This window comes from Ipomoea triloba, chromosome 12 (assembly GCF_003576645.1).
Source record: "Ipomoea triloba cultivar NCNSP0323 chromosome 12, ASM357664v1".
Lineage (NCBI taxonomy): Eukaryota > Viridiplantae > Streptophyta > Magnoliopsida > Solanales > Convolvulaceae > Ipomoea > Ipomoea triloba.
The window spans coordinates 10405450-10477538 of record NC_044927.1 but is presented as its reverse complement, the minus strand read 5'-3'; the positions used below and the strand labels follow the sequence as shown (position 1 = coordinate 10477538).

Here is a 72089-nt window from a genome sequence, read left to right as displayed (position 1 = left end):
ATAAAAGTGTTAAAACAAATGGTTTAGAACTCCCTAATTGTACTAAGTTTCGTGTCAATATTACATATACTTCAGAGGATAGTTCAATTACAGTAGGTCTATCTTGTACACTTTAGGGTAAGGCTTGTATTTAGTACAGTAAGTAGTTCAGAGGTCTGGAAGACATTGAAGACGACAGAGACAACATTATGAACAAGTATCTAAACCAGAACTTGCAAGATGTTCAGAGTCGGTTGCTGGAGTTACAACCGTTTCAAGATTCTGAAAGGTTTAAATAAGAGCCAACTCTTATTCAGAAGCTGTTGAGAAAAATTTACAGTAAACAATCTACAAAGTGATCCTCATGAGAGCTTAAGAGAGATCTTGACAAAGCTTATCTTTGATTCAAGATACAACTTCTAGATAAGAACTGTTGGGCAAGTTTTCACTCTGGAATGCATGTTGCGCTGCTATTGAGGGGGAGCCTCAATACAAGAAGATCGGGAGATCGTGCTCTTGTCAACTCTTCAAGGTTAAACTCTAGAATGGTGCTATGATGGAATTCTAGAGTCACTGTGTGAGATACAATTGTATTTGCTGGCACATTTCATATTGTTGATCAATGGTGAGTTGAACAACCAGAGTGATGCCCCCCCAGATGTTGGAACTGAGTTTCCGAACTGGGTTATCAATTGCTTGAGTCCTTATGGCTTTATGTTTATATCATATATTCTGCATTACGATTAGAACTATCTATTGCACTATATCTAAAACTTGTTAGGTAGCTTTCAATGAAATTAGTAATTACTTTCATTAATTGGAAATTACCTATAGGCTTTAGATCTTAGACTCAAAGAGTCTGAATTTCATGTGTAAACACCATAAATTTTTTTTTTTGGTTTCGCCATTGAAAATTGTGCAAAAACTCACACTTGTAAGAGCAATCACATTTGTGATTTTTGTGAGTTTTTTGCAGCAGAAAAAATTGGAGAACTGGTTTGTTAACAAATGGAAAGTTGGGTTTTTGTGTGATTTTTCATCTTGCAAAAATAAGTTTTTTACAGGAAAAAGAAAAAAAAAAGGTTACGCTGACTTAAAGTGCAGGATACATGTTTTTCACTGTACATGCCCACATGGCCGCTTCAGACTTTCAGAGTGACCCCAGTTGGCGATCACTCTGAATTCTTTTTGTTTTGTTTTGTTTTTTTTTATATTTTTTTTAATAAAATTTTATGGCCATTGCTATGCAGTAGCAACAATCAATTCTTTTATTTTATTTCTTCTTTTTGTTAATCTTATTTTCCAATTTAATTTTGTTGTTATTTTTTTAAAAAAAATTATGCAATGTAAATGTAATATTTAATTTTAATTTTAATTTTATATTTATTACTAATTTAGCAATTAGTAATTTAATTTTAATTTTATAATTATCATTTCAATTAAATGTAGGTATGTTTATCAAGCCGAAAAATGCAATTTGCGGGAGCGGAGCTACGAAGACCGATGATTTCCTCAGCCATTGCCAAGGCGGCACCGACGGCGGAGATGAGAGGGTTGGGGAGCCTCTATGAGGTTCTGAGAGTGAAGCAGAACGTGTCGCCGTGGGAGATCAAGGCGGCCTATCGAACGTTAGCGAAGATTTATCACTTCGACATCGCTGCTTTCTTAGAAGAGTCATCGTCGGATGACCACCTTTTCATGGAGATATAAAATGCATACACCACGCTCTCCGATCCTAAGTCACATGCATTATACGACCTAAAGTTGAGAGTTAGCCGCCGAAGCCGGAACGATTAGTGTTGCATTTGGATTGATGTTAAATCTTAAAATTAAATATTTAAACATGTAACATGAAAGAAGGTCCACATCAGCTATACACTGATGCCATGTCATCTTGGTAACTAGGAAACCGGTGAAAAATGCTAGACGAAAAATAAAATTCATGGTAAGTGAATTTAAATAAATGTTATGAAAGGTCAATGTGCGACATGAATAATCTAAGGTAGTTCATGGTGTGAGATTTTTATATTTAATAGAGAAATTGATAATTGAATAATTTTGAATTATAGTGTTTAGTAATTTTGATAGTCGACAGTTGATTGTATTAGCTGTTTTCACCTGCTGATAGTATTAGTTGGTTATAAAAATGTGTTTAGTAAATTAGATATTGACTCCTAGATGATTACATATTTACATGTAAAATGATCTATTAGAGCATATGTATATTGTATTATTTACTTAACTTTTTTTTTTTTTACAATTTATAATTATTATTATCAATTATTTTTAATTATTACTTTTTATTTTATTACTAAGTTTTATAATTATAAAAAAATACTCCATAGTTAATAACAATTAAATATTACAAATATAAAATCCATTAAAAGTAGAATAAACATATGTTGTTAATAATAATTCAACATAATGGTTAAACTAAAACACACAAGATTAACAAGTTATGCAAAGTATGTTTTTCATTTTCAACTTACCAAACATTCATTTTAGTTATTTTACCACGTCAAACAATTAAAGTTGATTAAACACCCCATAAATGTAAAAATCTATAAAAGCAATTGGTGCAAATTCATAGCAAACAAAAGTTAATTTATTGGCTCTGATCTACCCTCTATATATGGAAACTATAATGATGTATTATCATTTTTAGTTAGCTATTAATGTTAGAGTTCATCATATAATAACATAGTATTAATATGGTAACTCAATGGGGTATCTCAAGTGGCAAGTGAGCTCTCTTTGTAGGGAAAAATTTCGAAAGAACTCGAACGAAGAAAGACCCGGTGGATTTACCAAAAAACAAAGAGTATTAATATGGTAATTTTGTTTAACAAAAACATTTGAAGACATTTGAAGTAAAATGTATTTATTAGCACACAAGAATTGAATAAAAATTAAAAATATAATTTGAATAGACATACATATGTTTTTAGATAGTTAGCTCTTAAACATTTTAAGACTTGAACTTTTTACTAAAACTGAGGATCCTCCCTCTTTATTGGCTCATTTTATACCAAATTTGGAAATGATCCAAAATATCAACAAAAATCTTTACAGGGCGTTTGGTTGGGAGGAGGGAATTAGGGGGAAAAGAATTGTAATTTGGTGGAATTGCAATTCAATGAATAAAGTAAGAATTGAAATTACAGTGTTTGGTATGCAGGAATAGGAGTACAGGGAATTGAAAGGTAAGAAGCGACAAAATAACTAAAATGCCCTTATGTTGTAGTAGTAGTAGTAGTAGTAATAATAATAATAATAATAATAATAACAATAATAATAATAATAATAATAATAATAATTCTTTCAATAATAATAATAGTATAATAATAATAATAATAATAATTCCTTCAAAAATAATAATAATATTAATAATAATATAATAATAATAATAATTCCTTCAAAAATAATAATAATAATAATAATAATAATAATAATTCTTTAAAAAAGAATAATAATAATAATAATTTTAAATTTTAAAAAAAAAATAAGGGGTCGGGAGGAGGGGCAAAATTGTCTTTACACCAACAAAATTGCCTCTCCTCTCCACCGAATTGCAATTCATGGGGTACCCCATGAATTGCAATTCATCATTTGGAGGGAATTGCAATTCTGCAACCAAACAGTGTAGTTTGAGAATTCACTGAATTGCAATTCAATGAATTGCAATTCCTCCCAAACTACACTCAACCAAACAGGCCATTAAAGTGGGTATATAATTATAAGAATTTTTCTTCAACAATTATAAGAATTTAAAATATAAGTTATATTACAATTAGTCGCTTTTGAATTTTATTTTTTGTTATTGGACTTATATACACAATGACATTTTATGAGGTTTGAAATAACACATAAAAAATTAGTTTGGTTGACATGAGTGGTTGTGCAGTCTTGTCCTTTATGAGAGGTCTGACCAGCACTTTGCCTCTTAATTGGACCAATCCGGTACGAATGGAGATTAGTCTGAGAATGGTACGGACTTAAAGGTGACTCCTACAATTATGGTCTACTCAGGATATTTCGTGGTCTAACTCAAAAAAAAAAAAAAAAAAAAAACATCAAACATTAGGGGCCAAGATATTACTATAGTAAAATTCAGGGGTTAGTGAAATGACTAAATTTTTATTTTTTTTTAAAAAAAGGAAATATTTTTAGTCTCAATTTCTCTTTATTGTTAAACGGGAAAATGTTGGAAATTAATTGCTGAAAAATATAAAAGTTGGCGGTTTTCATTTATATCTAGCAGTTGGGTGGCAACGCACTACCCAGTATAGTATCCTAATCCAGTCATCCAGATGGAAGAAGACAGTTTGATTGAGATAATAAACTCCCCAAAATAGAATATTTTGGCAGCCAAGAGATATTTGTTTGAGTATTTCCTATTAAATTTGTCATCGTTGTTATAAATTTATTAGATTAGCATGATTTGCACGGCTTGAATTCAACTCCTATTTCAACGCTTTCTCTTTCTTCCCCCTTAAGATTCTAAATAAATAACATAATAATAGTTGTTATTATTATTATTATCAATTATCAATACCCGAAGATTGAAGCGATTCTTTTTTCAAGAAACTCAGCTAAAAGGACCCAGGAAATAGGAAATAGGAAATACATCCATCTACACAAGACATCATCAGCTTTATTTATGCTTGTGTTGATCACAAGTATATATATTGTCATCAAAATGTTATAAAGGTTTGAAATTGAGTGTGGATTTCTGAGATTTTAACAGACATATATATATATATATATATATTGTTTGATTGGGAAAAGTGGGAATATCAAGATGAGGGGAAATGTGGGGATTGTAGTGTGTGTATGGTTTGTTGTTTGGGGTTCGTGTTTGGGTAGATTTGTAGTGGAGAAGAATAATTTGAGGGTAACTTCCCCAGCCATCATCAAAGGCGTGTATAAGTGTGCGATTGGGAATTTCGGTGTCCCACAGTACGGAGGAAACATGATCGGCGTTGTGATGCATCCAAATGCTAACCAGAAAGCGTGCGGAAGCTTCGACGATGTTTCCTTGAAATCCAAGCCTGGTCACATGCCTGTCTTTGTTCTTGTCGATCGAGGAGGTAAATTTCCCAAATTTAATCTTCTTTTCATTTCCAGTGTTTCATGTGTTCTCTGGAAAACAAATAATTTGTTGCAAATACGCAGTTCGTAATCACACATGCAGATGATGATCAGCCTGAATATCGATTAGTTTATGTTTATTTTTGGTCTAGATATAATATAATTGTCCATGCAGATATTTGGATAGGCATATCTAAATATATTTATGTTTCGACATTGTTGCTGTCCTTTTAGTTTTGAATTTAAAGTGTGTATACTTCTCATTGTGAATCCTGTTCATGTGAGTTATGGCCGTGGGAAACAATAATTTCATTATGGTGTTGTGAATTGTGACAGTGTCATATATAGTCTCAAAAGAGTGGCTTCCGATATTTTGGGGGTAACCCCAGCCAAAGATGGCAAGAGATTCATGCTTGTAACCATAAGGTCACGAGTTTGAATCCACTATGGGTAACCTAGGCTGGTTTACTTTCTTGTGGTCCTTTGCAGGCTACTCACACTTGAAAGGGTTGTGAGGTTTCCCTCATCATCCAAAAAAAAATGAATCAAAATAAAAATGAAAAGTGCACTTGTAATTGCGACTCCAATTCTCACGAGTAAGCCTCCCAGCATTGGTTGCCTCTGCTTATGTTGAATGCTGATAAATTTTGAACTGACCACCTAGTTGATATTTATAACATATTTTGTTTGGGTCATTGTTAGTCCTAGCTTGTATGGAAGGTGTATGCGTCTTTTTTTTTTTTTTTTTTTTTCAATTCTAAAAGAAATTCTTTTTACTGTGGTTTTTGCCCCTTTCTGGCAGAATGCTATTTTACCGTAAAGGCTTGGAATGCTCAGAGAGCCGGAGCTGCTGCCATTTTAGTTGCTGATGACAGGATGGAACCTTTGATCACCATGGATACCCCAGAGGAAGGAAATGCACAGGTAGATTATCTACAGAATATAACTATTCCTTCAGCACTTATTAGCAAGGTGCTTGGGGATAAAATCAAGAAACAATTAACAAAAGGAGAAATGGTTGTCATAAATCTTGATTGGAGGGAGGCTCTTCCACATCCTGACGAACGGGTGGAATATGAGTTCTGGACAAACAGTAACGATGAGTGCGGCCCCAAGTGTGATAGTCAGATAGATTTTGTCAAAAGCTTCAAAGGAGTAGCACAGATACTTGAGAAGAAAGGCTATACCCAATTCACTCCGCATTACATTACTTGGTATTGCCCAGAGGCTTTTACTTTGAGCACACAATGCAAATCTCAGTGCATCAACCATGGGAGATACTGTGCTCCAGACCCTGAACAAGACTTCAGCCGAGGATATGATGGGAAGGATGTTGTTTTGCAGAATTTACACCAAATTTGTTTCTTTAGGGTGGCAAATGAAAGTGGAAAACCTTGGCTTTGGTGGGACTATGTTACAGATTTTTCAATCCGCTGCCCAATGAAAGATAAGAAGTACACAAAAGAGTGTGCAGATCAAGTGATCCAATCACTTGGTAGGTTGGAGTTCATTTTCCAATCCTTTCACTTTATGCTGCCTGCTTCCTTTATATGTTATTTTGTTGAACTCTTCTACTGTGTTTTTTTCTTTCATTATATCACTCTTGAGTATATAACTCTGATTCTGTTAGTTCAGTTATTTAGTTTTCGATCTTTTTTGGGTTGTTACTTTTGTCTTATATGATTAGAGATGTGAAAGTATAACTATTGCATTTGGTGCTGTAGGCGTTGACGTTAAACAGGTTAACAAGTGTGTTGGGGATGAAGAGGCAGATGCTGAGAACCCTGTTCTAAAGGCTGAACAGGAAGCACAGGTATGTGTTTAAGGGAAATAGTTCGGCTACTTTCGTCCACTATATCATCTCGACCACTTTTGATGTAGTTCACAGACTGATTTTGCATTTCTCTAATTTCAGATAGGTAGAGGTAATCGTGGAGATGTGACTATCTTGCCAACTCTTGTTATAAACAATAGACAGTATAGAGGTACGAATGCTAAACCAAATATGAAGTTTCCTCACTTCCTTCAGACTTGTGAATTGAAAATTGCAATATTATTGATCACTGTGTAAACTGTAGGCAAGCTGGACAGAGGAGCAGTTCTCAAGGCTATTTGCTCAGGATTTGAGGAGACAACAGAACCCGCAATTTGCTTAACTGCAGGTTAATTTTCTTACTCTTAGGCTTTTTGTCTTGTAAATTTTCAGTTTAAGCAATCCTATCTTACTACTGTTCTTCTAAGTAGCAAGGAGGGGAACACCAACCAACCTCCCTCCCTACCTCCCAAAGCAATTACTAGGAAGATTGATTCCATTGTTTGGTTGGTGGAAAAGAAATTACTGGGAATATTGATTCCATTGTTTGGTTGAATTTGGAATTGTAAGGAATAATGAGTATGAAAGCCTATATGGCCCTACACAATAATAATAATAATGATAATAAAAGTAAGAATGAATCATAAGGGCAAAATAGTCATGTCAGCTCACTTTTTGTTTCCAAGTTCCATGGAAAACAAAATGCCACCCCCCGGAAAACTTTTTCCTCATAACTAAGGAAAATGTGGAAAAAGTTTTCCATGAACCAAATGGAGGAAAATCCCATTTTCCTCAAATTTAAGGAAAACGTTTTCCTTGGAAAATGTTTTTCCATCCTACCAAAACACTTAAGTGAAAAAGCACATCTTCAACCAGTATAGATCAGAGTTCCTAGAATTGTAGTGTATTCTAACACATTTTTTTTCATTCAATGTATAATGCTCGTGAATATATTAATATCTTTAATTAATAAATGTGCATATCAGCAAATACCTAAACTAATCCCTGCCTTTATGCTTCAATTGAAAGGTTCTATATTTTAGCATTTTGAGATATTTTTATCAGCTAATAGTGTTATCTGTTGGTGTCCATCAAGGTGTATTCTCAAGATGTTATTTTATTTTATTTTATTTTATTAAAATCTTGCAGATATAGAAACAAATGAGTGTTTACAGAACAATGGTGGGTGCTGGCAGGATAAGTCTTCTAACATTACTGCATGCAGGGTACTCCTCTAGCTAAAGACAGATGATTAATTGGGTGCTCTTCTTTGCATTTACAAACTTGATAGGTACTTGCAAACTGTTCTCGTATTCATAAAACTCTTTTGCAGGACACTTTCCGTGGGAGGGTATGTCAGTGTCCCAGTGTGCAAGGCGTGAAATTTGTTGGTGATGGTTATACTCACTGCGAAGGTAAAAGTTAATGCATAATTTTATGTATCTCTAATTGCATAATATGTGTTAAAACAAACCCGCTGATGTTGCATGAATATTATTACTTCTCTGACTTTGTGGAATTGATAGCATCTGGAGTATTGCGATGTGGACTTAATAATGGAGGCTGCTGGAAGCAAACAAAGGATAGCCGGACATATTCTGCTTGCGTTGTGAGTGGCTCTGTTTATTCTTCTGCTATTGTCTTTTGAATTTTTCTTATTTCTTCTAAAGGAAAGTGGCAGTTCAGTTGATCCCTTGGGAGTTCTTGGTAAATATTTCGCCATTTATATTTTCAGGATGCACACGGTAGGGGTTGTGAATGCCCAACTGGATTCAAGGGTGATGGTGTTGATCATTGTGAAGGTACAGGTTTTTCTTTATTTGTGATCTATGCTTTGAAAGAACTTAGGTTTGGCCAAAGCATCGAGGATGTTTTAGAGTTTCTTGTGCTTATTAATTATACAACCTTATGAATTACCAAGAGATTCGAATTAGGGTTAGCATAAAATTCCCAACATGGTCTATAAGGAGCTAATTCCATTTTTGGTTCTAGATTTATAGGCGTCAGTATACTTTTAGTCCCTTTTTTCAAAACATTTTCGTTTGGTCCTAGTATTATTGTGGCATGACTATTTTTGGTCCTCCATCAACAAAACCGTTTAAATTAAATGGCCTTAAATACAAGGGTATTTTGGTTTATGCAGTTCTAAGTGTTAAGTCTTTTTCCTTTTTTTGGTCCTAGATTTATGTGTCATTCCATTTTTAGTTTTTTTTTTTATTTTAAACATCCCTGTTGGTCTTAACATTATTGTGACATGACCATTTTTGGTCCTCTGCCAACAAATATGTTTAAATGACATTAAAAATGACGTTATTAACCACTCAAAATCCTCCTTATTTTCGGATTGAAACGAACTTTTTTGCGAATGCTGCTGAGCTGCTCGGTGCCCAGAGAAAATTATGGCCACCACTTAGCTACTGCCTAGAGTTTGAAAATGACAATTGGTTGCTTCATTTGATATAACCTAACATCCTTCAACTCTGGCCATTCTTCAGATATTGATGAATGCAAGGAGAAGGTAGCTTGCCAATGTCCAGACTGCAAATGCAAGAACACGTGGGGCAGTTATGAATGCAGTTGCCATGGAGATTTGTTATACATGTTTGAACATGATACGTGTATAGGTAAGTAAGAAAAAGTTTGTTATTTGATGGAAATATAGTTTACTTGTAAAGAGATTAGTTAAATGAGTGTAATCGATTGTATCCTGTTAAATGGTTATTTATTTAGTTAGAAGTGCGAATTGGTTGGTTTGGCAAGGTAGTCATCACCCCTTGACTTATAAACTTGGTTGAACTCGGCTACAACACCCTGAAGTTTCTTTGTATTGATTGGCTCGTAGCTATTGTAACTTCCATATCGGGGTTACCCGTTTGATGTCAATCTATTGCTATTTGTGAAATGCAGCTGCAGGTCAAGACGCTAAAACTGGGTTTGGGTGGGGTACTTTTTGGGTCGTCGCCCTTGCATTGGCTGCTGTAGGAATTGGAGGATATGCAGTGTACAAGTATCGAATCAGGGTAATTCTCGTTCATTTTTGTTTTGACTAATTCAGTGTTGCAATTCCTTTTTAACCATATCTTAACCATTAGAAATGACACGCATAGAAAAACCGAAAAGACATGCCAATCTCATTTTGGGTATGATATGATGCAGAGATACATGGATTCGGAGATCCGGGCTATCATGGCTCAGTACATGCCTTTGGATAACCAAGGTGAAGTCCCTAACCACGGGGCTTCTCAGGGAAATGTGTGATGTGATTAAGAAGCTCGCCAGTTGCCGCAATAGAAGGTTGTTGGCTGGAATGGATTAGGAGGTTGTTATATTTATGTATATGTAGGAAGGACCCTTAGAATGTGCATAAACTCCCGGTGGGTGCCACGGGAAATTTTTCATCATATGCAGCTTTTAATTATAATTTTTACTTATCACCTACATCACATGCTTTTGTGAACCAACTTGGTCAAAGATGCACCCACACCACACCGTCTACATCCAAAATTAAAGGCAGTCAGCCTTTCTCACATATCCAAACCTGAGTGTTTTCGTTTTAACCAAGTAAAACCTACAAATGAACATAAGCTTTTTACAAACCAACCTGCTTAACCTTGTATATTCACAAAACTGAATAATGCACATATCCTCACAGCACTCTAAATCAAGAGCGTTACAACACAAATTGACTAGCACCTACGTAGCCTTTGCCTCTCTGCACCCCTCTCGAGACCCGTGTTGCTCATCGCTACAACACCCCAAATGACATGCTTAAACTAACTGCAAGAGACTACAAAGCATTGGGGCCAAAACATCACCCCTTGGTTCATCCTCCTTCACGACATTGAGTTGTTGGTTCTTAGGACAGTTACGTTTTAAATGGTCACCACCGCATGCCCCTAACCTTGGTGCCGCCCCGAGACTCACTCGCCTAAGCCACAGTCTTGGTTTCTATCGTCACAAAAACTTATCCTTCTAGCCAGACTTACCATTGCCCAACTCCCCTTTGTTCTTACACCCATTCTTACCTTGAAAACCCGAACCATGAAAGTTTTCCAAGCCGTCCACTATAGCTATGGCACTAGACAATCCTTCGAACTCTGCTTGAGCCCAGACATGAAATTGAACAACTTATCATCTTCGCTCATGTTCTATATGTCCAACATAAGGGAAGAGTATGCTTTATAGTCCCTCAACATCCTATTGTGGGTTAGTCTCCTCAAGGACTCCCATGCAAGCCAACTAGCGGTACTCGACATGATTTGGGCCTTCAATACTTTCTTGAGTCAATCCTACGACTCAATTTTCTCTTGAACCACATTGGCATCATAAGCCACACACAAACCCACCACAACTTCACATCACTGGACAAGTACACACTAGTCATGGTCACTTTCTGACTGCCCGACACATCGACAATCTGGAAGCATTCTTCCATTTCCCACAGGAAATTTTCAAGCTCCTTGGTGTTTTAGGTACCACAAAAAACTTTCCATTTCGGCACCTTAAACCCAGCATTCGGTCCATACACGACCTTGTGCTCACTGGCCATGACCTTTTCAACAAGGCCACATCAACTTTGAGTCAAGCATTTTCCTCCCTCAATAGTTTGATATCCTCCGGAGACACATCTTGCAGCGTCTGTATGTACATCTTTAAGGCTTTGAGATGTACTGCCAAGTCCCTAACTTCCCCGTTAAGGTCACCCGCAAGGCCGCAACCAAGCCAGTCCACTTCACATGCAGTGAGGTTTCTGCCTCATCACAAGGATCAACACCACATCCGCTACCAACTGTGTTCGTGAAGTCTCCCTCATCCTCGCCCCTCTAGTGTATGCTCATCGTCTCAAACCATAGGTCTCCCAGCTTGAGCTGAACCCAACTTTAATACCAACTGTTATGGGTCAAATTTGTGAACCAAATTGGTCAAAGACGCACCAACGCGGCCTACCTCCAAAACCGAAAGCAATAATCCTTTCCCACACACTTGGGCCCGAGTGTTTTCGTTTTAACTAAGTAAAACCAGCAAAGAAACACACGCTCTTTACATACTAACCCGTCCAACCTTGTATACAAAAAAAATTTAATAGTACACAGACAAGCTAACTACATAGCTTTATGAAAGCCAACAACAACCTGCCACCTCGTTGAAATCGTCCACAAAACAATGACATTCATTAGCAAGTCTAGAACAGCCCTCACATGCCCCAAACTTTATTGGCACATGCTTGGAACTTCCTTGGTCGTTTCCTAAAAATCAAGGAACCGCTTAACCGTAGGAAATGGTCTCACAACTGCTCAATCGAACAAAAATCGTTATTAGACCAAGGTTGTGCCCTTGGCTAAACCAAGCAGCTTTGCACCAACTCTGCATCGGCATGCCCATACTTAGTTGTGCCCCACTGGTCCGCTAAACTAGCGCCCTTGCCTAAGTGGCAAAACCATGAGATCCAAGCCCACGAATCACGAGCTTGCCAACTCCACGCCTTAACCTAGCCACTGACCATCAAACGTGCTTGTTCAAGTCGACCACCCATGACTTAGCTAACCGACCAACCAAGCCCACTAGCTCCTATGTCAAGCCACCCTCACGACTTAGGCACTTAGCCCCGGCAAGCCCTTGCCATGCCAAATATTTAGCCAAACCAAGGCAAAAAACCAAACCAAGAATTTAGGGGTGTTACATTTTTTCACTTCTATTGCTAACTAATATTTTTTCACTTCTATCGCTAACTAACATCTTTTCACTTCTATCGCTAACAACAAAAGGGAGGAGAACACAAAATAATGTGAAAGCTTTGAGAAATAAAATAAAAATTAAAGAATTAGATTAAACATTAACCAACGCAAGTACAAAATTAGGGGAGTGAGGAGAACATGAAATAATGTGTTTTGCACACAAAATTTGGGAGACTGACAAATCAATACAAGTACAGAATTAGGAGAATACAGAATAACGGGCGTTTTACACAATTTGGTGGAACCCAATTGGATTGGCAAAATCTACGCCTACGGGCATGAAAAATGGGGCGTTCCGAGAATCGAACTCGGGACCTCTCGCACCCAAAGCGAGAATCATACCACTAGACCAAACGCCCGGCTTTGATTGTTTACTAAAGTTAATTTATTTCTTCTTCAATATTAATGATCGTTTGAAAAATTGGCAGATTAAAGAAGTGTACATCTTTCACCTTTTACATTTTATGGCCAACCACTCTCTTTAATGTGCACCATTTCGTGTAATGAATATATCAAAGTACGTTATTTGGCCACAGAAGATGTTGACGATATTAATACTTTCTTTCTAATCTCATACAGTGGGAGTTTTAAAAAATTTTAATTCCAAGAACCCTTAATGGTGTTGTAAAATTTGATGTTCATTAGCTCCTAATCGGTGTGTCGCAAGATTGAATTAATAATATAATGATAAAGTATAAAGTAAAAGACAATGGAGAACAATAGACAAGAGATAGGAAGGAAGGAGAAGGAAAAGATCAGCCATCTTATTATGCACACAACGTTTATATAATACATGGGTACAACAATTACAAGACATCTCCATAATGACTCACAAATAATAGTTAATATATTAATAATGTCCACTTTATTACAATGTTTTGTAACACTTCCTTTTGGACATTAGTCAACCATAATCATGCCTTGTTAAAAACTCGCTAGAAAAATCCTGTGGGGAAAACTTATGCGAGAAAAGAGTACACGATATATGGGTAACTCAATTGTTGTTTTGGTTGCTTCATTAAAAACCTTAACTTAAGAAAACCTTGTGGAAAAAAAAAAAACTTAGTTAAGGGAAAAAGAGTACAACCATAAGCCTTCAGGGTATAATCCTTGAAATTTTAAGATTTGTCTATTTAAGTATTTATTTGCAACTTTCCCCATCAAAATTATTATATCATACTCATGCCTCGTTAAAAACTACACTAGAAAAATTCAATGAGAAAAATCTAGTGAGGAAAAGAGTACATGATATGTATGCATTCATATGTTGCAAAAGAGTACAAATGTTTGTCTTTTAAGACTCAATCTTCAGGATTGATTCGAGTAATTATACTTCCCGTCTCCCCCTAACGATAACAATCTTCAATTTCTTCATGGCTTAAAGTAAAATTATTGTTTCAAACAGAGTGTAGAGAGGATATGGTACAATTTTCAAGATTGTCATTAGAGTTTATCATTTTATACAATAATTTCGTGACTCTTCTAGAGCTTACGTGGGTTGAACATTTTTATAACTTGTCCACTATTCTTTAAACATACCCACTTATAATTTATATAAGACAAACTTTATTATCCTCACATAGGACTGTGGAGGTAAAACAAAACATAATTAGTTTGGGATTTGACATCATGGGGATTGAAAAGAGTCAATACCCAAATGGTCTATGAAAGACATACATCGGTATATCACATAAATTTATAAATTGAAGATACTGGAGGATATTATTCTTATATTTAATTGTAGGGGAACACTAGGTGTTATCAGTAATTTCATTGTAAAGACAATGTTAGTCCTGATGCGATCATGGAGTTTCTGGTTCTATAATAGTGCTCCAATAACAATGAAGTAATGGACTTCTAGTCCCAAATTGTCCTCATTATCTTCTTTGAGTCTAAATGGTCCTTTATCTACTTCGAGAGATTATTAGACAATCGTTAGTGTGATAAGTCAGTGGTACTTATCCATATAAAATGTGTCAAAGACATTTTTTCAAAAATATATTAAATGGTGTATAAAGTTCATTTCAAGGAAATATTTGATCTGTGGGTCGAGATAATACTTGGTTTTCCAAGTCCTTTATTTCCAAAATCCGTCTTTATACATGAGCTAATATCATTAAGTTCTTTAAGTTATTTCAATGATGTTTATAACAACAACACAAACTGAGATAATAACTCCATTAGTAGCCTTTCAATAAGTACTTTATAGTACATATTCATTTCTACATTTTCCTACTTCAAGAGAAAATTACACAGTCAATTGCCTTACTATTTCAAGTTAAGTAAAACCTTTGTATTTCAACAACAAACATGTTGTGGTATTTATTTTCTTTTATTATGAAAATTATAAATCCATCAATGATTTTTCCAAACATTTGTGTATAATGACCTATAATTATGTGGTCATGATGCTCATCAGTTGCATATATAAATTTTTTATTATTCTGCCAATTATGTAGCGGAACTTAATGATATTCATTATGAGAGAGTATATCTGATTCTCAATTTCTGCGTGAACCCTTGGACTACAAGCTCGCTTTATATTACACCACCTCATCATTCTTGTTTCTCTTTCATACAAACACCATTTGTGACCTACAAGGTTAATACTTCAATGGTATTCAAAAGGAATATATTTATCAGCGAGCTGAGCTATATATATGCCTTAATTGTTCTTTTATACGTTAATCAATCAAGGCACTTCTAGCACCTAACTCTGGATCCAGATTGTCATATAATATGAGCAATTTTGAAGGCAATTGTGTTGTCACAACTGTAATATTTTCATAAATTTCTCCCACATATATATAAAAGTTCATGATAATTTCTAAGTCAACTAGATTCTAGCCATTCACCAAAAATATTTATATCTAGTTGTTTCGCATCCTAGTATTACGATTATTTGGTGCACCTATAAATTTACTGCGTTTTCTCGTCTTCTATTTGTGAAGTGTAACATGGATAACCAACTAGTTCAGCAAGACTGCCACACATCATGCCTCGAGTTCTTACACCAACTATTGGAGTCCCAATGATGTTTGAAGTTGGATGACTCTTCTCGATATGTGTTGAAACTAGTTTGGGAGAATTTCCTACACTTGATTCCTTTGCATCTTCTGGTTCAGACTCAACTTCATCCTTTTGTTTAGCCTTAGGTTCTTCCCTTTTCACTGTCTCTGAAGTACTTGAACATAGGCCAGGGCTTTGTTCAAGGACTAGTTCTTGAGGCTGATCATCAATGACTACGTTAATAGATTCTTAAACAGTCTTGAGTCTTTTATTATAGACTCTGTATCTCCTGCTTGTTGGAGAATAGTCCAAAAATATGCCTTCATCACTCTTTGGCTCAAATTATTCAAGTGTTTCTCTGTCGTTCAAAACATAACATTTGTTTTCAAAGATGTGAAAATATTTTAGGTTCGGCTTTCTACCTTTCCAGATTTCATAAGGCATTTGAGAAGTGCCAAGACGTAAGTATAATCGATTGATTATATGGCAGACAGTATGAATGACTTCAACCCAAAAAAATTGCGACACAGTTTTGCTATTGATCATAACTCTTGTCATTTCTTGGATGGTTCTATTCTTGCGTTCCACCACTCCATTTTGTTTGAATTGTAATTGGATGACATGTCAACGATGACTTGAAGAATAGGTCAAATTGCATAATTTTAGACAATTCAAAGACCTAATTGCACTTTTTTTAATTGGATGGCCCAATTACACTTTTGCTTGTAATTCGGCAGCTAATTTGCACATTTTTAATTTTTTTCATGGAAAATACAGTAGGCAATATCATAGCACTATACAACATTATTGTAATAGAATACTTGAATCTAGATTTCTTACTTACCATAGAAAATATAATACTATTAACTTTAAGTATATTACCTTTTCTGTAAAAATCAAAGTGTTATTTAATACACTTTCTTACTTTCATCGTGATTGTGGTGTTCATCAATGGTTGCTACATCGTGGATATCATAGTGCTCAAAAAAAGAAGAATTATCTCCTTCCATATGGTAATATTTTCTCCTACATATTGTAATACCAAACAAACTCAAAAATTCTACATTTTAACTAAAATTGGTAATATTTTTCTACTAAATTGAAGTAATTTTCAGTAGGAGTACAGCGTAAATGAGCCGAGCGGTTCGCAAGCTGCTCGCGAGCCGCTCGGTCAAACTTTGGCTCGAGCTCGGTCAAATTCGAGCTCGAGCCGAGTTCGAGCGGCTCGTTTAATAATCGAGCCGATCTCGAGCTCTAATGTCTTAGGCTCGTGGCTCGTCGAGCCGCTTGTTGGTCCCAAGGGGATGGGGTACAAGTCTAGAGGGGGGGGGGGTGAATAGACTTGTATAAGATTTTGCAAATCTTTTTTCAACCTCTCGTGTGTATTGGACTTAGGATGTTTAGGTCTGATACCTCACAAGATGAAGATAAAGTTTTATGCGCAGCGGAAAGGTTATCCCGTTTTTAATTAGCACGAGTTTGAGTTAGTTCGAGAGGTGTGATAGTGTGCAGTGCAGTTCGAGAGATAGTTAGCGAGAGATAAAAGCAGAAAGTAAATGCGAGAGAGATTTTTAAGTGGTTCGGCCAACCCGCCTACGTCCACTCTTCTTCCAGAAACTTCCTGGAAGGATTGCACTAAAACTTCCCTTTTTAGTACAATATCGAGCACTTGAGCTTTGATCACGAAGCCCGCCTCAAGCCTCAGGTTTTTCGCCCCGCTTCTTGTTACTCCACCTATCGAGCACTTGAGCTTTGATCACCAAGCCTGCCTCAAGCCTCAGGATCTTCACAAGATAGCTCCCAGGTTACTCCGCCTCTCCTCAGGTTTTTCTCCCCGCTTCTAGTTACTCCACCTCTCGAGCACTTGAGCTTTGATCACCAAGCCCGCCTCAAGCCTCAGGATCTTCACTAGACCGCTGCCAGGTTACTCCACCTCTTCTTGCTTAATCCAAAGCAAGGACCTTTAGTTGTCACAGTTGAGTGTAACAAGCTCCAATCTGACCAAAAGCTATCGTTGAATCAACTTCGATGTAGAGCAGCTTCGGTCACCTTCTAGATNTAATCCAAAGCAAGGACCTTTAGTTGTCACAGTTGTGTGTAACAAACTCTAATCTGACCAAAAGCTATCGTTGAGTAGTTTTCCTTGTAAAGCAGCTTTGGTCACCTTCAGGATATGTATATCTTTGAAGCTATAGAACTCTCTCAAACACTAAGATGTGTTTCCTCGCACTTGTGAATATCAGAGTGATATTCCGGATTTAGCACTTGCACTTTGAACGTTTGAAATTAGACACCTCTTAAGACTTTAGAATTCTCGAACTATCTTTCTGCTTGTGTCTTCACGTCCTTATGAATGAGAGTTGAGGAATAATTCCGTTGGAGGGAAAATTATTCCGTTTGAAATCTGTCTCCCATGCTGATCATGGGACTTGCACATTTTAGCATGTTTCATGGAGTGGTGGTCTTGTAACTTGAACCTTTTGTCTTGTAGTGAATATCCCATAATCCACTTTCTTGAGTCCATGCTCCACTTGCTACTTTTGGTAAAAGTTACTCTTTTTATATTCCCATTGATCCTCATTTTAGGGAATAAGACCGACCTTGGATTGGTGCACCTTCTATCCGTTTGTTGTGGAATTCTGACGTGGCATCCACTTCCGGTAGTTCCCATAATATTCTTTCGGCACCTCCTTAATATTTTATCTCCATGATATTCTTCTTCTCCAAACTTAGATTACTTTATCCATGCTTCCTGACCGCCATTCAGTCCTTTGGAGAAGAGTCAGTTCATCGAGACAAATGTTGATGTCTCGACCACTTGATGTCTCGATCCTACGTCTCGAACTGGATTGATGTCTCGAGAGATTCTATCTCTCGAACTCTGCTTATGTCTCGAGACTTAGTTGATGTCTCGTAGACCCTTATTCCTCCAGTGTTGTCTCGTGCCTTCTTCTGATCTATCTATAAGATTACAACACAAAACTTCTAAGATGTTCATACAAGTTTACCTTAAGCTTAAATATTTTCCGAGTTGAGCTCAAGTTACCCGGTTGTATTTTCGCTTTTAGTTGACTTGTCGAACTTACAAAAATTTCCTATCTTTCGAGACTTAGGGGATTGTGAATTACATTTGGTATCATCAAAACCTATTATGTTCCTAACAATTTCCCCTTTTTGATGATGCCAACACTATACTTACTTATATGGCTGATTTGCAAGAAAAAGAGCTTGATTTTATTTCAGCGCATATGGTAAGTTTGACAAAGAAGCTTAATCTGCTAAGACATAAAGAAAACTCACACACACCCCAGCAAAAGATATATATATTAAGATCAAGGGAGAGTTTTACATAGTACGTAAGCTTAGCAGAAAGATTACAGGAAGATAAAGAACAACATAAAGATTTAGAATGCATGTAGACATCGAGAGCTTACTGCTTGTCTGCTTTCCTCTTCTCGTTTATGGCTGCTCGTGTCTTGATGGGGTCTTTAGAGTTCACCTACTCTAGATATTCGTCTGATACGTCAAGGTGAAGGTAATTGATGAAGGCTTCACCTATGAAACTGCCTTCAATCACCCCATCTCTCCACCATTCGATGCATTCCAGAAGATTAAGGCCGCTATGAAGAGATAAGTCAGTTTTGGCAAGAAGACTTACTATGATTCCATTGAGGTACTCGGTTGTGTCATCTTTGAACCCTGACTTGTAGTTTTTCATATATTGCTCATCTCTCTTCTCTTTGGCCGTTTGTTGTTCTTGTCTTTTTCTTCTCCTTTCTCTGTCTTCTTGTCTCCTCCTTTCCATTTCCAGTGTACGCTGGNGGTGTGATAGTGTGCAGTGCAGTTCGAGAGATAGTTAGCGAGAGATAAAAGCAGAAAGTAAATGCGAGAGAGATTTTTAAGTGGTTCGGCCAACCCGCCTACGTCCACTCTTCTTCCAGAAACTTCCTGGAAGGATTGCACTAAAACTTCCCTTTTTAGTACAATATCGAGCACTTGAGCTTTGATCACGAAGCCCGCCTCAAGCCTCAGGTTTTTCGCCCCGCTTCTTGTTACTCCACCTATCGAGCACTTGAGCTTTGATCACCAAGCCTGCCTCAAGCCTCAGGATCTTCACAAGATAGCTCCCAGGTTACTCCGCCTCTCCTCAGGTTTTTCTCCCCGCTTCTAGTTACTCCACCTCTCGAGCACTTGAGCTTTGATCACCAAGCCCGCCTCAAGCCTCAGGATCTTCACTAGACCGCTGCCAGGTTACTCCACCTCTTCTTGCTTAATCCAAAGCAAGGACCTTTAGTTGTCACAGTTGTGTGTAACAAACTCTAATCTGACCAAAAGCTATCGTTGAGTAGTTTTCCTTGTAAAGCAGCTTTGGTCACCTTCAGGATATGTATATCTTTGAAGCTATAGAACTCTCTCAAACACTAAGATGTGTTTCCTCGCACTTGTGAATATCAGAGTGATATTCCGGATTTAGCACTTGCACTTTGAACGTTTGAAATTAGACACCTCTTAAGACTTTAGAATTCTCGAACTATCTTTCTGCTTGTGTCTTCACGTCCTTATGAATGAGAGTTGAGGAATAATTCCGTTGGAGGGAAAATTATTCCGTTTGAAATCTGTCTCCCATGCTGATCATGGGACTTGCACATTTTAGCATGTTTCATGGAGTGGTGGTCTTGTAACTTGAACCTTTTGTCTTGTAGTGAATATCCCATAATCCACTTTCTTGAGTCCATGCTCCACTTGCTACTTTTGGTAAAAGTTACTCTTTTTATATTCCCATTGATCCTCATTTTAGGGAATAAGACCGACCTTGGATTGGTGCACCTTCTATCCGTTTGTTGTGGAATTCTGACGTGGCATCCACTTCCGGTAGTTCCCATAATATTCTTTCGGCACCTCCTTAATATTTTATCTCCATGATATTCTTCTTCTCCAAACTTAGATTACTTTATCCATGCTTCCTGACCGCCATTCAGTCCTTTGGAGAAGAGTCAGTTCATCGAGACAAATGTTGATGTCTCGACCACTTGATGTCTCGATCCTACGTCTCGAACTGGATTGATGTCTCGAGAGATTCTATCTCTCGAACTCTGCTTATGTCTCGAGACTTAGTTGATGTCTCGTAGACCCTTATTCCTCCAGTGTTGTCTCGTGCCTTCTTCTGATCTATCTATAAGATTACAACACAAAACTTCTAAGATGTTCATACAAGTTTACCTTAAGCTTAAATATTTTCCGAGTTGAGCTCAAGTTACCCGGTTGTATTTTCGCTTTTAGTTGACTTGTCGAACTTACAAAAATTTCCTATCTTTCGAGACTTAGGGGATTGTGAATTACATTTGGTATCATCAAAACCTATTATGTTCCTAACAATTTCCCCTTTTTGATGATGCCAACACTATACTTACTTATATGGCTGATTTGCAAGAAAAAGAGCTTGATTTTATTTCAGCGCATATGGTAAGTTTGACAAAGAAGCTTAATCTGCTAAGACATAAAGAAAACTCACACACACCCCAGCAAAAGATATATATATTAAGATCAAGGGAGAGTTTTACATAGTACGTAAGCTTAGCAGAAAGATTACAGGAAGATAAAGAACAACATAAAGATTTAGAATGCATGTAGACATCGAGAGCTTACTGCTTGTCTGCTTTCCTCTTCTCGTTTATGGCTGCTCGTGTCTTGATGGGGTCTTTAGAGTTCACCTACTCTAGATATTCGTCTGATACGTCAAGGTGAAGGTAATTGATGAAGGCTTCACCTATGAAACTGCCTTCAATCACCCCATCTCTCCACCATTCGATGCATTCCAGAAGATTAAGGCCGCTATGAAGAGATAAGTCAGTTTTGGCAAGAAGACTTACTATGATTCCATTGAGGTACTCGGTTGTGTCATCTTTGAACCCTGACTTGTAGTTTTTCATATATTGCTCATCTCTCTTCTCTTTGGCCGTTTGTTGTTCTTGTCTTTTTCTTCTCCTTTCTCTGTCTTCTTGTCTCCTCCTTTCCATTTCCAGTGTACGCTGGACCCTTAAGATTTCTGCTCTTTTCGCTTCCTCCAATTGTTTGCTTGTTGTCTTTGGAACTTTTGGAGGAGGTCCAGCTGTTAAAGGTTCACTTGCTGCCCTTTTCTTGCTCGTGGAGGATGTCCCTCTTGACCCTTGATTTCCCCTTTGATTGTTTTCCCCCTTGTTGGCATCATCGTGTCGGGAAAGAAGGATGGACATACCTTCGAAGAGTGATTGGAGCTGGGCAGGCACTTGGTTCGACAGATCATCGAGTATGGCTTTCATCACATCCTGTCGAAGTTCACTGGAATTCTGGAAGGCTTGGAGCTCGGCTCGTAATTCGGCTACTTCAGCCTTTTCTTTCTCAGCTTCTGCTCGAGCTACCGCAGCCTCATTTGCAGCTCGTTGTGCTGCATCCTCAGCCCATACTGCCTGTTCGAGAAGTTCTTCATGGCTGGCTTGAGATTCACTTGTGCCAGCAGCAGGCATTGCAGCGTTGCGAACAATGGTCAGTATGCGCTCAAGTTGAGCCATCTTCTGAGATTGATCGGCCATGAATTGACGCACCTCGCCAATGAAAGCTTGTTCGGCCTGTGGATCATAATCAGAATTTGAAGGAGAAGAACGAGAAGTACCTTTCATCGAAGGGGACTTGGGTGCTTCCAGATTTCCACCCATGACTTCCATTTGCGAGTCCACCTCTCGAATGAGTGTCTGAGGAGCAGCAGGGACACTGGGTTCAGAGTGCGAAGGTAGCTCCATGTCAGGTGCTTCCCGGTTTCCACCTGAGGGATGGATCACTTCGTCCTCATCACCTCTCGAACCTGGAGCCTCAGCTTCAGCAACTGGTGGGATTGGATCAGCTAAGGAAGATGCTTCGGTATTGGATGTTTCCCTATTTCCATCCAATTGAAGACCATCCTCAGCGTCACCTCTCGAACCAGAGCTGGGAACATGGTCATCTGCTGGTGAGATTGGAGTTGAAGATGAAGATTGTGCATTGACAGGTGCTTCCCGGTTTCCACCATTGATGGGCACTTCTTTCTCCTCAGTACCTCTCGAACCAGCAAGACTTGACGTATTCTGCTCTCGTTGCTCATTAGGATGCATCTCAGACTGCTCAGGTGAGTCTGGAATCACTATTGTTTCAGGAGCAGCTGGAGCACTCCACCGTTCTCTATCAACCATTCTAGCTGCAAAGGTTGATGCTGTGTCATCTGGTAGCAGGAATGGTGATGGCATTAACATGTCGATAGGAAAGCCTGGGAGTTGGAGCAACGGAATTTCACCCTCTCGAACTGTTTGTGCTTCGTCTGTGTCAGCCGAGGGTGTGGACTCAGGTGGTGGCAGAAGTAGTACTGTGTTGGGTGCCACCTCAAGTGCTTCAGAGGTCTCGGATTCACCTCTCGAAGCTGCTACCTGTTCGTCCAGAGCAGAATCACTCACTTGGGACAAAGGGATTGCGGCTGTTGCAATAGGGTTTTCAAGATCATCTCGTGCAACCCCTGAGGTTTCTCCTGGACCTCTCATATGTTCTACAGTCTGTCCCAAGGATAGAGCAGTGGCGAGCCTGATATCTTCTTGAAACTTTGCCTCCACTTCAGGATCTACTTCAGGCTCGGCTTCGACTGCAGCTTCTTGTGCATCAACAATTATGCCCTTCCCTTTGTCAGATCGACCAAGATTCCTCCTGGTCACGTGCATCTCATGGGCATGGTTTAGAAGCTCATCGGCTGGGATCTCGGTGAGGTTTAACCAATTTAAGGCAAATATCTCCTCAGCCTCCATATCTGCTGCTCTCGAAATCAGTTGATCAAACGGACCTGTTCTCCAGTTGATCCATCGAAGTACTCTGGAGAAGTCATCCAAGCTAGACATATCTTCAACACTTTGATTCAATTGAGATGTAGTTTCAGCATTTAATTCAGCAGATGCAGCAGATAGGATTTCTGTTGGTGATGCAGCTTCTACTGTTATCTCTCGAACCACCTCTCGTGGTTCCTCAACATCTGCCTGTACTGGATCACTGATCCCAGTACCTTCAATCTCTCGAGTCTCCTCTCGAGGTATATCCACATATTCATCAGCACCACCAGCATCAACATGTAAATCAACAAAACTCTCGCCGGTGATGGACCTTGTAGGGGGCACTCTCTCAACCTCAGCAGCTATTGTGGCCTGAGGTTCCCCCTGGGCTTGTGCCCTGTCCTCAAATGGTACTTGAACAGCAGAAGGTGTCACCTCTCGACTCTTGGTGACAGGAACAGATTTGGCTTTCTTAGCTCTCTTTGGCAGAACAATCCTCTTGATCAGTGTACCAAGAGGTTCATCATCAGAGTTTTCCTCCACAGTTTGGGCTTTCCTTTTGCCCTTTCCCTTAGGTTTCGAGGGAGAGGGTGCAATCTTAACACCCTTAGACTTTGGAGCTTGAGATTTCGTCCTACCCATATAGGTATTTCGATGAATCTCTCTCCCTTCCCTCAACTGTAAGCCCTTCAAACTCAATAAATACTGAACAACAAAACCGAAACCAACCTTTTTACTGATCGACAGGTTGGAGTTTGAGACTGAGCCTAACACATGTTGTTTGAGGAAGTTGAAGATTATGTGCGCCCAATCCATTTGAGTGTTGTTCCAGATGGCATGGAGGATTTTGAGGATTTCCAAATTGATCTCATCGGTTCCGGACACCTTGCCGAGTATGAATTTCATGATGAGGTCGGCGGCAATGGCGAACCTCTCCTTCAGATGAAATTTGCGGAGGGCAGAGGTTGCTCTGGGCGGTGCAGTCTCCACTCGGATTTTGTCCCAAAAAGCTTGCTTGTCCAGATTGTATTCCGAGAGGTGCTTTACTGCCTCCTCTGACGCAGCAAAATCGAATGCTGCCCTTAGGTCACCGACAGCGGTCGTAATGTCAATCTCGTTGAATCGGCTTTCAATCTTGCCCTTTGTGACCTTGGCATTCACGAACCATTCGGTGAAGTCGAGGTCATGGATGGTCCGATAGTCATGCGTCATGTATTTCATCAGTCCCGCCTTTTCGAACTTCTTCAGGACCTTCTCCGCCATCTGTGGGTTCGTCGAGTGATTGACGAAGCCATCTCTGTCAAGGATGCTTCCTGCTTTGACTTGCTTGACCTGAGTGCGTATGTGGTTCAGCTCCCTCTGGTATGCGTCAGAAGATGAAGTTGAGGTTGAAGATTCGGACGCTATTGATGAAAACTTTGATGTTTTGGAGGGAATGTGTGCAGTGTAGGTAATTTGGGGATTTTGGGTATTCGGTTTGAGCTTGAATCCGGGTAAGGATGATGGATTTGGCTTTTATATCTTGTGTATATGGGTCAGGTATGTGGGTAGGGTTGAGAGTTTGACCCGATTAAAGATCCCGGTTAATTTAAATAAAATGAAAGGTCAGAAATACCCCTGGTAACGGTCAGCGTATAAGTTAAGGTAAGGGTATTTTGGTAAGATATAGGACGGTTTTGGATTCAAGATAGTGGGGTATTAAAAGGTGATATATGTATAAGCATGCTCCCACTCATCAAGATAGTGCCCATAAACGTGGAAACCGTCAGTAACCGTAGACCACGTGGCTGATATTAATTTCCAAGTTAATCGTGCCACTCATATCCGTTGAGCTCATCAGTATCACCTCTCGAAGGTGAACTGACTTCTATATTAGTTTAAGGATCTTCCCCCTGAGTGATTGATCCCTAAACCTCCTTATTCCTCCGTCTTGATCTGATATATAGCAAGCGTTCCTGTGGTTAAAGATCTTCCCCTTGAGTGATTAATCCTTAACCCTCCTTATTCCTCCACTTAGAGATACTTATAAATTCAGTTTGTTATCTTTCGAAGTGATCTCTCGAACTTCCCTTCTTCGAGACATATCGGATATAGTCAAACTGAGTAGGTATCTCTCGAACTACCTTTCGAACACAGATTGCGATAAAGAGACAAGATTGATTCATCAAAAGATATCACTTGGAACATTTCCTTAAGTTCATTTAGTGATTTCCGAAAGCATTACATATGAATCAATATCCTATTAGATTCCATAGAAACTTTTGTTTGGCCTTGGACAGCCTAATAGGAATCTAACGTTAGAACAGGAACTAGCCATCTAAAGTTCTATTTATCCTAATAACAGAACTAGAGGTGGCTACTCCTTCTTGTCCTTCTCTCTGCTGCTGCCTTCCTCACAGGCTTCATCTCCCTTTCCCTTGGTTCTCCATTTGGTTGAGGGAGATCCTTTTCCGGAATGTGCAGCTGTAGGAGTCCCACTTATACGGGACTCTTCTCCTGACTCCAGTATCCCATCGTTGTGGATCTCCTTGCATTTGGGGATCCATTCACCTTGGATGGGAATAGGATGCTTGCTTGGATTATCAGGAAGCTCCGCAATCTGTTCACCCTTAGTCGATTCTGGATAGTTTTCTCCTTGAAAGTCTTTGGACTTGGTTGCTGATTTCCTTCCTCTATACCAGAATGGTATATCATCTTTTCCTTTCCTCTTCTCCATGAAGAAGTCGATGACATAAACTGCTTAGAAAACCCCTCTATTTATAGCCCAAAAACTTAGTACTATAGAGTCACGGGATGCTATGTGAATGACCATTCAATGTTGTGTAACTCCAAAGCTGCCATAAAGTTGATGAAACCGCTCCTCACATGCGAAACAGTTCATGGCACTTAATACAAGAAGATAAGATTGACCATTCAACCCAATTCTATCATTCCCAATTCTAATCTTAGTTGAGAGAATCTATTTTCACACAAGGCTTTTGTGAAAATATCTGCTAGTTGCTCCTCCGTTGCAACATATTCCAAAGTTATGTCCTTTTTCTCGACATGGTCTCGGATGAAGTGATACTTTATATCGATGTGTTTTGTCCTTGAGTGTAACACTGGATTCTGAGTGATAGCTATGGCACTTGTGTTGTCACACATAATCTTAACCTCTTTACATTCAACACCATAATCCAGTAACTGTTGCTTCATCCATAAAATTTGAGCACAACAACTTCCAGCTGCTACATATTCTGCCTCAGCGGTGCTTGTAGCTATCGAATGCTGTTTCTTGCTAAACCATGAGACAAGTCTTCCACCTAGAAACTGACATGTCCCCGATGTGCTCTTCCGGTCTATTTTACAACCGGCAAAGTCCGCATCTGAATATCCCATTAGTTCGAAAGATCCACCTCTCGAATACCAAAGTCCAACACTTTGCGTACCCTTGAGATATCTAAGAATCTTTTTAGATGCATTTAAGTGACTTTCCTTAGGACTTGCCTGAAATCTAGCACATACACCTACTGCAAAGGATATATCTGGTCTACTAGCAGTTAAATAAAGAAGAGATCCGATGATACCTCGATACATAGTCTGATCGACCTCTCGACCTTCACTATCGACGTCGATGCGTAGAGAGGTTCCCATGGGTACTTTGACTAAGGATTTCCCTTCTATATTGTATTTCCTGAGCAGATCCTTGGTGTATTTCTCCTGGTTGATGAAGATACCTTCCTTAAGTTGTCTCACTTGTAGTCCAAGGAAGTAATTGAGCTCTCCCATCATGCTCATTTCGAACTTCCCTTTCATCAAATTGGAGAACTTTTCGCATAACTCTGGATTGGTGCTTCCAAAGATGATATCGTCCACATAGATTTGCACCAATAAGATATGATTTCCATCCTTAATTCTAAACAATGTTTTGTCCACTAGGCCTTTGGTGAACCCACATTGAAGTAGAAAAAAGGATAACGTATCATACCAAGCTCTCGGAGCTTCTTTTAAGCCGTAAAGTGCCTTCCTCAACTTGTATACTTTGTCAGCTCCCACGTCCTTCAAGAAACCCAGAGGTTGTTCAACGTACACCTCTTCTTCGAGAAGTCCGTTCAGAAAAGCACTCTTGACATCCATTTGATATACTTTGAAGTCTTTGAAGGCGGCATATGCGAGAAAGATGCGTATGGCTTCGAGACGTGCCACCGGAGCGAAGGTTTCATCAAAATCTATTCCTTCCTCCTGGCAATATCCTTTAGCAACAAGTCTGGCCTTGTTCCTAACAATGACTCCATCTTCATTCATCTTGTTTCTGAAAACCCACTTTGTGCCAATGACATTCTGATGATGAGGTCTCAGAACTAGTTCCCACACGTCGTTTCTTTCGAATTGATGAAGTTCCTCTTGCATGGCTTGCACCCAATCTGGATCACTTAGAGCCTCATCAATCACCTTAGGCTCTATTTGAGATAGAAAACAAGCAAGCATGCTTTCTCTATATGCTGATCTGGTTTGAACTTTGTCACGTACGTTTCCAATCACTTGATCAGCGGGGTGACTTCTCAGCCATCTTAGATCAGGTTGTGGTTCCTCAGTTGGTACCTCCGTTGTAGGTTGAGTAGTGGGTTGATCATCTGAGATCTGGATTAGATCAACTGAGCTAGAAGCTTTCTTCTTGGCAATTTCTTCATCATCTGATTCTGACTGGAGTTCTGCTACGTCTCGAACTATCGACTGCTTCCCATCGAGAGGTAAGTTTGATCTCTCGATCGATTCTGGCTGAACTTCCTCAAGACTTTCAGCTGCTTCCTTTGACTTTGATGGTTGATCTGTCGATGCTTTTTCATCAAAAGAGACATGTATTGATTCTTCAACCACCAGTCTCCGCTTATTGAAGACTCTGAATGCTTTACTTGTCGACGAGTATCCCAGAAATACTCCATCATCTGCCTTCTCATCAAAGGTTCTTAGTTGAGTCTTCCCATTGTTGTGGACATAGCATTTGCACCCGAATGTGTGAAAGTAGCTTACATTCGGTTTCCTCCCATTCCATAACTCGTATGGAGTCTTTCCAATACCTTTCACGATCAAGGACCGATTTTGGGTATAGCATGCTGTGTTGATTGCTTCTGCCCAAAATCCTTGTGATATGTTGGCTTGCGAAAGCATGGTCCTTGCTGCTTCCTTGAGAGTTCTGTTTCTCCTTTCAGCAACGCCGTTCTGTTGAGGTGTTCGAGCAGCTGACAATTGATGATGAATCCCGTTCTCATTGCAGTAGCTCTCGATCACTTGATTAACGAACTCTCCACCTTGATCTGACCGAATCTTTAGTATAGAGACGTCCTTTTCAACTTGGACTTGCTTCAAGAGATTTGGTAGAGCAACTTTCGTCTCACTTTTCTTGGTTAAGAATACGGTCCAGGTGAACCTTGTGTAGTCATCTACTACCACAAGAGTGTACTTCCTTCCTCTCATGTTGGGTGGATCCACCGGGCCAAACAAGTCCATATGAAGGAGACTTAATGGTTTGGTAGATGATGTCTCGGCTTTGTTTTTGAAAGAGGATTTGATCTGTTTACAGCGTTGACATGCCTCACAGATTTTGTCCTTTCGAAACGTGACTTTGGGCAGTCCTTCCACAAGATTCCTCTTAGTAAGCTTGTTGATGGTTCTGAAGTTCAGGTGGCTCAGCTTACTATGCCAATCCCAGCATAAATCTTCTTTGCTCCTTGCTAGCATACATAGGGATGGTTTGGCAGATTTCCAATCCACTATGTACATATTTCCTTTTCTTGCTGCTTCTAGGACGACTTCGAGAGATTCTTCTTGTGTAATCCGGCACTTGCTTTTGGTGAAGATAACCTTATAGCCCTTGTCACAGAATTGACTCGTACTAAGGAGGTTGAACTTGAGTCCTTCAACATAGGAAACCTCTTTGATTACCAATTCATTCTTATGAATTTCACCAACAGCCTTCGTGCGTCCTTTCTTCTCGTTGTCTCCAAATGTTACCAAGGGACTTTCGATAGGATGAATGTTCTCTAGTAAAGATAGATTTCCCGTCATATGTCTTGAACATCCACTGTCAATGAACCATACGTCCCTGGCGTCCTGCAAGCAAGTCAAGCAGATTTAGGTACCCAAACTTTGGGTCCTGGTTGGTTAGTAAGTTTAGGCATCCATTTATACCTTGGACCCATTATTCCAGGCCTAGGTGCAATGTAGCCGTTATACGATTGATAACCATAAGGAATACTAGTAGAAACTCTGGGTCTCTTAGGTGCATAGATCAGTTTAGGTTGAGGCCTGACCTCGAACTTACGCACCATGCCCTTCATAGCCTGTTTGGTCATGTGGTACCGTTGAAACTGGGGTTTGTTCCATGGTTCATATACTTCTGACCAATCCTCACTAGATGGGTAGTGTCTGCCTTCCTTCATCTGTGAGGTCCTAACTCTATGGATTTCAGACCTTCCATATTTGCCTTGAGGCGCATTATATGGAATGTAGCTTTTCTTGTACTTGGAATGGCTTTGCGAGAGATAGCTAGATGATCTCTCGATATTATTTACCCAGCCATTCTTTGTAGCTTTCCTATACTTTCCATTGCTGGTGTATAGGGACGGTTTACGGATGACTACTCTGGTCTTTTCTGTGGGTCCTTTATGACCCTTATTTGGTTTGGGTTGAGATCCTCCATTACTTGAAGTTCCCAAACCATTAGTCTGTTTATCTCTCGAGAGGCAGTTTTGACGGAACCCTAGTCCGGTTCTATCATTTGAAGATCTATGATCATTTACCATTTTCTCCACAGCTTTGGAGGAATTAGTATATGATGCGATGACCTCTCTAAGATTGAGCTCTCTCGCCTCTCGAGCTTTGCACTCTTCCTTAAGTTGGATGATCTCAACTTCTAATTTGCTTACTTTAAGAGTTAGCTCTGAATTCTCTTTCGAGACATTCTTAAGCGTTTCTCTTTCAGCAATTAGTTTGTTGTTCTCCTCCAGCACTTTAGCATGAGTGCTATTAGCGATATTGAGGTCCCTCCTGAGCAATTCCATGGTCTCAAAGGGATCCTCATCGCTTCTAAAAGAAGAGCATTGAGAAGTAGAGATAGAGCAGCGAGATGTAGAAGTGGAGGTTACCTCATTGTTAATAGCCATTAAGCATTGATTCTCCTCTTCTGTAGTGTATAGACAGATGAGCCCCCTCTCATCCTCTGAGCTGCTGCTACTGTCGCTGGAGCTCGATGTCTCGGACTCCTCGATTGCCTTCTCAAGTTCCTCAGCAACAAGCGCCTTTCTGCGCGAATGTATCTTTGGTTCACCCTTGAAGCCACCTTGTGCTGGCTTCTCCTTGGATTCCTCCTTTCTTCTGGAATCCCTGCCTTCTTGGCCTTGATGTTTGCTTACCATAGGGTAAGGGCATTCGGCCTTGAAATGTCCCGGTCTCCTACAGTTGTAGCAGAGACCTTGGTTTTCCTCCTTTGTCCTTCTGGATGAATGTCTGTCATTTTTCCTTCTTGAGGAGGAAGGTGAACTTGTGTTGCTCTCTGGTGTCTTCTTTATGTATTTCCTGAACTTTCTCATAAAAAGAGCAAACTGTTCATCAGATAGAAGGTTAGTGGAATTAGGGTCTGACCTTGAGGAAGTGGATGGTTGGTCAGCGACCAGTGCCACATTCCGTCTGTCCACCACGTCCTCATCTCTTGGAAACATCTCAAATTCGAAAGCTTTGAGATCTCTGAATAGTTGGTCAGTTGTGGTGTTCTTTAAGTCCCTGTGATCGCGCATTGTGATCACCTTCATTTCCCACTCCTTGGTAAGGCCTCGTAAAACCTTCAGGTTTAGTTCCTTTTGTGGAATCTCCTTCTCGAGATCACTAATCTCGATTGATAGCTTCATGAACCGAGATTCCATGTTGTCGATGCTCTCCCCTGATTTCATCTTGAAGTCCTCGAACTTCTTCATTGCCACGGTGAGCTTGTTCTCCTTTTCCTGTTCGTCACCTTCACCAATTAACATCAAAGTATCCCATACCTCTTTTGCCGTTTTGCACTTTCTTACTTTCGGGAAGATGGTTTCATCTATAGCTCTGAAGAGGATATCCTTGGCAATGTTGTCAAGGTTGTTTCTCTTCCTATCCTCACTCGTCCATTCTTCCTTAGGTTTTGGAATGTACTTTGGTGTGTCTTTGGTTTGAACTGCGGCAGTATTGACCATTAAGATCTTGACTGGTCCGGATGTAATAACTTCGGCCATCTCATCATGGAGGGCTGATAGATACGCAAGCATGCGTGTTTTCCAGTCATCAAACCTGCTAAGATCAAAAAGAAGATGTCTCGACAACATGCTGTCCATTTTGAAAATTATCTCGTGCTTTGAAAACTTTTAAAGAATTTTTCAAAGAAGGATCTCTAGGCAATATAAACAAAGGTTTATATCGATCAGAGAACTTGCTCTGATACCAATTGTTGGTCCCAAGGGGATGGGGTACAAGTCTAGAGGAGGGGGGGTGAATAGACATGTATAAGATTTTGCAAATTTCAACCTCTCGTGTATATTGGACTTAGGATGTTTAGGTCCGATACCTCACAAGATGAAGATAAAGTTTTATGCACAGCGGAAAGGTTATCCCCTTTTTAATTAGCACGAGTTTGAGTTAGTTCGAGAGGTGTGATAGTGTGCAGTGCAGTTCGAGAGATAGTTAGCGAGAGATAAAAGCAGAAAGTAAATGCGAGAGAGATTTTTAAGTGGTTCGGCCAACCCGCCTATGTCCACTCTTCTTCCAGAAACTCCCTAGAAGGATTGCACTAAAACTTCCCTTTTTAGTACAATATCGAGCACTTGAGCTTTGATCACGAAGCCCGCCTCAAGCCTCAGGTTTTTCGCCCCGCTTCTTGTTACTCCACCTATCGAACACCTGAGCTTTGATCACCAAGCCCGCCTCAAGCCTCAGGATCTTCACAAGACAGCTCCTAGGTTACTCCGCCTCTCCTCAGGTTTTTCTCCCCGCTTCTAGTTACTCCACCTCTCGAGCACTTGAGCTTTGATCACCAAGCCCGCCTCAAGCCTCAGGATCTTCACTAGACCGCTGCCAGGTTACTCCACCTCTTCTTGCTTAATCCAAAGCAAGGACCTTTAGTTGTCACAGTTGTGTGTAACAAACTCCAATCTGACCATAAGCTATCGTTGAGTAGTTTTCCTTGTAAAGCAGCTTTGGTCACCTTCAGGATATGTATATCTTTGAAGCTATAGAACTCTCTCAAACACTAAGATGTGTTTCCTCGCACTTGTGAATATCAGAGTGATATTCCGGATTTAGCACTTGCACTTTGAACGTTTGAAATTAGACACCTCTTAAGACTTTAGAATTCTCGAACTATCTTTCTGCTTGTGTCTTCACGTCCTTATAAATGAGAGTTGAGGAATAATTCCGTTGGAGGGAAAATTATTCCGTTTGAAATCTGTCTCCCATGCTGATCATGGGACTTGCACATTTTAGCATGTTTCATGGAGTGGTGGTCTTGTAACTTGAACCTTTTGTCTTGTAGTGAATATCCCATAATCCACTTTCTTGAGTCCATGCTCCACTTGCTACTTTTGGTAAAAGTTACTCTTTTTATATTCCCATTGATCCTCGTTTTAGGGAATAAGACCGACCTTGGATTGGTGCACCTTCTATCCGTTTGTTGTGGAATTCTGACGTGGCATCCACTTCCGGTAGTTCCCATAATATTCTTTCGGCACCTCCTTAATATTTTATCTCCATGATATTCTTCTTCTCCAAACTTAGATTACTTTATCCATGCTTCCTGACCGCCATTCAGTCCTTTGGAGAAGAGTCAGTTCATCGAGACAAATGTTGATGTCTCGACCACTTGATGTCTCGATCCTACGTCTCGAACTGGATTGATGTCTCGAGAGATTCTATCTCTCGAACTCTGCTTATGTCTCGAGACTTAGTTGATGTCTCGTAGACCCTTATTCCTCCAGTGTTGTCTCGTGCCTTCTTCTGATCTATCTATAAGATTACAACACGAAACTTCTAAGATGTTCATACAAGTTTACCTTAAGCTTAAATATTTTCCGAGCTGAGCTCAAGTTACCCGGTTGTATTTTCGCTTTTAGTTGACTTGTCGAACTTACAAAAATTTCCTATCTTTCGAGACTTAGGGGATTGTGAATTACATTTGGTATCATCAAAACCTATTATGTTCCTAACACCGCTCGCGAGCCATATATATATATATATATATATATATATATATATATATATATATATATATATATACACACACATATATAATATACATATAAAATTATAGTTTATTTTTAATTGAAACATGAATTTAAAATCAAATAGGTTAAATTTGAGCTCAAAATCGAAGTCGAACTCGAGTTCAACCCTGATCTCGAGCTCGAACAATCGAGCTGCTCGATCCGAACTCAAGCAGCTCGAAAATTGGCGAGCTCAAGCTCGAGCATCAATTATTGAGCTCGATCGAGCTCGAGCTCGAACTCGAGCCGAGCCTTCCTTAACGAGCTCAAGCCACCCTCTGCTCGAGCTCGGCTCGGCTCGTTTACACCCCTAATTTTCAGCAAAATATTAAAATTTTAAGTTAAATAAGATATTTTTTACCTTCATTGTGAGAATTTTTTTGGTTGGGAACTAGGGCTCACCGTGATATAAATTGTGACACAATAACTAAAGGTCAGAGGAGCAAGGAAGATGCAGAGAAGGTCAGTTGGTAGAAAAATCAAAATGGTGGAGGAGCTTAGTTGAAGCAAATGAGGTCAGCAAAACAAAGTAAAAGATGGAAGGAGGTGAAGGAAGAGGTCGAAAGAGGTGGTTGAGAAGCTCAAACGAGACAAAGGAGGTAGAAAAGGAGGACGATGAAGATGGTCGGAGGAGATGATGATGTCACAGCATGAAATTAAGAAATGAGGGGTTAGAGAACATGTGAGTTTGAATATTAAACATGTGTTTAACCTATTTTTATTAAATCCAACCCGCTTCATGGATTGTATTAATAAAACGGTCTCACAAGCAATGTTGCAAAAATCTCGCCTAGACACCGATTAATCGTCGTCTAGACGTTAGGTGTCGGTCGACCGCCTAACATATCACCTAAAATGGTAGTTTAGGGAATTGGCCGGCTAGGCGACCTACTAAGCTGCTTAAGTGCCGCCTAGGCTGCTTAGGCACTGACCGCCTAGTCATCGATTAGGCCGCCTAGTCAGCCGATTAGTTATTGTTCTTTTTTTAATAGGTTATTTCATTAAAAACAACATCGTTTTTTACAAAATAATCCTAAATGGTACAAACTCTAGATATTTTTTAAGTTAATACTTAATATTTTATTATTAACTATTAAAGTATTATAGTTTATACTTATCAGTCTTTAAAAAATTAAAAATACTCAAACAAATTTTTAAAAAATAAAAAATAAATTAAAAAAATACACGAGCACCTAAACGCCAATTAATCCCCGCCTAAACATCCTAGGCGCTCCCCGAGCGCCCAGCGAATTTTCCGACCATGCTCTCCCCCATACGTTACAGTATGATATTAAATTGATTTTTTGTAACTAAAAGTCCACCCAAGACCCGCAAATTTTCCACAGCACAACCAAAAAAACCGATAGGCCACCTTTTAAGTTTTAAGTGAGATTTGGGAACAATAGACGTGTTGCCGTGACACTTAGACAGCAAATCATAGTGTGAATAGACACAGGAAGGCTAGCTTTTGCCTGCGCATCAATGAGCAACTGCAATATCCTACCGTATAGATAGAAAGCATCTTCAAACACATTTTCCTACCTTCAAAATGGAAATCATTGCCTATCCTACCACTATAGATATAATGTATTCTTCTCTAGGTGGAAAAACCTTCACCTTGTCCCACACACAATCCAGGACAGAGATTTATTTCTTGACACAAACTTTTGCATCCCATGGGAACCTAAGGCAAAGAATACCTACGACTCTCCAGCATCATCACTTGACTGGCCATTAATTCCTTTTCTTGGAAGATGGACGATGGATCATGTTTAAGCTCTTCGTCTTCAATAGAAACTAATACCGCCAAAGTTGCCTGAACAATACAATGTATTGAGAAGATTATGCTTGAGGTATAAAGAATCTTACACACTGCACAGTGCACACAATGAAAGCAAGGTGGATATTCTCTACAATTTAAGAATAGCAGCTTACATTCATCTAACTAATTTTCTGTCAAAGTTGAACCCTTGGTCTGATCACGATCTCTTATGATCCTGTAGGCAAAGAATGCTGCCATTGAACCACTGCACAGGAAAATAAAAACAAACAGTTCAATCATCCAGCAAATAATGGCTAAGATACATAGGATTTAGTGATTTACAGGCCAACCCTCTCATCATTTGCATAAACATTCCTCAATAAGGCAACAACGAGACAAACTTCATTTATATTATATACCAATCTAGATTAGCAATTTAGCATATAGTACATAATAATCATACAAGAAAAAAGAATCTATACCTCACAAGTGACATAAAAATATTTCCAAAACATGGTCTCTGAAAAACAAAGGTAAATTATAAAAAGTTAGTTACTGAGGGAAGTGTGAAATGCGCTCAAAGCTTTATTCACTTTGTAAGTGAAGAAAGGAGGAGAGAGAAAAGAAAGCATTTACCTGAAACAGCAATCGAAACTGTCTGAGAAATAAGATGGTAGCAATTGCTGCAAAAGTAATTCAACAATTACACAAATGCAACTTTTTCACATTTGGTATGATTCATGTAAGTGAAATAAAATTCAGTGTTTTAAGAAGGCACTGCAATGTGAAGATTGAAAATGTGTGTACAACTTTTAAAAAGTATGCATAATATATTTGAGAATGATTCCCCACTTCTCTTTCCCCCATCCTCTGAGGTCCTGTACCTACTCCTTATAGGTGAGCCCACTGTTAGCTGCCTAACTCCTTGAAGTCTGCATGCAATTCTATACCTAGGCTAAAATCTTTCAATAACATTATGACTCAAGATTGACATGTCTCTTGACCCACATCAATGATATCCACAGAAAGAAAAGCATTAAGCATTCCTTTCCGAATAATTTAACAATTAGAAAGCATACCCGACTGCCCTTTTAAGGCTAGAGAAGATGACTCTCCTTTCCTCCATGATCTTAGACTTGAGATACTGAAGGCCAAAAGGGCACCACCAAGAATAACTCCAAACCTAATGGCAGGGATACTACCCGTCACCATGAATGACAAAAAGCCACCAACAGAGAGAATAGCCCCTGCAAAACATAGCATTACAAAAAAAGATTATTGGCTCTGTGTAGCATAATCCTCCTCCAAGTGGAGCACAATCTCCATATGAGGGGAATATATATGGGTAAGATCTTGGTGGCTTTATTTCCCCAGAAAATCTCCATTATTAGTGAAATATATAAGAATGAGTATTCTAGAAATCAATTTTCCACGATGACAGTTCATCCATGAGCATACCGTATGGTATTCCAAGGTAAAAGTCTAGCACTTTGGAGATGTCATTAAATTCATCAGATGAGGAAGCAAATGTTTCCACAATGTCCTTTACGGGTTCAGGAGAGTTCTCAGCTGCAGTGGCTAAATATTCTTTACTCTCCTCACTGATTTCCTTTGCAATCACACTTAAATCATGCCTCGCCTTCTCAGATTGAATCTTCAATTTCTCAGAAGTTTCTTCCAAAACAATCATAGCTTTCTTGGAATATACTTCATATGCTTCTTTTGAAATGCTTTGCATCTTCAAGGCTTGTTCTTTGAAGGACTCTAGAGTCTGTTTCCATGCTTCTTGCGATTCATCACTGGCCTTCTCAAGATCATTCTTCTCAAACTCCACTTCAGCTTTAGAGCTCTGAAATGCAGAGAATAACTTGAAAGCTTAATACTTGAAATGAAAGCATCATTACACATTACAAGTTTATTGGCCACGTTGAAATATAACGACACTCTCAGATTTTAATTTTCTTTTTCCCCAACACAAATTGGACATCTAAATTCAGCAAAAATATACATAAAAAAAATTCTTAGAAATAAATTAAAATCGAATGCAATTTCACCGGTTCTTCACGAGAAGCTGCAAATGAGAGAACAGATCTCCTGCCGAGACTGGTTTTACACAATGGGGCGGGGGCAAGGCCTTGTGGATGAACAGGCGGAGTCAGAGAAAAGGCCGCCTTGTAGCAGCGAGAATGTCTGAATCGGAGAGCAGATTCGAACCCTAGCGACGCCGGCGAATAAGAGTGAGCAGTGAATGGAGCTTGCTTTAAGCAGCGATTCAAGGCAGGGTTAGGGTTCCCGATTCCAAAAAGCTCCGCTGTTATGCTCATTGTAGAAGAACGAAGAGAAAGGAGAGAAGAGATTTTTGGAAGGGGTGAAGTCTACAATGGTCTCCGTGGAGTTGAGGGAGCACTGGTTTCAGTTTCTGTGCGTTCAGAGGGTTTTGCTCATTTTCCGTATCGTATTTGTTGGAAGCCAAAAGCCGGCGGACCGCCGGTTCGACATTGTTGATGGAACAACTTATCATTAGGTCGTATTTAATTTTTATTTAAAAAGAAAAAATGACGGTTTTAGTCTACTAATTATATAGATATTTTAGATTCAGTTCATGAGTTTTTAGTAAGTACATATTTTTCTCTTTAATAATGTGTAAAGTGATAGTTTTAATTCATTACTAACAAATTCTATTAAGGGTTTGTTTAGAAATTTGAAAAATATTTTAATTTTTTGATGTTTGACTGAATATTTGAAAACTGTTTTTTTCTGTGGGGCTAAAAGTTAAGAAATTGTATTTTTTTTGTTGGGTTCATTTTCTTGAAAATGGACATATTATTTTTTTATAATAATAATAGTTATAACAACAACAAATACAGTTCGGGCACCCACCATCATTCCTCCTTTATTGCTTTTGCCCCTTTTATTCATAAATCCTTATCGATATATTGATGTAGGTTTGGGTCACGACATCCATGAAAGGCATTTTGATCTCCAACTTGCTTAACATTTTAAATTTACTCTCTATTCTGGTCTCCTTCAACTGCCACAACTTTGTTAGAATGACAAAAAGTTGTAAGGAATAACTGAGTCATCATCTTGTCTTTCCTCCCTTGGTTTCTTCTTTAACTTCCCCTTTACTTGGACTTCTTCTTTCTCTTTTTTCTTAGATTTGGTAAGTAAAGGCTCATCTTCATTCTCTTCCTTAATTGTTCCATTCAACTTTCTCTTCCCTCTCAGCTTTTTGATCTTCCTTCTCTTCGTGTTCATCTACAACATCATTATAATCAGGCAATTGGGGATCCCTCAATGCTTTTTCACTCCTGGTAGTAATGACATTGACTTGAGGTCTTGGGTTTTTAGTGCTAGCGGGTAGTTTACCACTAAAGGGCATGAAAGAGTTTTGTCTTTTTTAAAAATGTTCATATCCAAATAAAATCTTTTCACCTGATCTATTTTACCAAAGACTGAACCATTTTTAAACCATATAAAAGGCAAATATTCTTTCAAATAGTCATGTTTACTACAATTATTTGCTCCCATGCATTTGAAGCTTTTAGATGGAAAGTATAAGATTTTCATCAAATGTGATAGTTGCTCAAATATAAGAGCATCCCTTATGGAATTTTTGAGAATTTTTTTTGGGACTCAAAAACCTCTATTGGAGATTTTCACCATTAATAAGAATAGATAGAAGACATGAACTAATTATATATGTGTGTGTGTGTGTGTGTGTGTGTGAGAGAGAGAGAGAGAGATAGTTGCTCTCATATAAGAGCATCCCTAATGGAATTTTTGAGAATCTTTTTTGGGACTCAAAAACCTCTATTGGAGATTTTCACCATTAATAAGAATATATAGAAGACATGAACTATATATATATATATATATATATATATATATATATATAACTAGTTGTATTAGTTTCCTAATTTTTTTTAAAAAAGAAAATAAGAAAAGTTACAATTAAGTAGCACGAAAGATGTCTAGTAATAAGCTTGTAAGCTTGGCATGCTCACCGGGTGATTGGAGTGGTTGGTAGTTAGCCAACCACTCTAATATGCCGCCAAAAAATTGTGTATTTGGCTCAAAAGAAAAAGCTACCAAAAGAAAGAAACATTTATAGGCTCACATTTAATCTACAATAGGTACACCATTGTTGCCCTTATGAGAACAATAAATTTTACTTATTAAGGTTTCATCATGTTTAGTAAGCAATGACAGAATTATACTCCGTTTTTATGTTCAACGATGGTTCACCAAGTCAGGTTTAATAAAACCATTGTCATTGCACGCTCTTTATTTTTTAAGATTTAAAACAACGGCTAGTATGTTATCTATATACTTAGATGCTTATCATATTTTATATACTTAATTTGGAAAAAAAAAATGAAGACTTATTATTAAATAAAAACAAAACTTTCTTTATTTTGCTTGATTGTATTAAATATGTTATTCTTTGAACGAAATAAAAGTCAAAATAATTAAATTTTGACTTTTAAAACTTACACACTTTGCAAAAAATCTCTCTTCCGTCGTTGTTGCTCCAACCTCCGTCGTCGCATCTTCCCTCCTCGCCTCTTCTCGGCGTCCTTTACCGTTGTCGTGCCTCTTCCCAATCTCCTCTGCCACCATTAGATATGTTTTTTTTATAAAAAATATGTTATTCTTTTTTAGATATGTTATTCTTTTTTTAAAATGTTATTCTTTTTAAGAAAAAAAATTAAAAAAAAAATGACTTCCCTTTCTTAGACACTTAGCAAAAAACATTTTTCCCTCTCAAACCGAAAAAAAAAAAAAAAGAAACATAGAACCAACGTCGCTCAGTCGCTCTCTCAACCCTTCGGTCTCCCTCCATCTCAGCCTTCCCTCCGGTCAGCCAAAATTTTCACTGCCTCCATCCTCCCCATCCTTCACTTACGTATCTTCTCAATCGTAGAGTGCCTCTATCGTCTCCAGATAGTCTTCGTAGAGTAGAGGTCGTCGTCGGCTCGTCTCCATCGCAGCCCGCAGCTCTCTAAGGTCGCCGACCGTTCTTCGTCAAAGGTCGCGCCAATTGGTCTACTTTATTCAAAAGTCGTGCAGGTTGTTCATCAGGTAAGTCGTCGCTGGTTTTTTTTTAATGGTGTAATTATTTTATTTATTTTTAAAAGACAATAGAAATTTGACATTAGATTTAGGGCTAATTGTACGCCTTTACACGACGCAGGTGGTTCGGCCGTTACGAGAAATTTGACATTAGATCTAGCGCTAATTTCCAAGCATGGAAAGGAAGTGGTTGTTTCTTCAGGCTTTGCAACTAGAGAGCTTCCTAAAGATTCCTTTGACTTCACAAGAGCTAAGGAAAGTTTAGAACTTAAACAATTTGCTAGTGATTTCTTGTCATTATACTGTAGGTACTTTATTGATATACACAACTAGTACCACTGAGATTAGGTAGTATGTTCTGCATCTTGAAGGTGAAAAGTAGTGCAATGTGTGAGATGGTTGAGACTTGAGAGTTGAGACAGACAAATACATGTAAGTACACAACTTACAAGTAATATTTTTCATCCTCAATCATATTCTCCATATCACACTCCATTCAGAGAGTAAGTATCAGAACATTTTATGGCTATATACTTATATTAGCATGTAGGCTTGATATTTATTGTTGGTGCAGTGTTTGTTCACCTCACTTTGTGGAGAATGATATCACTTGTGGCTCAACAAGTTATAAGACCAACTCAATAGGAATGAGAATGTTATAAATAATTATTTCCTAACAATTGATTTATATAAAAAATGTTGTAATTCCATAAGGGACTCACGTTGATGATTAGTGATGTATAAAGGCGGAATTACTAGGTGAAATTCCCTCACTCTCATTCTGTTAAAATTTAAGTTTATAAGGGTTAAAAGATGTATAATGGAAAAAGGATATGGGTTCTTCTAAAAGGAGGTTTCCCATTCCTCTTGAAAAGGGGTTCTCATCACATCTATAAATACCCAGGAAAACTCTAGGGATCATATGGTTTCCCAATCATAAGTTTCTAGTCTTTGAGTTTTCTAGTGTCTATATCATCAGGAGGTGATTAAGGCATACAGATCAGAGAGGTGTTGCATTCTTGATTATTCAAGTTAGAGATTACATGGAATCAAGTAATTCTTTATCCTTATTCTTGCTTTAATTAAAGATCAATGATCATGAACATTGTTTAGTTGATTGATTTGATTTACATGCGATTCATTGTTAATTGTGCTTCCGCATTCAAGTTATAAGCGCATAAAGGTTTTAATTAACATTTGGTATCAGAGCTTGCATGTAAATTGATTAATCACTAAAATTAGGGTTCATGATATTTGGAGATTTTTAATTATAAGGTTTTATTGTGGGTTTGTTATTATCATTGTATAATATTTTTGGTGTTCGTCGATCACTGGAATTAACAAACATACGTAATTACGTACTATGTCGTTGACCAGGCCCGGCCCTTGCACAAGGCCCCCAAATTTTGGGGGTCCATATTTAAAAAATAAAAGTTTTTGTATATAGATCCATAGAAGATTATAGAGCCATAGAAAATTACATGAGGCAGTAACTCAGTAAGCCTTACGCAATCAATTCTCAAAAAAAAAAAAAGCATTACGCAATCAAGAAGCCGGCAACCTATGGCGGCAGCCGCTAAATATTCAAATCCTTTCCTTACTCCTTTCAAAAACAAAATCCTTTCTTTACTAAAATTGCTAAGTTTATATGTATGCAAATCTCACAAGTCACAACTAGCCTAATTAGGTATTAGACAATTTTTTAATTGATGCAAACATCACTCAGCAGACAATGAAAATAGTAGCACGAAAGTAAATACGCAATTGACGCCATAGATGATAGACGCACTCAGAATTCTTCAATTCTTCTTGATTACTCAAGTTCTTCAATTCTATTAACAGGTAATTAAAATTATTAAATATTTCACAATTCTTATTTATTGTTTTATTTACATGACTTAATAAATATGATTTTAGAACAATATATTCAAGAATGTGTTTCTTGATTAATTATGTATTAATAGAATTTCTAAATAAATTCTTATTTTTTTCTTAGGATTTTATAATTAGGTCTTCTAGAAAATATTCATCTAGGTTTGAGAAGCGTGAGAAGAAAAGAAGAATTGAGCAACTAATTCAATCTCTAAAGGGAGCTCTTAAAAAATTCATTATAAAAGAAATTCAAATAGATGTGCAAAAAGATGATGCCCAGGAAAAATGGTTAGATGCTAATCCTTTATTTAGAAAATCAAGATGATTGTGATATTGAAAAAAATTTAAATGAAATTTAGATGTATTTTTTATATAATATTCTGAATTTTTGACACAACTTTTTGAACAACTATTATTTATATATAAAAATTACTTGAAAAAGGGATTCAATTTAAGATATTGCACAGGACCCTAATTTTTATTGGAACCGTCGACGATGGTTTAAAGTGGATGCTAATAACATTTGTCATCACTGGAATCAACAAACATATATGTTATATATGTATGCACTGTTTATATACATATATTTATATTTAAATTGATTTGCATGTTCCTATGAATCAATATATGTACATTGTACGTACTATTTATACATATAATACATAACTACATATATGTTAGTTATTGGCGTAGGGTTTATGTACGTACTGTGTATAATTTATATAGTGTATATTTTGTAACTAATAATCATGTATTATATGTTATAAAAGAACAACATATAAATTAAGGATTGTTCACATAAATGTGCTAATGGAATCAAAATTGATTTGCACCCTGGAATCAACAACGGAGGAATTTCTCGGATTCCCAACCAAATCGGTGAGATGTGGTGGTGGTATGTCGGCGCTAGGTTTGATTAAGGATAAAGATTTTGATGGATTATTTTGTTGAGTCAATTAATTTGAGTCTGTTTGGGTTGTTTAAAGCATTATGGACTTGCTTTAAATTCAAGGCTCATTTAATTTGGGCTTAAAAATTTAAAGGATTATATATGAATTTAGCCTTCTTTGGTTTGTTTAAAGCATTTGGATTAGCTTTAAATTCTGGGCTCATATATATATATATAAAGGATCAACTATGGCTAGAGACTTGATCCACTCTTAATTTATATGTTACGAAGTATAATAGAACGACATATAAATTAAGGTTTTTTAGCATAAATAATTATTAGCATAAGGCGAGTGTGTTAGTCACCAAAGTGGCCCACTCAAGGTAATAGCTAAATAATCATTTATGTTTACAAATGTTTATCGTACACACGGTATTTTGCATCATTGAATGACACTAAGGATTGATAAACATTTGTGATCATTAACACATGGTTCTAGCGGTCACCCAAAGGTGGATCAGACATATGATTAATGACAATTTAGGAGATTATAATTCTTGTTTTGTTAATATGTAGCGCATGTCCAAAGATTGCCTATATATTAAATTTAAACTTAATGAATAATCTCATTCAAGTATGTGTGAATAATGCATGTCGGTAAATTGACATTGTATTTAAATTTGACCCAAAGGCGGATTTAAATACAAACTTAAGGTCTATATATCATAGTCTTAATAAAGGTTTGTTAACTCAAAGAAGGGCAAACATCCTATGAAGGTGCAAGGTGTGTTGAGAAAGTGAATAAATGCTATTTCTGTAACAAACTTGGGCACAAGAAGGCTGAATGCCTGAAGAAGATAGCTTGGATGGAAAGGAGAAGTATACATTCAGTTTCAGTATGCTTTGAATTCAATTTTATTGAGGTTCCTTCTAATACTTTGTGGTTAGACACTGGTGCTACAACACACATTTCTAACATTATGCAAGATTTTTTGATGTTTCAACCTTAAAAGGAAAATGAAAAGTTTCTTTTCATGTGAACAAGATGAAAGCTAGAATTGAAGGTATTGGAACTTACAGAATTAAGCTGGATACAGGCTTTTGTCTTGATCTTGAGAATGGTCTGTATGTTCCAGAATATTCTAGAAATCTTGCTTCAGCATCTAGGTTGGACATATTGGGTTTTAACCTTAAGATTGGAAACAAATGTTTTCTTTGTATCATCAAAAGACCTTTTTGTGGTTCTGGTGTTTTGTTGGATACTCTATATTGTTTCAATCTTAATGCAGACTTTGTTAATTCCTTGTTTAATGTTATGAGTGACGTTTAGGAAGTGCACCGAATGAATCTTTAACTTTCTTGTAGAGTAAAAGGCTTAGTCATATATCCAAATAAAAGATATTGAGACTTATTAAGGTTGAAATTTTATCTCAATTGGATTTTATTGACTGGAATGATGCATGTGTCGATTGCATAAAGGGATAGCAAGTCAAACATGTATCAAACACTTAGCCACAAGAAGTTTAGGATTACCTGATACATACAGATATCTGTGGTTCTTTTGATGCTCCGTGTTAGGGCGATTAGAAATACTTCATTACATTTATTGATGATCATTCTGGGTACTGTTACATCTACTTACTGCATGAAAGATCTCAGTCTGTGGATATCCTAGAGACATTCATATTGGAAGTTGAGAGGTAGTTAGATAAAAAGGTAAAGACAATTAAATCATATAGAGGTGGTGAATATTATGGGAAAACATAAGAAGTTGGGCAAATTCCTGGCCCATTTAAGAAACTCCTCGAATCTAAGGGAATTTGTGCATAATACACGATGCCAGGCACACCACAACAAAATGGTGTTGAAGAAAGGCAAAATCGTACTTTTATGAAAATGGTTAGGAGTATGTTTAATAAACTGTATATTGCCTATTTCATTGTGAATGTATGTATTAAGGACAACATCATACTCACTCAATAGGGTTCCTAGTAAGGTTGTTTCTACAACACCTTATGAACTGTGGACAGGAAGGAAACCTAGTTTGAGGCATCTTCACATTTGGGGTTGTCAAACTAAAGTGATGATAAATAATTCACATGAAATTAAATTGGATTCCATACCCTAAGTGGTAATTTCATTAGATATCCAGAAAGATCTAAATGATACATGTTTTATTATCCTAATCATAGTACGAGGATTGTTGAGTCTGGTAATGCTCGCTTCATTGAAAATAGCAAAGTCCGTGGGAGTGTGAGAGCACGTAATGTTGGGATTAAGGAGTCATTGATGGATCTATGTTCATCAAGTGATCCTTTCCCTGCTGTAGTTCCTATTGCTGCAAGTGCAGCCTTATGGAAATACTTTGGAACAACAGCAACTAGATGCTCCAATCCCACATGAAGAAGCTATTGTAAATGAAGATGAGGTTGAAACTCAAGTTGATGATTAAGTGCAAACTCAATAGGAAGTGACATTAAGGAGATCTACTAAACATAAAAGATCAGCCATTCCTGATATAGCGACTACATTGTTTATGCACTTGAGCATGAAAGTGACTTGAGCATTGATAATGATCCAATCTCATTTATCCAAGCCATACAGGGCAATAATTCTCATTTTGGTTATAAAGAGAAGAGTTAATTCCAGCAATGGTCCTCCGACTATGTTGATTTTCCAAAATTAGTCCCCGACTTTTAATTTGGACAATTTAGGTCCCTTGACTTTTAAATTCTTTCCAATGTTGGTCCTTTCGTCAAATTTTGGTTAAATTGAGGTCAAATGAAGGGGTAAAATTGTCCGTTCACATGTTTAGTGTATTATTACTCGTATTTCTCATATCCTATACGCTGTATATATGAATATAATCTCAATCGAAGTCTCAACCGAAGCCATATAATCTCATTCAATGTCTCTTCGACTGATATTATATTCATATATATAGCGTATAGGACAGAAGAAATACGAGTATACAAGTGAACGAACAATTTTACCCCTTTTTTCATTTGACGTCAATTTAACCAAAATTTGACGAAATGACCAACATTGGAAAGAATTTGAAAGTCAAGGGACCTAAATTGTCCAAATTAAAAGTCGGGGACTAATTTTGGAAAATCAACATAGTCGGAGGACCATTGCTGGAATTAACTCTAAAGAGAATTTCTCTCTGGTTTTTAAGAAAAAGACTCTTTGAGAATTATTTTGGCTTTGGTGGCTCATTTTGATCTTGAGCTTCACCAAATAGATGTTAAAATTGTCTTTCTGAATGGTGAATTAGAAGAGGAAGTGTACATGGATTAGCCGCAAGGCTTCAAGGCCACAGGAAAAGAAAATCTGGTATGTAGATTGAAGAGAGTCGATCTATGGATTAAAATAGGCTTCTAGACAATGGTACTTGAAATTCAATATTGTATTGTCATTTGGTTTTGTAGAGATCACTGTTGATAGGTGTATCTACATGAAGGTTAATGGAAGCAAGTTTGTAATCCTAGTATTATATGTTGACGACGTTCTTCTGGTTGCTAATGATAAAGGGATAATGCGTGGCGTTAAGAAATATCTTTCTAAGAACATTGAAATAAAGGATAAGGGCGAGACTTCATTTGTGATTGGAATAGAAATGTTCCATGATAGATCACAGGGGATTTTAGGTTTATCCCAGAAGGCTTACATTAACAAAGTTTTAGAAAGATATAAACTGGAAGACTGCAAAGAAGGTCCTATGATACTTACAAGGCACTAAGGACCACATGCTCACATATAGATGGAAGAATAACCTGGAAGTTGTAGGTTATTCAGACTCAGACTATGGCGGATGTTTGGATAACAGAAACTCCACATTCAGGCATATTTCCCTACTTGCTGGTAGAGCAATATCTTGGAAAAGTGTGAAGGAATCTGTCATTGCTCCTTCCACTATGGAGGCAAAATTTGTAGCATGCTTTGAGGCTACAGATTCAAATCGTCATGGTTGCGCAACTTCATTTCTGGTTTGGGCATTGTCGACGCTATAGCCAAACCATTGAGGATTCATTGTGATAATGCGGCAACTGTGTTCTTCTCAAAGAATGACAGATATACTAGAGGTGCCAAGTACATAGATTTAAAATTTATGTCTATTAAGGAGAAAGTACAATAGTGCATTTTGGCACCGATCTTGTGATCGCGGATCCGTTGCCTAAGGGATTGGCGCCCAAAACCTTCATTGGCCATGTTGGTAAAATGGGCATACTGGTAAAGTCCTTGGATAACGGTTAATCTTGCCATACATGTATGGATTTATGTTTGATTAGCACATTGTGTTGTTGATACTCTTAGATATCTATTCAGGTTTTGATTTTGTTATTGTTGATGTTGATCACTTATTTATGCATAATTCAGAAGTGATAACATTGGTCTTATTTATTTAAGACATAAGGAATAAGGTACTTTCGGATTTTACCTTATTATTATGGTTCAAATTCTTATTAACTGTAATACATGGAAGGGAGCAGGACGCTATGTCAGACCTGTAACCGCTATGATTCGGTTAGTAAAGTTCGATGAGGTTGTGACTTCTACATTCTCATATTAAGTGAGCTCAAATTAAGGATTTAAAATGTAAGTCACGCTTATATGAATCAAGTGGGAGATTGTTAAAAATAATTTATTCCTAACGTTGATTCATATAATAAAGGTTTCATGCTCATATGAATCAAGTGGGAGATTGTTAGAAATAATTATTTCCTAACAATTGATTTATATAATAAATGTTGTAATTCCATAAGAGACTCACGTTGGTGATTAGTGATGTATAAAGGCGGAATTATTGGGTGAAATTTCCTCCCTCTCATTCTGTTAAAATTTAAGTTTATAAAGGTTAAAAGATGTATAGTGGAAAAAGGATATGGGTTTTTCCAAAAGGAGGTTTCCCATTCCTCTTGAAAGAGGGGTTCTCATCACATCTATAAATACCCAAGAAAACTCCAGAGATCATATGGTTTCCCAATCATAGGTTTCTAATTTATAAGTTTTCTAGTCTCCATATCATCAGGAGGTGATTAAGGCATACAGATTAGAAATGTGAAGCATTCTTGATTATTCAAGTTAGAAATTACATGGAATCAAGTAATTCTTTATCCTAGCTTATTCTTGTTTTAATTAAAGATCCATGATCATGAACATTGTTTACTTGATCGATTTGATTTACATGCGATTCATTGTTAATTGTGCTTCCGCATTCAAGTTATAAGCGCATAAATGTTTTAATTAACAGGGAAGACTTTGTGTAACTAGGTTCTCTTTAGAAGAGTGTTTAGAACCTATGACTTTTGAGGACATTGAGAACCAAATAAATGATCAATGTGAGATGTTTTTTTTCCCCTAAAAAATTAAATATCATTTGGAGCCTTTGATTCCCTGTAGTAAGTTTTGGCTTTACTAGTTTTTTTTCCACTCATATGAACATTTACTAGATATTCACTTGCTTAATAATTGTCAACAAAAGTTCTAAAATTGATGCATTTGAATTGAGGGATGGAAATTTATCTTAACAGACTAGTTTCAATATGCACTGTCATTTGATGTTTAAATATCAATTGACTAATGTATACTATTCAGCTATGAGTTTTTTGAGAAGGCTAAAACTTGTACATTTTCCATTTAGTTAGGATATAAATTCATTTGATGAGGACATGTAGGAGAAATGTAAACAAGTATTCTTCTGTTGTTTCACCTTTTCAAATTTCTATTGCCATTTTCCACAATATCAACCACTATTCTGATGCATGCATATTGTATCTTGTTTGCAGACAAATGTTCTGTGAGAACAAGGTACGATGGATAAGGATCTCTTCCCTTCCCTCAGTTTGCACACAACGGATAAGTCTATTTGTTTAAGATTTGTGACTAATTTTGATTCCTGGCTTACAAAAAGGTTGCAAGGTATTTGCTTAGAAATTTCTTAGCTCAAAATGGTGAAGCTGTGAACTTATCTCAGGCCCTGAAAGTAAAAACCAAAAAAGAAAGTGCAAGGATAATGTTCTTTGAGATACTAGTATGTTGGTTTGGTCCATTTTATTAAATCATCTTAACAAGAACTTTTTAAGATATTTGTATGCTTGAGTCTCCTAACCTGAAGCAGACTTTTGCAGTAGGGAAGTTTTTTATATAATTATTATTCATATATTTTTGACATGTAGTTTCAACAAGATGTTTAGATATTAATCTAGTGTGCTCTGAATAACAGATTATGTATCAAGTTATATAGAGTATGAATGCATTTGATTAGAACTTTGTAAACAATATTTAGACTTGGTGATTGGAATTATTCATTGTATTTTGAAGTAGATGATGAATTCTTGTGTACTTTGAAATACTTTACATACTTGTAGAAGATGATTGTACTAATGAATTGATTCTTTGGAATTTATGGTGCTTGGATAAATTTTTTTTATTATATAATTATGCTTAAAATCAAAACAGGTTAAAAACAACGGTTTAAAACCGTTTTCTATGAATATGAGAACAACGATTTTTAACCGTTGTCTTATATATCAAAGATAACAGTTAAAAACCGTTGTGTATCATCGATACTTTCAACAAAACTTGTTTTAACAATACACAATAGACACCGATTTTTAACCGTTGTCTTTTCTAGAAAAGACAACAGTTAAAAACCGTTGTCTATGTGCATAACTTTTAACAACACCGTTTTCAACAACACTCAATAGACAACGGTTTTTAACCGTTGTCTTTTGTATAAAAGACAACGGTTGTTAACCGTTGTCTTTTATACAAAAGACAACGATTAAAAACCGTTGTATATATGCGTGACTTTTAACAACACCGGTTTCAACAACACTCAATAGACAACGGTGGGAAAAGACAACGGTTTTTAACCGTTGTCTATGTGCGTGACTTACAACAAAACCGTTGTCTTTTCTTTTCTAGAAAAGACAACGGTTAAAAACTGTTGTCTATGTGCGTGACTTATAACAACACCGGTTTCAACAACACTCAATAGACAACGGATAAAAACTGTTGTTTTCTCTAAAAAAGACAACGGTAAAAAACCGTTGTCTATGTGCGTGACTTTCAACAACACTCAATAGACAATGGTTTTTAACCGTTGTCTTTGCGCGGGACTTACAACAACACCGGCTTCAACAACAGAAATTTTACCTCATAGACAACCATTTTTAACCATTGTCCATGAACATTTTTCTTGTAGTGACTTTTTAAGATTTCATCATGTACATGTTCAGTATGCTTTTGGGGATTCCAACACCAATAACTTGGAACGATGATCCTCAGTTCATTCCAAGGGCATGATTCCATTTCATATATAGCTTCTAGAACCTTCTCATGGTTTTAAGTTGGCACTATTATTCCATCCCCATCTATTAGAAAACTATTTTTTTTTTGTTCTTGTACATGTGCATTTGAAGCTTCTAGATGGAGATAAGATTTCTTTCAAATTTGATAGTTATTCTCATTAATTTAAGAGCATTCCGAATGGGATTTTTAAGATTTTTTTGGGACTCAAAAACCTCCCTTGGAGATTTTCACCTTTGAGAATAGATAGATAGACATGACAAAATTAGAAAAAAAAAATTAGATAACTAGTTGCATTAGTTCGCTAAATTAAAAAACAAAAAAAAAAGTTACAATTCAGTATCATGTAAGATGTGAAGTAAGCGTGTGTGCTCACCGAGTAAATGGAGTGGTTTTTAATTTGCCAACCACTCCAATATGCGGCCAAAATAAAAATTGTGTTTGGCTCACATTAAACATAGCTTCCTCCTATTATTAAATAGACAAAGCTAATTGTTAGGAACTCCGAACCATTGATTTTGATGATACCAAAGACCCGAGGAGACCCCCCATTTCTTACTTTGTCTTTTATTAGCTTAGAAAAATGAATCCTTGTCTTAGTCTTAGTTAGTAGACGAGTTCTGACCATTAAAGTATGACTTGTTGTCATTCCAGAACAAGTCTTCAAATAAAAGTTCTCAAGCCGAAGACTTGAAGTTACGAAGAGTTGAAGATTGAAGACACAAAGACTTGAAGAACCGAAGACTGAAGACTGAAAATGCTTAAGGCCGAAAAATGGAAGGGCCGAACTATTGAATCCGAACAATCAAAAGGTGATTGACTCGAGGAGATGATGGGAATGATAAGGTCAATCATTCTCACGAGTACCCAAGGCATTAGACATTCTCTGATGATTGTCTTATCTATAGCCTTGAGGTTGGGTATAACCTGAATGTCAAAATGGATCCTAGGCAACGATCCCAATGAGCATTTAATGATTGTCACCTTTTTGTGAGACAAAAGACAAATTGTCCTTACATAAAAGTGAACAAACGGCTAGAAAAGTACTGACATTCTGAAATGGTCAACCTTTACCCATTGGATATTACATACTGGACAATAGGTTTGAAAATTTCAGGTTCCCTCCAACGGATCTGAAAATTCTCACCTATAAATACCCTTGTCCCATCTCACTTGAACAAGGTTGAAAAAAGCGAAAAGTCATTAGCAAGTCACATTACTTCCTGTGTGTCAAAAATATTCAAAAGCTCAAAGTTATATCCAGATTATAAAAGAGATCTTGTGAAGCTCAAGTGTTGAAATCAAGAAGTTCAAACACAAGAATCTCAAAGTTGGAAAAACATCTCAACCTTTTTCAACCATCTCTACTTGTGAAGTAGAAAGAGGCGGAGTAAACTTTGAAGGAGTTGAAAAACCTGTTTGAACGTGGCTGCCGGGCTTAGTGATCAAAGGAACACGTTGTAAAGGAGTTTGTACTATAAAGGGGAATATAGTGCAAACCTTCACGAGTTGTGAAGAAGAGTGAAGTAGGCTTCGTTAATTAACAGCCGAACCACTATAAAAATCTCTCTATCTCTCTCTTTATTTTTACGTACTGCATTGCATGTTACATTCAAACCTAACTTTTTCATAAAATAACTCCTTGTGCAAAGTAAACTTAAAATTTGACATAACCTTTTATCCTCTGCGTTTTTATCTTTGATCTCGTAAAAAGTTTTCAAAATCCCTATGAGTCTATTCAACCCCCCTCCCCCTTCTAGACTCACACCTCTACCACCGGGACCAACACTAATAACAATAAAACAATATTCTTGGGCTTACATTTCATGCACAATAGCTACCCTATTATTGCCTCTATGAGACCAATAAATTTTACTTATTAAGGTTTCATCATGTTCAATATGCATTTGGGGATTCCAACACCAATAATTTAGAAAGATGATCCCCAATTCATTATTCCAAAGGCATGTTTCCAATTCTTGAATAGGTTCTAGTAGCTCCTCATGGTTTTCGGTTGGCACTACTATTCCAAACCCATCTATTTTGAAACAAATTTTTTGCTTGCTTCCTTCACAAAGGCATAAACCAAAATTGGATACTCATTTAGTTTATTTTGTTGTATTAACTTTTTTTATACCGCTCTTGAGTCTTGAAAGTAAAGCATCCAATTCCATTATAGTGGCATGATATACTAATACATGACATGATATAGTACGTAGTTTGAAACAATTTTTTGTTCTGTGCATTTAAAGCTTCTAGATAGAGATAAGATTTGCATCAAATGTGATAGTTGCTCTCATGTAAGAGCATCCCTATGGTTTTTTTGAGATTTTTTGGGTCTCAAAAATCACTATTGGAGATTTTCACCATTGAGAATAGATAGATGACATGACAAAATTAGGAAAAAAAAAAATAGATAACTAGTTGCACTAGTTCCCTAAATTAAAGAAAAACAAAAGTCACAATTAAGAAGTGTATGCGCTTGGCGTGCTCACCGGGTGATTGGAGTGGTTTGTAGTTTGCCAACCACTCCAATAAGTGACCAGGAAATTGTGTGTTTGACTCACATTAAACATTTTTTTTTAAAATGGGCTCACATTAAACATGGTTTCCTCTTATTACTAAATGGAAAAAGCTAAGCAGCTATCAACAATAAAGCAATTTTTTTGGGCTCACATTTTATGCACAATAACTACCCCACTATTGCCGGTAAATTATTGAATGGACCATGGTCCACACAGCTGTGTGGACCAAAAATAAAAAGTACATTATTTTTGTACTGTAAGTACATTGTTTTAGGGTACATTATTTTTGTACTGAAGGTACATTATTTGATATATACTATTAAATAATGTACCTACAGTACAAAAATAATGTACCTTCAATACAAAAATAATGTACTTTTTATTTTTGGTCCACACAGTTGTGTGGACCATGATCCATACAATAATGATTGACTATTGCCCCTATGAGACCAATAATTTTTACTTATTAAGGTTTCATCATATCATGTTTAGTAAGTGATTACAAAATTACACTTTTTATGGTTTCATCATATTCAGTATGCATTTGGGGATTCGAACACCAATAATTTGGAACAATGATCATCAGTTCAGTGCAAAGACATGCTTCCAATTCTTGTATAGCTTCTAGCATCTCCTCATGGTTTTGGGTTGACACTATTATTCCAAGCCCATCTATTTTAATTTGTAACCATTTTTTTGCTTGCTTCATTCCTTCACAAAGGCATAAATCAAAATTGGATAATAATTTTGTTTATTTTGTTGTACTAATCTTTTTTTATGAAAAGAAAAATCTTTTTCTCGTTTGCATATATGGATAATTAATATTTTATGAAAAAAAATAATTTCGAAATAGATTTCTATCATTTTTAAAAAATAATGAATCAAATAAAAATTACAATTTTATGATTTTCAGCAAAATAAGAAAATACATATTTTTTTTTAAAATTAAATGTTTAGTCAAATACAAAAAGAAAAAAATTAAAAAAAAATAGTCATTTTTGTAAAATATTTTCTTTTAGTTTCCAAACATACCCTTAATGAACGTAACTTTTATGGAAATTGAGAAACTGGGTATTATGTTTCAACAAAAGTATGATCTGATGTAAAAACAAAAAATGCAAGTTGCCTAGGAATGAAGAAACATGCTTTTGTGTTACATAAGACTGCTAAAAGCAAATAAAACAGAAAGGAAGGAAACATAATTTTAATGGAGCAAGAAAGCATAAAGTGCTCATAAGAACACCCAAACTTCTATATGGCTCCAACTGTACGTACACCTACTGTAATAATATGGAGTAATCAATCTGCTAAAAGTGCTCATGCGGAGCTTGAATATGACATATTGATTTATTTTTTTCTATATATTATTTGTGCTAAATTTTGCTTTACTTGATGTGATTAAATTAAATTTCACAATTTTTTATATTTATTGTCTTTTCTTTGTCATTTGTTTTTTTTTTAATTAATAATTTTTTAAATTTTATTAATTTGTGATAAATCATCCAATTCTTAAATAAGTAATGAAAATAAAGAGTTTTCATTTGTTAAAAATTTGAAGTTTAAAGACTTATAGACAGGGAGCTACTTTAATTTAACATTGAATCGTAACAATGTTAAGTAGTACTCCATCTATATATATTGTTTTACCTGTAATGTATGTTTATTATTTATTGGTTAAAGAAAATCATTCTTCATCATATCTTATTTTCTTTAAATGTTTCTTATAATTTTTAAAATTATTATTTTTTAGATGTTAAGTATTTTTTTTAATGTAATCTCAAAATATATAAATATTATATACTAGTTCTAAACTAAATACATGAAAAATTCAATTGTAAATAATTTCGAGTCAAGCCTTAATCGACTTAGATGCATTAAATGACGCAAATCGAAGAAGCTATTGAAAAATCAAGACAAGAATAAAGATCAATGCTAGAATGAAGAAATTAAATAAGAACACAAGATTTATGTAGTTCTCCATGCGTCTACATCCATGGTACTGAAGTTGGACTTATTATTATTATTATTATTATTATTATTATTATTATTATTATTATTATTATTATTATTATTAATTTTGATGATAATACATTCCTATAGTCATATCAACAATATTTATACGTAACTTTGTAATCATAATACATTTACAACATTACTCGTGTATCATACTCGAAGACAGATATTTCAACATGCCCTCTTTCTTGTATATGAGCTACATGCGATAGAAATATATTAAAAATAGTAAGAGATGTAGTATATTTCATAATTAATTAAAACCATGCATGCTACCACAGCTCACTAGTGGCAGTATGAGAGTAACCCCTCAAACTGAAGGGGCTCTTCGTGCGCAGTAAGCAAAGATTTAATCTCTGTGTTCATCTGAGTTACCATGATTTATGTCCCCTCATATGCTCCGTCAGACCTGACTTAGGGGCCCTTAGGATTGGCCGATTGGGGATTCAACCTTTTAAGGGGAGAGAGAAAAATAAAACATGGAGAAGAAAGATGAATTAATTATATAATGTAGTTATTACCCCCAACAACAACAATACCATGAAGATAATTAACACATGGCAGAAAGTGCAATAAAGGAAATATACATAATGCAGTTACATTAAATAATACTGCTTGCAATTTGAAATCAAATTTCAAACGAAATGGATTACTATTATTATTATAAAAGAAAAGGAAAAATGACATAGTCAAGGAAAAAACCATATGATGCGCGATTGCTTGGCCATTTAAGATTTCACTAATTCACTTGCAGCCTTTACAGTTCCCATATATCTGATTCCGATTCGATCAGTGCGTGGTTTCTAATTTCTTCTTCGCTATAGCTTAACTGCACCCACCGGTTGCTTGTCTAGAAACTCTCTAAATTCTCAACTCGTGACCTTCAAGCCACACACAATAAAATTCCTTAATGATTAACCTTATAATAAGTAGTTCAGTGTGATGAAGAACAATGCGGATGAAGAAATGGGTTCGGTGATGGATGAGAGTGAGATTGCCAAAGTGCTGAAGAGATTTGGAGATGAACAGAGCACTCTGTTGGATCAGTACGAGAGGCTGTCGTTTGAGGTGCAGTTGAACCAGGCGATTCTGGGCAGGAGTTTGTCTGAGCCTTACCGGACGGGAGTGCTGCCGCGGCCCAAGGCCGCCGGGAAGAAGCAGCGCCGCCGTGGGTTGGGTTTCCGGAAGGTGATGAAGAAGCTGCTGGGGCCGATTCTCGGCGGCGGAAAGGGGAGTGGTAATAATAATAATAACTACGCCGGCGGCGGCGACGGCGATGGGCCCACTACAGATCCCAAGGATCCCAGGTTTTGGAAGGCATTCAGTAGGTCGCTCAGGTTTTAATTTCATCCAAACTTTTTTTTTTTTTTGAAAATATTTCATCCAAACTTCATCTTCATAATTTCACGGTTTCGTTCTAATGAATTGGCATATATGTAACTGCCACCATGTTTAGTGCAGTGTATGTAATAGTAATACATACCTTATTATATTATCATTTTATCCCACATTCCCACCCAAATTTTGTTAGATTTTCAACTGTCAACATGAAATGTCATACTCCATGGATTTTTATGTATTATATCATTGTTTCATTATTACCGCAACTCAAAGATAGATAACGACAATAAACATTCTTAGCTTCCGTAATGACATTTCAATGGAAAACTACAAAGCCTAATTTTATGGTTATATAGTATGGATCTAAAATCAATACGCGCGTTTGGTTCACGAAATGTTATATTACCTTAGGGAATGTTAGATTGTTGGGAATATTAGATAACTGGGAATGTTAGATTCCTGTGTTTGGTTTAAAATTGAAGTAGGTAAATAAGACAACCGAAATAAAATAAATTGATTAAAATGCTAAAAGCTCAATATTAGGATTTAGGAATAAGATACGGGAATGTGAGATTAACTATGAAATCGGAGTGTATCTCACATTTCCTTCCAATAACTAAAAACTTCATCTGGAGGTTATGTTACATTCCTAGGAATCTTACATAACTTGAACCAAACATGGGAATCTTATATTACCAAGTAAATATAACCTTAGTTATCTTATATAACTTGAACCAAACGCCCCCTAATAGTTAATTAAGCTGTGCAAGCAAATAGTACATATTCCACCACCAAATTTTTTCAACTCTAACACAAAAACTTTCTTGGCAAATTCTACTACTCTTTCTGTAATTCTGTCTCATTTTGTGTCTGAATGGATGTAGTATATAAATAATCAAATATTCAAAATCCCACAAGCATAGGCTGCATAGCCAATTTTGATATCATATTGGTGAAAAAAAAAAAGGAAAGGAAAAAAGCTCTAGTCACCATCCACCATTGCCGCCATGTCAAACTACTCCCTTAGTCCCTTATGAAAAAAAATCTGGAAAATGTCACTGTTAAAGGAGAAAAAAAAAGTTACTATCTTTATTGTCCTAAACCATTAGAGCAACTATAATAATGTTTTTTGCTCAATTTTAGGAAAATTTTGGCTGGGGTGAAAGAGAACGAATGAAGAGAGAGAATGATTTAAAGTTTCCTCCAAAAACTTGGTTTTTAATCTTTGTGAAGTGGGTGGTGAGCGTGTGTACATGCCTGCTGGACACATTACCCTAAAATTTGTACAAAAAATTAACTATTAAGGAAAACACGGATACTATATTGTAACAGAGTCAGTAATATTCAAAAAAAAAAAAAGAAAAAGGAAAGCACGGAACCAAAACGAGAATAGTTTCAGTCGAACAACTAAAAGTGTAATTAAGTTATAAATATATTTTTTGGGAGAAGTTATAAATATATTTTGTCCGAAAAAAAGTTATAAATATATCATCCTTAGACAAATTACAACAAATTAATGAATTGGGTTGCCAAGGACCTTGTGGTCCAGTGGCATCAAACCCTTCTCTTTATATGAGAGGTGGTGGGTTTGAGCCTCAGTGCAGTCAATGTTGACTGCATTGTAATAGAGTCAATAGTATTAAAAAAAAATGAATTGGGTTTTGAAGCGCAATAGGAAAAGATATTAGGGCAGAACTACAAATACAACAATTCTCCAACCCAGATGGTGAAACTCCCAAATTGGCTTCGACCTTTTCTTCTTCCCTTCCCACTTCCCAGGACTACAGATTTCATCATCTCTGCGATTCTGCCATGCATTTTTCACTCAACTCTCCACCTTCTGTCTCTTCTGCCTCTTCTATCCTACTCCCTCCTTTTCCTAAAACCCCCACCTCCTTTATCAAGAACCCCGGCAATTTTCATCCATTTGCGCGAAATATAGCACAAGAAGAGTCCAGTCTTACTGAAAATCCAGATAAATTAAGCACAAAACAAGCATTTGTTTCAACTAATCAAAGCGAAATTGAACTATCCGAGGAAAATAGCTCCGCACACGCAATCTGGGTGAGTGAAAATTGCGAGAAAAATGACCCTGAAACAGCGAGAACTGTTCTAAACCGCATGTTAGACAACGGGGTTCAACCCAATGTCGCTATGTTCACCACAGTGATCAACTCGTTCTGCAAAAAAGGACGGTTGAAACAGGCATTTGAGGTTTTCGAAACCATGGGGCAAGCTGGATGCGAGCCCACAATCAACACGTACAATTGCTTGCTCAAGGGGATGTGCTATGTGGGGAGAGTAGAAGCCGCTTACGAGATGTTGAAGACCGTCAAGAAATCTGCCCTGAAACCGGACATTTACACTTACACGGCGGTGATGGATGGGTTCTGTAAAGTGGGTAGATCAGATGAGGCCACGGAATTGCTCGATGAAGCCCTGGAAATGGGGCTGAGCCCTAGCGTGGTTACTTACAACACTTTGTTCAATGGGTACTATTAGAATAATACAATAAATTTACAATATTCCAAGAATAATATTGTTTACATATCTATCTAATTTCCATATTCTAATAGGTACTTCAAGGAAGGCAGACCTCTGGATGGGATTCGATTGCTGGAGCAAATGAAGCTGAAGAACTGCATCCCTGATTATGTAACTTACAGCACACTGTTACATGGGTTGCTAAAATGGGGCAAGATTCGCGTAGCGTTATCCGTGTACAAGGAGATGCTGGAGCTTGGGCATGATGTGGACGGGAGGATGATGAACACATTACTGAGAGGGTTATGCAGGCGGGGGAGGATGAATGAGTGGGTGTTAAGGGATGCGTATGAGGTGTTCGACAGAATGCGCGAGAGAAAAATTGTGGTTGAACACCGCGCATATGAGCTTGTGATTGAAGCCTTGTGTAATGGGAAGGAGGTAGACAAAGCTCTGGCGAGTTTGGTGGAGATGGTTAGAATTGGGTATTCCCCAGGGAGATTCACCTTCTGCAATGTCATTCGTGCGCTTTGTGAAGATGGAAAGGTGGATGACGCCTTATCAGTGCTAAGCTTAACGCATAGAAGCTCAAGATTCTGGGTTGGAGTTCCTCCATATAACATACTGATCAAGGAGCTGAATCGACAAGGAAGAGCATTGGATGCTGGCAATGTGTATGGTGCTGCGTTGAAAAGAGGATTAATGGTGCCAAGGAAGAAACCTATTCGATTTTCAGATAAAGCTCAGGCTCCTCATATTGCAAATGGTTAGATTTTATTGCTTTGTGAGATCATATCTATTAAGACACTATATTCTAGTTAGCACAGGCTAATTCAGTAGTTCAGCAGACAGGGCAAAATATCGGTGCGTACAAGAAATCTCTGCCCACTTTGAACATAATTCACACACTGTCATTGCCGAGTTTTGAATCCCGGTCTCTTTTGTCAAATACTGCTTACTAAATCACTAAGTTAAGCCAGTGCGGGCAATTCTTTCTCCCTCTCTATGTATTATTGTAATAGGGTCTCTTCATCATGTTTCATGTATCTTGTAAATTGTATTGTTTAATAATAAAATTCTTGTTATAGTTTCAAACTCTACTGGTAAAGTTTAGATTTTTGGGCTGAAAATGTTTGAGAAAGTATAGAATAAATACTACCTTGTATAGAATCATGAGTATTTAAAAAAAAAAATTATTCCCAGAATAACTCTGTAATGAGTTTCAACAAGAAAGTTGAGAGAAAATGGAAGTCAAGATTATTATTATTAGAGTTAATAGCACAAATGGTCCTCTGACTATTAGGATAGTACTTCTTTTAGTCTTCGACTTTTAATTCGACCAAAACACATACCTTGCCTTTTATTTTTAACCACAAATAATTCTCCGTTATGATTTCTGTTAAATGGGTGTTAAATTTAAGGTTAATATCGTAAAATCAAAAAGTATTAAATGTTTCTCAACAAAATGAAAGCAAATACCATTCATTGAGTTCAATCTTCCCCATTTTTCCACCATACCTTCAACACCCAGAATTTGGAGAGAGAAAATGCCAAATACCCTTCACTCTTCTCGGTCCAATTCTCCTCCACAACTTCTTTTTTTTTTTTTTTTTGGAACAGAAGATTAACTTTCATTAAAAGAGTCAGCAGAAAGCACATTACAAAGAAAAGGAGGAGGGTTAATGACCCATTCCTCACAACCTGACTTAGAAAGGGACTCCCGAGCAAGAGAATGGGCAGCCCGATTCGCAGATCGCTTCACAAACGAGATAGACACATGGGAAAACCAACTAAGCCTATCTTTTATATCTAACACAATCAAATCAAAAGATGAAGTTCCTAATGTAGAGTTTAAGCTCTGGACAACAGTTAAAGCATCGGTTTCCAGCATAACGTGGTCAAGGTGGTTGGATTTGAGCCATGAGAGTGCTTCCCAGATTGCACCTGCCTCCGCCTCCTTCGGCGTGTACACTCCCTGCCAAGGTGTGCATCTTCCAGCCTTGAACTCTCCGATGTCGTCTCTGAGGATCCACCCGAACCCCATTCTGCCTCCATTAACATCGATTGCCGCATCGACATTGAGCTTTACCCACCCCGCTTGAGGTTTCCTCCAATTGATATCAAAGATGTCTGCATGGGCTCTACTGGGTTGCTCACTGTTAGTGATTTCTTTCCAATCACGAAAGTAGCTCGAAGCTCTTTCAATAGTTTGCACAGCTGTGGTAAAGATGTTTCTCCACACCTTATTGTTTCTGCTAACCCATAAATACCAGTAGATCATAATAAGAAGAGAGATATCAGGCTTTGAAAGATCCTTGAAATTGGCTTGGACCCAATCCGTGAAAGTAGAGAAACCATTCGGGGCTACGAATCCCTTTCCTCCCCTACGAAACCCCATACCTCCCCAAGATTTGGGAGCACAAAGATGTTCCCAAGCCTTCCATCTAATCCCTTTCCTCCCCTCACCCTCACAACCCCACCAGAATCCATTCATAATGCACTCGATCATAGACATGGGCAAAAGGAAGACATTCATGGCAAAGGAGGGGATAGCTTGCACCACACTTTTCAAAAGGACTTCCCTCCCAGCTCTGAATTTTGCTAACAATTCTATTTTTAATATAGCCCAAAACCTCCCTTTTATTTCTACCCACGAGAGAAGGAAGCCCTCGACACAGTACCTCTACAAACACCCAAGATAGAGCTTATAGAAATTTGTAAGGGCTCAGGAACGTTTTTGCTAAAACTCGAGGAGGACATTTCAAAATTGATCAGCTGGCCAGAGGCCCCTGCAAAACTCTCCAGGATGTCTCTACAGACAACAGTCTCCCCAGCGTTAGCCTTAAAGAAAATGAAGCTATCATTAGCAAACAAAAGATGGGAGATTTTTGGAGCCTCTCTAGCAACCCCAATCCCGTGAAAAGTACTCCTAGCTTCCCTTTGTTTAATTAAGGCACTAAGACCCTCAGCCACGAACAAGAAAAGATATGGGGATAAAGGATCCCTGACGTAGACCTCTTTGGAGAAAGATAGGACCAATTTCCTTTCCATCAGACAAAATCGAGTAACTCACAGTGGAGACACAAGACATAACTAGATCAACCCATTTAGAAGAGAAACCAAATTTCAGTAGAACACCTCTAAGGAAGCCCCACTCAACTCTGTCATAAGCTTTGCTAAGATCTAGTTTAAGAGCAACAAATCCATCCCGTCCCTGTCTTTTCTTCTTAAGGAAATGCTGAGTTTCAAAAGCAAGCATAATGTTATCTGTTATTAGCCTCTCGAGGACAAACACACTCTGATTTTCTGAGATAAGACCATCCAATAACACTTTCAGTCTATTAGCTAACACTTTAGCAATAATCTTGTAGACTACATTGCATAAAGAGATAGGCCTAAGATCCCCCATTCTCTCTGGAATTATCTGAGTGCTATTTAAGCCCCTCTCTAACTGGGCAGTAAGCAGGAAGTTATTGCATAGATTTGATGCCTCTTGGCCGATTATGTCCCAATAAGCCTGGTAGAAACCCGGGTTGAAACCATCCGGCCTAGGTGATTTTTCCGGGTGCATATCAATGCAGGCTTTCCTCTTTTTTTTTGAATACTACTACTAACTCTATTACAATGCAGTATTACTACTAACTCTATTACAATGCATATCATCTCATCATAACTACTTTCTCAACCAATTAAAGCACAAAAGTCAGTATTGCCTCCACTGAGGCTCGAATCCACCACCTCCCATATAAAGGGAAGGGTTTGATGCCACTGGACTACAAGGTCCTTGGCATCAAATACCCTTCATTCTTCCACAATTCTCCTCCACAGCTTCAACACCCATAATTTGGAGAGAGAAAAATGCCAAATACCTTTCATTCTTCTCCAATTCTCCTGTGCAACTTCAACACTCAGAACTTGGAGAGAGAAATATGGTGCATCAACTCACTTATCGCAATATGGGGTGAAAAACTATAATTTTTAATTGAAATTCTCTGTTATTAATTGATACTTAATGAATTTATGAGGATTTGAGTTTTAGGGTTATGTTGGTTTAGTGTTAAATGAATTGAAAGATATGTTGGAATATATCAATGGTATTTCAAGTTCAAATTTGTTCATGCTTTTAAATACTGATAATGATGGTTTGAAATAAAAACAATTGATGTGGCAATAGCAGTGCCACCTAATGTCAAAGAATAGATGAAATTTGAGTGTGATATTGATTTTACTATTAAATATGAAATTGCTAGCTTGCATTGCAATAAAGGATAATGGTGACAATAGAAATGAATTCTTGCCATAAGGTCCAAAAATAGATGAAATGAAATACGGAGTATTTGTTTTGCATTTAATTTGGATATGAAATTGTCAATAAAGAACATAGGCAACAATGGATTGCCACCTTGATGGTGAGGGGTGTTGTAGATTAATTTGAAAGTTTTCTTTCAGGTGAAGAGAGATTCAAGTCATTCAACTTAGGCCTATACATAGTGTACTAGCTGGTGCCATTGGATTTCTAGTAAATTACAACTTTTACTTAGGTGACAACGAAATTCTCATAGAGCCAAAATATAAATTTTATTGGACAACTATTAGGCTAGTCATTCTTCATCACAATAAATATTGGGCACCATGGAATAAGATGACTGAATGGTATGGACTGCTAGGAATCAAGTGTTAGGACACAAAAATGATCATAATGGAAATAAATTTATTCAAAGACAAACAAATTGAGAAAAAGTATACTAAGATACCTATGAATTTTGCTATGATTCGAGCAATAGGACTAAATGGCTACACTTAATCATTGTTCATACCTTCTGCAGCTTGTTCCACTACAAGAAAAATACACATAGACAACACTAAAACATCAACAGTTTTTGACAAAAGTGTTGTCTTTTGTGTAAAAGACAACAGTTTTGGACAAAACCGTTGTCTTTGAGGCAACACTTTTATCAAAGACAACGGTTTTTACTGAACCGTTGTCTTTAATGTGTTGTCTTTGTGCATTTTGGCAAACGACAACACAGCAAAGACAACGATTTTTAAAAACCGTTATCTATGTGCATTTTTTTAAATAAACGACAACGGTTTTATGTAACCGTTGTCGGTGGTGTGTTGTCATAAGTGCACTTGAATACACAACACTACAAAGACAACGGTTTATTAAAACCGTTGTCTTTGTGCGCTTGTTTTTTTTATTTAGACAACGGTTGTATCTAACCGTTTTTGTTGGTGTGTTGTTTTTAAGTGCACTTGAATACACAACACTACAAAGACAACGGTTTTTTAAAACCGTTGTCTTTGCGCGTTTATTTTCTTAAAAAGACGACAGTTTTATTTAACAGTTGTCGTTTGTGTGTTGTCTTTAAACACATTTGAATAGACAACACTTCAAAGACAATGGTTTATTAAAACCGTTGTCTTTGTGTGCTTGCTTTTTTATTTAGACAACGGTTGTATTTAACCGTTTTCGTTGGTGTGTTGTCTTTAAGTGAACTTGAACACACAACACTACAAAGACAATGGTTTTAAAAACCGTTGTCTTTGCGAGTTTATATTTTTTAAAGACAGCGGTTTTGTTTAGCTAATGTCATTGGTGTGTTGTTATTAAACGCATTTTAATACACAACACTTCAAAGACCTCAGTTGTTTAAAACCGTTGTCTATGTGCATTCCATCTTTTATTTAGAGAACGGTTTTATGTAACCGTTGTCATTGGTGTGTTGTCTTTAAGTGCACTTAAATACACAACACTACAAAGACAACAGTTTTTTAAGACCGTTGTCTTTGTGCGTTTATTTTCTTGAAAAAGACAACAATTTTATTTAACCGTTGTCGTTTGTGTGTTGCCTTTAAGAACACTTGAATAGACAACACTTTAAAGATTAAAACCGTTGTCTTTGTGCACCCATTTTTTTTTTAAACAACGGTTTTATTTAACCGTTGTCTTTGGTGTGTTGTCTTTAAATGCACTTCAATAGACAACGGTTCAAAATCGTTGTCGTTTCTAGAAAAGACAACGGTTAAAAACCGTTGTCTATGTGCGTGAATTTCAACAACACCAGCTTCAACAACACTCAATAGACAACGGTTAAAAAACCGTTGTCATTTCTAGAAAGACAACGGTTAAAAGCCGTTGTCTTTGCGCAGGACTTACAACAACACCGGCTTCAACAACAGAAAGTTTACCTAAAAGACAACGATTTTTAACCGTTGTCTATATGCATTTTTCTTGTAGTGTTCTCTAATAATTTGGGATAAGTAGCTATAATAAGAGTAATAAAGAACTGCACACAAAAATATAACTCCCTCTGTCACATTTTATGTGTTTGGTTCGGTTAACGATGATTGATTGAAGTTATTTTTAATAATATTAATTTTAATATTAGTATACAAAATTTATATATTTAGAAACTACACTAAAAGCACTATTAAACACACAAAAAATTAAATTTAAAAATAAGTAAAAAATACTAAAGATAATAAACTAAGAATAAAAAGTTGGTTTGACCAATGAATAGTAAGTAGGACAGATAAGATGGGACAGAAAGGAGTAATTTGTATTTTGCTTGCTCTTTATTGCCCATGATTGTTTTCAGTTGCATTCAAAACCATAATGTCAACCTTAATGTCACATACTCACATTCAAACTTGAAATTATGTAATGCTAATATGTAATATAATATGAAACAATGAAAGAAGTGCCAAAATAAGTACACAACTGAATTTGATAACGCAATTGGAGAGCACTTCCTAATCTGCGGGGCCACGCCCAAAAAATTTTTCGCTTAAGATCAACCCGCTGGTTTTTACAATTACAAGGTTCAACGAATTACAAAACTAGGTCTACCACTTATTTAAACATTAACCTCATAAAATAACTCTATGAAAAAGTTTACAAGTACAGTTTGAACTAATTCTGCCAATTAAATAAACTTCAACCAACCTGGATTTTAACACAGCTTGTACTAATATAAAGTGGAGCTGACTTGTCCGGATAGTACACCAATCTTTCTCTATTTTGAAGTTTCCTTACAGCACCTTCCAAATAATTCCTTGTAGCACCTTCCAGAATAATATTATTATTTATCCCATTTTAGAAACTTCACTTTCTTCCTTACATAGTTCCCTATTTATAGGTCTTAGACACCTAAAAATAAGGAAATTAATCCCATGTTTTTCACCATGTAATTAGGGAGTTAATCTCATGTCTTCACCATGTAAATGGGAGTTAATCCCATAATCTCACCCACTCACACATTCGAGAGTGATGAGAAATTCTCTCATCCACTCATTTTGTTCAACATGATCAACCACTCCACAAAAATAGCTCACACACATCTCCCACATATTAAATACAATGTTTTAAATAATAATTGAATGAACACATGTCAATAATAAATTAACTAAATACTAAATTAATTAAACTAAATATAATTATAATAATTTGATTATAATTATATTACTTTAATTAATTTACGTGTTAACAATCTCCCCCTTTGACATATGTTGATCAAACAATCTCCCATATACACAACAAGTTCTCCCCCTCAATTCATACTAGGTCTCTCCCATAATTCATACACAAATGTACATCAAGTTTTCTCCCCCTTAATTCAATTCATACACACTCTCCCCCTCAATATAGGATGTCTCCCCCTTTTGATAAACATTAGCCAAAGGTAACATAGCCACAACAGTATGTATTGAATAATGTAAGAAATTTCAACTAAGAACATGCAATTGATAAGACATGAATAGATACTGAAAGTTGAGAATTTCACAAAGGGAGGATAAGAGAGGTATATCAACAATCAACATGAGAGCCCCATAAGATCAAACATGGAAATAACAACACTACAAAGCTTTCACACCAGACTCTTTTCAGGTCCTTTAGTAATATCTTTTTGGAATACTATAATATACATCATATAGTAATTTGATTGTTGGAATTTTTTTTTAATATTATCATTAGAGAAATTTTAATTATGTACATTAACATAATATAGTAATATTTTTTGGAATACTATAATATACATCATATAAGACAATAGCTAATTCAATCCAAGAACAAAATAATAAAATAGATTAAGATGTAATAGAAATCACCTAGTATTGAAGTGTTTCTTCAATCCAAGCTTGTTGTCTTTCTTACAAAGAGAAATTGCTAAGCTAAACTATCCTAAAAACTAAGAAATGAAAATATTGCTAGAAGGAAGAACTCTCCAAAAAATGGAAAAAGGGGCTCCCTTCTGAAATTCTATCAAGGGGGATTAAATAGTCTCTGAAATTTTGCCCTAGGAAAATTCTCGCGCAGAGTCCCAACCACGTCTCCCACACTCGTGGTGGCGTGTGTGGTTGGCTACTGGAATGTTGTCACGCGCACCAACACACGTGTGGGCTTCATTCCGGGTCTTTCGGGGCTCCAGACTTGCTCGGTTTGCTTCTTTATCTCGTTCTTTGTTCTTAATTGCTCCCGGGACCTCTATATCGTCTCAATTCATGCCAAAGGTAGCTTTATGTGCGGTTAATGAATTTATAGCACAAATCATCATAAAATTATCATTTAAAGATACTAAAAATGTTATAAAGCACCCTAGTTTGTACTCAAATAATGGGTATCTTGGGAGCTTATCAGTCATCTTCAACCTCTGTGTACTAGGGTTTCTTGGACTTAGGAGTGCCTTTAAGCAACCAAAGTCCTAAGAGATATTTTATCGAACACCTTAGCTATACACTTTCCTACTATTCTTAAGAAGTCCATATGATCTATGATTGTTACAAAGTTTTTAATCCTAACTCTAATCAAAGATATGAAAGAGTCAAGAGCTCAATTTCTCATCTAGATTGGCCAAATCCAAACAAGATATCATCAAAACAACAATCAATAGACAAGAATAGAAATTGCAACAATCCAAGCATTTAAATCCAAAATAAGATATAAGATCATCACACTAGCAACATATCTTCACACAATCCAAATCCCTAGATTAATCTAGCCACACATATTTAAGAATTCAAGGCAATAGCTAATTTAATCCAAGAACAAGATAATGCAAATAAAATAGATTAAGATGTAATAGAGATCACCTAGTATTGAAGTGTTTCTTCAATCCAAGCTTGTTATCTTCCTTACAAGGATAAATTGCTAAGTTAAACTATCCTAAAAACTAAGCAATGAAAATTGCAAGAAGGAGGAACTCTCCAAAAATGGAAAAAGGGGCTCTCCCTCTGAAATTCTATCAAGGGGGCTTAAATAGTCTCCGAATTTCGCCCTAGGAAATATTCTCGCGCAGTTTTCCAACCACGCCTCCCACACGCGTGGTGGCGTGCGTGGTTGGCTAGTAGAATGTTGCCACGCGCACCAACACGCGTGTTGGCTTCATTCTGGGTCCTTCAGGGCTCCAGACTTGCTCGGTTTGCTTCTTAAGCTCGTTCTTTGTTCCTAATAGCTCCCGCGACCTCTGTGCTGTCTCAAATCATGCCAAAGGTAGCTTTGTGTGCGGTTAATGAATTTAAAGCACAAATCATCATAAAATTATCATTTAAGGATACTGAAAACGCTATAAAGCACCCTAGTTTATACTCAAATAATGGGTATCTTGGGAGCTTATCAGGGCGGAAAAGGGACAGCCCCTGGAAGGAGATAATTCCGATCTCCTACTTGAGTTATCAGATTCGGAGTAAGCTCCTAAACAACCAACCTTTTCAGTTCCAGGTTACCACTCAACTGGACTTGCTCTTCCGGATGTTGAACCTTTTTGGCCAGATCAGGATCTCATACCAAGACGCTCTCCACCTCACTCAAGCATTTCCATTGATGGGAAGTGGAATGAAATCCAGCATTGGTACGAAGTGAACCATGCTGGGGCTTACTCTCCTCCTCCAAGACAAGAGCAGCCTCGTGTCGAGGACTATGACGAAGACTATCAGCGTTATCTGCAGGAGATGCTCGAGAAAGAGCCATATGAAATCCTTGACGAGTCATCTGTCCAGGAGAATCAACCAAGATATGCCCCAATGCCTCCCTCATGGGATCATCAAGTTAGGGAATGGCGTCGCTTTCACGAGGACTTAGTCCTAAGTGCTCGACTTGTTCAAAGCCCTCCGACTCCGGAGAGTAGTCAAGGACAAAGCATGCTCTCCACTGCCAACATCAAGCAAGCTAAGGCAAGGACGAAAGGCAAAGGCAAGGCAAGGAAGTAACTGCAATTCCTCGAGGTGGAACTTGTCAGGGCAGACTAGGGTGTCTTTTCTGGATTAATTATTGTATCTTGTGGGTCCCTTCAGTTTAAATGAAATGAAGTTTATGTGTTCCTGTCTATATCTTTGTATGCTATATCAGTCATAAATAGGGAACGACAAGTGATAACTATCACGAAGTCTAATCTAGAGTAACATGATCGAAGTCTGACTAAGGAACTTTGAGTTACACGAATCCTCATGTCTGAAGATTTGTGAAGTATCTCATGATCGAGTACTAAAATCATCATGAAGGCTCATGGATTTATTTCTGTCAAGAAAGGAAGGAGACGTTCTCCAGAGTTTTGTCTAAGTTCTTATTAACCGAAGACCTACGCTGAAGATTTCTTCACGAGGAGTTGGTTGTCATACACAGGATGTTTTTCAATGGGTTATTGAGCTGAACGGTTGATGACCGTTTATTATTGAGAATGTGGAGTCGTGTGTTAACACGTGTCAGTTTCTGGTTAGCCAAAGAGATCTAAGCATGCACTCCACTATCCTTGAACTGACGAACCGTCAGAAGTGAAAGAACTTGCATTTATGGAAAAGATGGAGTAATGAGTATCCAGGGTCAAGATGCCAAGAAAAGTATGGTTAAGGTAGGATCCATACTTGACGTCAAAGGCTTTATGTCCAGGGTCATCAACAAAGAGTTTGGAAATAAAGTGATTCAGTGTCTCAAAGACAGCAGCCTTTACAAGTTTGTGACACTCAAACACAAGGCTTGGTATCCTTTACACTTTTTTCCTATTTATAGCACTAAACTGCCTACAAGATTAACAGCCCAAATTGGTATATTTGGTAATCACTAATTCAATTCTAAACAAAATAATTTTTTTCCAAAACTATGCTTACCCTATTATATTAGCATTGAATTATTTTCTATAAAAAGATATTAGAGAGATTTTCACTTTTGATTCCTGAATTATATAGTAATAACAATAACAATATCAATAATAATACAAGATATATAAATATAAATATGAACAGAACTCATTAAATTTAACTATTATTATTTAATTTAGTCCAAAGGGCATGTTTGGCCCAAGTGAATAGATTCAAAAAGAGAAAATATCATTTTTAGGCATTCGATTATAATACATGTATCAATTTTGGTCCTTGACTATCAAGATTTTTAAATTAGGTGCATGACTATTCAATTTATATCACATTTGGTCCTTTACTATTAACATCTTCAAATTAAAGTAGATGCATGACTATTCAATTTGTATCACATTTAATCCTATTGTTAAATTTTTTCGGCCGAACTATGGTTTTGAATTAGGTCAATCCAACTTTGCAAAGCATTTAAATGATTTAATTGAAAAATAATTAATTCTAACTTTTAATACCTATTTATATCATTTGTTTTTCACAAATCTTATGCCATTTCTACAGAACATAATTGAGATAATTAATTTCCTATTAAAATAATTTTTCATAGAATATAGTAACATCGATTGATAAGGGAGAGAAATATTTGTTATATGAAATATTGATAATCAAATCATTAACATCCAGTAACCAGTTTGGTTGGCGTGAGTGGTCATGCACTCTTGTTCCTTAAGATAGATCGGGAGTTTGAACCCCAAGACATCTTGTTAACCAGTAACATCCAATATTATATTTATTCAACAACCATGAATTACATAGGTCACTATTGTAGCTAATGTAAAATTATTTTGGATGTTGTAGGTTTAATTTGTAAGTCCAAGATGATGAGGATGATTACAATCCTTATCGCCACTACAGCCGAGATTATTCGCGTGTGGTTGAATAGGACAGGCGCAAATGTGTACAATTTTGCTACAACTGCAATGTTGTGATTTGTCACAATCACCATCGTCAAAGCAAAACTTGTCCTTGCAATTGCACCCATCAACTATCGTGGGTGATGTGCCTGCCAAAACTTTAATCATTACTTTTTCATCTCTGAACAATAAGTTACATACAATCACAGTTTGTAATTTTATTTTGGGTTAGACCGCGAAATGTCCTGAGGCGCAAATTTTACTGTGGACCGCAGTCCATGATATAACTATTGGTCCTGAGGTCTTCTGAGCATGCTTTAATTGTAGAAGACACCTTTAAACCCGTACTATACTCACACTAATTCTCATTCGCACTGAGCCAGCCCAATTAAGGGGCAACGTGCTGGACATATTGGTTTTTCCATACAAGAGAGGATTCGAACTCCCGACCTCTCTTTACGGACAAGAGTGCACGTTCACTCAGACATTACATTTACACTACGTAAACTCCCTAAAAAAATTGAAACTCCAACGTAGAGGATAGTATTCTAAAGAAAAAAACGATTGGACTTACGTACAAAATGCAATAAGGGAAAGAAGGAGAGCACACCACAAGATTTTGAATGCCATCTCGAAGAAAGGATTTCTTTTTTTGGACGGGATGACTGAATTGCTTTTAATTAGAGATAAGATGGAATGATATTATTGGACACTTTTTCCCTATTTATAACACTAAACTGCCTACAAGATTAACAGCCCAAATTGGTATATTTGCCTACAAATTACGTATATTTACATAATATAGTAATATTTTTTTTTATTACTATAATATACATCATATAGTAATTTGATTGTTAGGATTTTTTTTAATATTATCACAAGAGGAATTTAATTACGTACATTAACATAATATAGTAATATTTTTTGGAATACTATACTATACATCATATAGTAATTTGATTGTTGTAATTTTTTTTAATATTATAATGAGAGGAATTTAATTACGTACATAAACATAATATAGTAATATTTTTTTGGAATACTATAATATACATCACATAGTAATTTGATTGTTGGATTTTTTTTAATATTATCATTAGAGAAATTT

The 72089-nt window shown here is 36.9% G+C and overlaps 3 protein-coding genes and 1 non-coding gene across 4 annotated transcripts; 2 read left to right on the top strand and 2 right to left on the bottom strand.

The window, feature by feature from the left end:
- The first annotated feature begins 4275 nt into the window (after nucleotides 1–4275).
- On the top strand, nucleotides 4276–10326 carry LOC116000231 (vacuolar-sorting receptor 1-like). Its single transcript, XM_031240264.1, has 12 exons — nucleotides 4276–5069; nucleotides 5873–6565; nucleotides 6795–6883; nucleotides 6986–7055; nucleotides 7149–7232; nucleotides 8033–8109; nucleotides 8217–8298; nucleotides 8410–8492; nucleotides 8619–8685; nucleotides 9379–9507; nucleotides 9791–9903; nucleotides 10040–10326. Exons 1-12 carry the CDS (start codon nucleotides 4781–4783, stop codon nucleotides 10139–10141), a joined length of 1878 nt encoding a protein of 625 aa, XP_031096124.1. The 5' UTR covers nucleotides 4276–4780; the 3' UTR covers nucleotides 10142–10326.
- Nucleotides 10327–12905: 2579 nt separating this feature from the next.
- On the bottom strand, nucleotides 12906–12977 carry TRNAP-UGG. The gene has a single exon. It is a non-coding gene; the product is annotated as a tRNA-Pro (tRNA).
- A 22140-nt stretch (nucleotides 12978–35117) lies between these two features.
- LOC115998181 (protein FATTY ACID EXPORT 3, chloroplastic-like) lies at nucleotides 35118–37942 on the bottom strand. Its single transcript, XM_031237674.1, has 7 exons — nucleotides 37523–37942; nucleotides 36927–37317; nucleotides 36548–36715; nucleotides 36105–36151; nucleotides 35951–35988; nucleotides 35642–35733; nucleotides 35118–35522 (listed from the first exon to the last, which is right to left on the bottom strand). Exons 1-6 carry the CDS (start codon nucleotides 37790–37792, stop codon nucleotides 35652–35654), a joined length of 996 nt encoding a protein of 331 aa, XP_031093534.1. The 5' UTR covers nucleotides 37793–37942; the 3' UTR covers nucleotides 35118–35522; nucleotides 35642–35651.
- Nucleotides 37943–58236: 20294 nt separating this feature from the next.
- LOC115998363 (pentatricopeptide repeat-containing protein At5g41170, mitochondrial-like) lies at nucleotides 58237–60077 on the top strand. Its single transcript, XM_031237919.1, has 2 exons — nucleotides 58237–58990; nucleotides 59075–60077. The coding sequence occupies exons 1-2, from the start codon at nucleotides 58311–58313 to the stop codon at nucleotides 59751–59753; spliced, it is 1359 nt and encodes a 452-aa protein (XP_031093779.1). The 5' UTR covers nucleotides 58237–58310; the 3' UTR covers nucleotides 59754–60077.
- Nucleotides 60078–72089: the final 12012 nt, after the last annotated feature.

Excerpts from the sequence above, each read along its gene's own strand:
- LOC116000231 (XM_031240264.1), top strand. The coding sequence starts at position 4,781 with ATGAGGGGAAATGTGGGGATTGTAGTGTGTGTATGGTTTGTTGTTTGG. Across the intron at positions 8,110-8,216 it reads CTAACATTACTGCATGCAGG|GACACTTTCCGTGGGAGGGT; the intron begins GTACTCCTCTAG and ends ACTCTTTTGCAG. Across the intron at positions 9,508-9,790 it reads TGAACATGATACGTGTATAG|CTGCAGGTCAAGACGCTAAA; the intron begins GTAAGTAAGAAA and ends TGTGAAATGCAG.
- LOC115998181 (XM_031237674.1), bottom strand. The coding sequence starts at position 37,792 with ATGAGCATAACAGCGGAGCTTTTTGGAATCGGGAACCCTAACCCTGCC. Across the intron at positions 36,716-36,926 it reads TTACCTTGGAATACCATACG|GGGCTATTCTCTCTGTTGGT; the intron begins GTATGCTCATGG and ends TATGTTTTGCAG. Across the intron at positions 35,734-35,950 it reads ATTTTTATGTCACTTGTGAG|TGGTTCAATGGCAGCATTCT; the intron begins GTATAGATTCTT and ends TTTCCTGTGCAG.
- LOC115998363 (XM_031237919.1), top strand. The coding sequence starts at position 58,311 with ATGCATTTTTCACTCAACTCTCCACCTTCTGTCTCTTCTGCCTCTTCT. Across the intron at positions 58,991-59,074 it reads TACAACACTTTGTTCAATGG|GTACTTCAAGGAAGGCAGAC; the intron begins GTACTATTAGAA and ends ATATTCTAATAG.